The 72,089-nt window shown below is 43.1% G+C and overlaps 1 protein-coding gene across 1 annotated transcript; it reads right to left on the bottom strand.

Annotated features, from left to right (window-relative positions):
* Positions 1 to 4,307: 4,307 nt before the first annotated feature.
* On the bottom strand, positions 4,308 to 58,053 carry LOC147725250 (GTPase IMAP family member 8-like). The gene is made up of 3 exons (XM_086966561.1): positions 57,942 to 58,053; positions 26,791 to 27,447; positions 4,308 to 6,296 (listed from the first exon to the last, which is right to left on the bottom strand). The coding sequence occupies exons 1-3, from the start codon at positions 57,976 to 57,978 to the stop codon at positions 5,698 to 5,700; spliced, it is 1,293 nt and encodes a 430-aa protein (XP_086822687.1). The 5' UTR covers positions 57,979 to 58,053; the 3' UTR covers positions 4,308 to 5,697.
* Between the last annotated feature and the right edge of the window lie 14,036 nt (positions 58,054 to 72,089).

Raw genomic sequence — 72,089 nt, forward strand, 5'->3', positions numbered from 1 at the left:
TGCTATTATCAAGGTATGTCCTAAGCGATAAAAATCGGCCGAAATGTATGAATATTGCTGAAAAGTCAGCGATATTCATGCATTACCAAGCTAATGCTCTTAGCCATGTTATCCACCTACCATTGGATAACATGGCTAAGAACTGCTCAGGGACAGGTGTTTGCTTTTGGAGATAATCGCGCTTAGCGCGAATATCTCCAAAAGTTGGTAATAGGAGATAGCGATGTTAGCGACTGTTTCCAGTCGCTAACATTTTGGCGCGCCCACTTTGCATGTCATTAGTGATAAATATCACTGACATGCAAAGCGGGGACAAGATGGTCGCTATCGCCTACTAGCTGTCGCTAACTGGTGTTAGCAACAGCTAGGTAACAGGGTGATCATTTTATCTCCGCTTACTTGGCTTTTAAAGCCAAAAAAGCGGAGATAAACCCCCTTGATAATATGCCCCACTGTCGCCTGACAGGTGAAAAAATGTTCTTCAAATATAAAAACCAGTGCTACCTGAAAGCATAAAACTCATTGTGTCGCCAAACAGTCAATAAATTATACAAATTAAAGATATATCCAGAAAAAAACTACCACCATGAAATAAATGAATGAGAAGAAAATTGTGGAGGGGGTGGGGGCGAGAAGGGGGAAGGGGGTGGAGAGTACTAAATGGTAAGAAAAGAATGTGGAGGGGGAAATGGGTGACATCTGTATTAAGGAAATAATTTTGAGAAACGGTTATGTTACTGTACACATCCACAGTAATGCTGTCGCTTCAACAGCATGAGTTCAACACCATGTGCGAGAAGTGTGGCTCACCGGTTAGAGGCGGCAGACCCAGAAGCAGAGGCCGGCCTGCGACCAGGGTTCAATTCCCGACGCGGAAGGCTACGGAACCAATGTCAGCGGGCTCGATAATTCTCGCCTCGGTGCCTCTCTAACCATGGGTCCCACGCTGCAACTCTGGGCAATACCTTGCTTAATCTCCACAACGGCCCCCTCGCTGCTGGGGATGCCTGGCTTCACCTTGGGGATGCCCAATAGGGACCATCTCACAGGGAAAGCCAGGACGGGTTCCCCAGCGGCACACAGCGCCAAGAAACCCTGGGGTGAACGTGCACTCTACAAATTCATACTAACATAACATAACATGTGCGTATACCCAACAATTTAGAAATCATTTCATGTTTAAAATATAAATGTAATTTCCAGTAAAGGACAAGTGAACTCCATCGTGCCTAAAAAAACTGGTAATTTTCTTTAGTAATCTCATCATGAACTAACCAATATATTCCATTATTAGAACAAAAACATTGCAGTTCACTGTTGACTTTCCTTCTTGCTCTTTCAACACCAGTAAATCTCTCTGCCCCCCTCCAAATTCTGCGAAGCATCAGCGCGGGAAGGATGAGTTGTGTGTCGGGCCACATCTTTGAGAAGAGTTCCAAATCTGTTTTTATTTCTAGCAATAGCCCAAGCCCTGACAACTGGAATAAATAATTTTTCCCTAGATGGAACATGACCACTTCTGGTTTGTTCTTAACTGATAACTAACTCATTAACGGCATTAGCTGGCCCCACTTCATGCCACTTTTTCCCCACCAGGACAACAAAACTTCTCCAGAAAAAAAAACTAAATTTTTCCCAAAAATCCTTTTTTCCGCCTGTTTTGCTGCCTACTTGATGAAAGAGTGTCCAATAATCAAAACTTGATGCTGTGACATTGCCAAACCTGAACCAAAATAAAAGACAAAAGGGAGGTCTCCTTTAGAGATCCAATAAGGGACAAGGAGAGAAATATTGTTAACAAACAGGTCCCTACAGTTTTGCCAACCAGCTATGGTTTCAAGCTCAAAAACATCCGCTGAGCACTTGAGATACCACTAGTGCCACAACTGCTGTTGCATGATCATAGCCAATGAAAGCAATAAGATAAGAAACAATGGAGTAAAATCTTAAAAATATACAATTTATTCAATACAATACATTGTTCTGCACAGAAGTACCATAAAATAAGCAGTTCAACATTTAAAAAATGTGACAATTTACATAAACATTTTTAAAAACAGAAAAAACATGTTGGCGACGCAGCGTTTCGGTTTTTGGTTTTACACCTTCATCAGGACAGTTTTCTATTTAATAAAAGAAACATACAATTAGTGTACTTTGTTGCCAATTTTTTAAACATAAACATGTTTACATAATCATCATTTTGTCTATTTTCAGACCCAACAATTCACAATCTTTCAAAACAAGCTTTTTGGTACTTAAAGGCACTGGTATAGGATTTCACACTCCCCCTACACTATGATCGATTTCCAAAATTTTATTACATAGAAGCCATCGAGGTCTGTATTCTTTGAGAATGGAATCAATTTTCTCTTTAGAGAGGAACTTTTTAAAATAGATAAGGAGACCCGCTTATTAAACTGGTAAGATTTTAATTAATATCTATCATAAATTTAGCCAGGCGTATTACCTTAGGTTGTTGCGGGTTGCTCAATGTAGGTATGTACAAGGGAGCCACCGAGGTCTATGTTCTTTCGGAGGATACTGCAAAAAGTGATTGTAAACTCATTTTAAATAACTTACTATCTGTAGCCTCTTAATTATACCGAAGGTTCACATTAGTCAACTTACCTAGAAAAGATATAGCAAAGCCTGGGTTGGGCATCCGAAAGTATATTGTGATGTCTGCACTTTAATCAAGGGATGTCCTCCGTACATGGTTTGTTCAATTAACCATCTACAAAGAACAAGAGACTCGTCTCGTTTTTGTATTATGCTCTATTCTACCTCGAGTTTTCGCGGTCTATGTGCTCAAGCAGTCTTAATGTGATCATTAGACATGTTTCTGTTATGTTTAGGTTGACATTAATTGCATGACCTGTTTAATATTAGTTAAACGCATGCCTATTCGCCTATCGTTGGACGTGTAGTAACTAGAAGTATTTGAACACAAAAGGTGATCGAATTTGAATTATTATTAGGTATGTGTCTTTAAAACGTACTTAGCCTCATTGTTGCGACCACTGATCCCGAGTCACTGTCCATTGCAGTCTGTTTACTCTGTCTATACATAGGATCCTCGGTGATCGCCGTATCGATCCGTGATCGGCTTTAAATAAGGCCGAGTAGAGGAGGGGACACATCGTTTGGACTGATCGCTATTTTCGCGCCTAAATTGAGGTAGGCCTCTTGTACCTGACCTCATTCAAAACCCCGTGTTCAGTTTCTGATCGATACCGAATCGCAATAGATCAATGATCGATTCCTTTCCACAGAGCCAGCACCGTCTGAGCTTCAAACCCCCGACAGAGTCAACTCTGAATTTCGATATTCTTCCACTGTTCCCATGCCAGGAGCGCCCTCGTGTGGATACTGGTAGGTATTACTGCTGATGTCCACTTTTACACAGCATGCTAGTAAAAGCTACACTTTTTTACTCGCATTTCTTTCATTCCCTTCCTTAGTCCTGGGCCTCTCCTCCCACGCCATCATCTACTCACTACACGGATCCAAGGACCGGCATTATACTTCGCTTGCCTACTCACCCTTACCACGGGTAAGTACTGCCTCCCTGCATTAGGTTTTGCATTTGGAAGCATCTTTGACCTATAGGTTCGTTTCTGATCAAACGTTCTCCTTTCTTTCACGCCACTGCCAACAGGTCCCGGCTGGGTCCCGGTAGGTTTTTAATTTCACCTTCTCCTCACGGCGCCCCCCTTGTTCACTCCATGAGTTTGGCAAGCCCTAGAAAGGTATTTTTCTCCACATAGCTCTTATGTCTGATCTATTCGTGATAAACCATTATGGCTGGCCCCACTAGTTAACGTATACCCATTATACTTCCTAGGTGCCCCTCACTGACAAGTCCTGAAGAGACCTGATACCCTATTCAGGTCGAAACGTCGTCGGCACTAAAAGAGTCAGACTCTGTACAGCAGTGGTTTACACTTTTCAACTGTTGTATTCTTGATTGCCTATACATTACTGGGTCGTCTCTTACGAATTGAACACAAACCTGAAACCTTGTTTTCATACAATATTATGTAACACCTTAGTAGTTTAGGTTCTCCTTTTTTTTATAACATTCACTTGGGACACACTATCACCTTTGTGATTATATGTTTGTACATAATATGACTGAGGATCTGGGTAAATTGTTATTTCATACTTATATATCTCTATGAATTCTAACTGTGTATGCGTAGCCTCATTGTTTGACATCCCTTGTAAATCACCCACATTGCCATTGTTAAGGATATATATTACAATAAGCATTTATCTCTCCACAGGAGCCCTTGTCTCACCACAGCACCTCTGCCCCCTAGACTTACCAAAGCACCCCTGCCCTCTAGATTCACCATGGTACCCACCCCCTGACTGACCACAGTACCCCAGCCTACCAGGCTCACAGCAGTAGTCCCACCAAATACACTTACCACAGCAACGCCACCCCCTAGACTCACCACATCACCTCTGCCCGTGGACTTTCCATAGCACCTCTGCTTCCTGGACTTACCACTGCCAAAGGGGATGATGGACGGGGTGTTGAACAATGCAAGCACCTGGGTTTAATCCATCATCATTCTTTAGCTCACTCCGGTACCCCAGCTCAGACATGGCCAAATGCAAATCAGACTGACCCTGTGCCTCATGGGAACAGTCCAGCCCAAACTGCCAAGCCATGTCTTTTCTGGACCAGAAACAAGCATCCTAGGACCGGTTTCTGGCTAATCAGCCATCATCAGCCAGACTAGTTTGAATCCAGTGGCAAAGTGAGATAGGGACTCACGTCTGAGCATACCCTGCCACACTTATGGCGGCCAAAAGCGGTACAAAAGGGGGTGGTAATGGACAGAGCATCTGAATCAATCAAACACTCACACCTAGTCAAATGATCTGGGTTTAATCCATCACCGTTCTTTAGCCCACTCTGCCACCCCAGTTCAGACTTCCTAGGATGCTTATTTTCAGTCCAGGGAGGACATGGCTTGGTAGTTCGGGCTGGACTGTTCCCATGAGGCACAGGCTCAAGACTGATTTGCATATGGCTGGGTTCAAATTGATATGGCACAGTGAGCAATAAAACAATGCATTTAGGCCCAGATCTCTGTACTGGGGTGAATGTATGACATTGTTTTGCATTCTGTCCATCAACTGTTGTTTTTGCATTTGTCACCCCGAGTGGGACGGGTATGCCCAGACGTGGGTCCTGTGCTCTCCATGCCACTGGAATCAAGCTATCCTGGCTGAAGAGGGGTGAAACCCCCAAACCGGTCCTAGGATGCTTGTTTCCAGTCCAGGGATGACCTGGCTTGGCAGTTCGGGCTGGACTGTTTCCATGAGGCACAGGGTCAAGGCTGATTTGCATATGGCTGGGTTCAAACTGGAATGGCACGGTGAGCAATAAAACGATAGATTTAGGCCCAGATCTCTGCACTGGGGTGAATGTAAGACATTGTTCTGCATTCTGTCCATCAACTGTTGTTTTTGCCCTGGACTTACCACTGCAGACCTACCCCCTGGACTTACAACAGCACCTCTTCCCCCTGGACTTACCACAGCACCTAAACCCTTAGATTCACCATGGCGCCCCACCTCCAGATCTACCACAGCACACCCACTCCCTAAACACACCACAGCACCCCTACCATAGATGTACCACAGCACCCATGCCCCATAGACTCACCACAGATTCAACTAAATCAATATGCATAATGGACCAAGTTCATTGAAGAGAGTAACATTTTGTTGCTGCTCCATTTCTATTAAATCGATCAACTTGGCCACCTGTTGGTCATTTTCTTCTTTATTCGCCTTGTTGTTGAAGGCGCAGTAACGACCCCCACATTTAGCGAGTAAATTCCTGAGTTTGGGCTCCGATTCTGAAACAAAATCTTCTATTGACTGATCTTCCAAGTCCTCTTTCCGGGTGAACACCACCACCATGTGCTGCAGGTCTTCCACTCCAAGGGCACTCTGGATCCTTTCCAGGGAATCCTGCTCCTCCTGACTGAAGCGCCCGGACTGGAGGACCAGGACGATGGCATGTGACCCCCGAGAACAGAACTCCCGACACTGCTTGATGTCTTCCTGGAGTGTTTTTTTGTCATAGAGCCCCGGGGTGTCCACAACCAGCAGGTGCCTCCCATTCCGGACACAAACCCCCCGCTCCCACTTCATGGTCACTGATGTTGGCGAAGCCCTGGATGCAAAGCGCCTCTTACCGAGGATGGAATTTCCAGTGGCACTTTTCCCGACTCCGGTGCTTCCAACTAAGAAAATTCTTAGCACTTTTTCTGCAAAAGTAAAAAGGACAAGTCAGAGAAGCATCTCTAGAGTTACTGTTTCAAGAGTGCTGCGGAGGGAAAATTAAGGCACCAATAGGTAAATGATGGGAGGCTGTTAGAAATGGGGGTCTCTAATTGGCAGAGGTAGATAAATTTGACCAAATAGGAACCCTTGCTTTTAAGTCAGGGAAAGGGGATTACACTCCTGGATAACCCCTGCTCACCCCCTTGGTAGCTTGGCAAGAGCAGACAGGCTTATCTCAGAGGCAGGATGAGCTTGGCAAGGGCAGACAGGTTTATCTCAGAGGCAGTGTGTAAAGCCTTTGTGAACACGTTCAACACATTCAAACCACTTTATTTGGTTACAGAAAACCATAAAAGTACCATTCATTATATCACAATACATTACATAAAACACATACGGTACACAGTAAAAACACATACATTACACAATAAAATCTCATAACCGATTCTTTAATAATAGGGCGATTTAAGAAAATTGGGGCGGGAATAAAACAAAATTCTTGAATACATAAAATCTTCAGTATGGTTAAAACAATAAAGGCAATACACCATTACAATAAAAATAATTTAGTGATAAAAAGGCAAGTAGTAAAAAAGTAGTAACATGGGCTTTACAGTATTCTTATACCAGCATGGAGTGCCGAAATTTTGTAAGTCTCACTGCTGCGACAAGAAAGCTCACAATATTAAAAATCTCCCATGGATCATTACGCTTTTGTAAGTACAATGAACGGGTTTAGCCTGAATTAAGCCTCTCCCTTTTAAGATTGGGACTAAAAACCTCCTGCGGATAGCACAATAATGATCACAAAACATAATAAAGTGCATTGTTTCCTGTATCGAAACATTATCACAGGTACAGGGACCCAAATCACACGTCCTGCTCCAGCCTTGTGAATTTCCCAGATAAAAATGAATTAAGTTAAAAGGGATTCTCGTTAGAAGCAGACAGTGAATTGCTTTAGTAACAATCCACAGACAAGGTTCAATCTCAGGGATAGTTTTTAACAGGAAATGGATTTTAACCGTGGGTTCCGTTAGTTCAATCTCCTCCATCTCTACATTCATCCGATCCAATAAGTGTATTTTTACCCATACCAAATCCTCTTTAGTTACTTTATCCGGATAATTTAATAAGTCTGGACGACCAAGCTTAGTTAAAATATTTGGGACTTAATTCAGCCATGGAATTTTGTTGAATTGGCCTAGGGTGACACAATCCCTAATTGTCTAAGGGTTCAGCGTTAATTAGGGGTTAAGCCAGGTTTTAAGCCAGCAGATCACCAGAGCCTGCCTCAACCTGTCTGTCACGTAGCCAACCCCTAGTTCCTGGTGAATTGAAAAATTAGGAGTGGATTGGGGTACAGACAGGAGGGAGCGTAGGAATTTATTTTCAATTGTATGTATATCCTCCATCAGTTTATATCCCCATATTGCAGAGCCATAGAATGCACTTGCTATACATTTAGATTTATAGATATTAAGCATTGCATCCATCGGTTTAGAAAACATATCATTATTATAATTATTAGGAATTGAATTGTGCAGCGAATCATCCCAACAGGGATCTCTCTGCGCTTTTGGCTACACAGTACTGAAGGCTAAGACAAAGTTGCGGATTTAGAACAGCCAGGTTTTTAACTGCTTCTTGAACTGCCCCAAACTTGTGCAGGCGCGTAGCTCATCCGGCAGACGGTTCTAATGGGGAGGGGCTAGATGAGAAAATGCGCGCCCTCCCATTTTGGCTTTCCTGATTTTACAGGGATGGATCAGATTCCGATTGCTGGATCTCAGTGAGCGGGCAGGTATATAGGGATTTAACTTCTTCCTTAGATAGGCCGGGCCTATCCCCTACAGTGCTTTAAACACTGACGTCAGGTCTTTCTGGCCTCCAAAGGGATCCAAGGAAAAATCTTCCTCACCATCCTCACGATGCCAAAGCAGGTGCCCGATACTGATTTCATGTGTTCCTCCATCAAAAGCTTGTTATCAAACAAGATACCCAAGTTCTGTGCCTGTGTGGTTGGATTAGGTGCCTCCTCCAATTCCACTGGCTACCAGTCCAAGGACCATAACTCCGTCACCTTCCTAAACAGGAGGCTCTCCGTTTTATTGGAGTTTAGCTGTGAAAATGCTCGCTCATCCAAGTGGCAATTTTCAGCATGCAGGACTTAAACATTGATCTGGTTTCTGCTGGGTCCGTCTCGATGGGGATTATCACCTATGTGTCATTCACATAAAAGATTGTCTTAAAACCACAAGATCAAATAGTGGTAGCCAGCTGTGCAACATAGATGTTAAATAATGTGGGGCTTAAGATGGAGCCCTGCAGGACTACCTTGTCTACTGCTGTGGTCTAAGAAACAAATGTATCTGATTGGACACATAGTGTTCTGTTGTTAAGAAAGTTCTGCAGCCAAGTCCAGGCTGAACCTTCGACCCCAATCTCCCACAACCTGTCCAACAGGACACGATGAGAGATGGTGTCAAAGTCTGAGATAAATCAAGGAGCACCAGCATGGTGGGAGTCCCTCTGTCCAGTAACATCCTGATGGTATCCAGGACCTCCACCAATGCCGCTCCCGTGCTGTGGGCTGCACGGACACCAGATTGCGAGGCGTCCAATAAACTATGCTGCACAGCTCAGATATCCTGTAAGTTGTTAATTTACCAGAGTCTCCATGACCTTCGAGCTGCATGGGAGGAGGGAAATAGGTCTATAATTTTGCAGATCTGCCGGGCGGCCAGCGCCTTCTTCAGCAGAGGATTTATATGCACCTTTTTCCATTTCCTAGGAAATGTGGCCATGGACAATGAAGTGTTGCAGACCTCAGCTAGAGAGGGAACTAAAACTGGGGCAATTTCAGCCATTATGAATGGCACTGCCGGTTCTGAGCGGGCACCTGATTTTATCCGTGCCAGCACAGCTTCCACTTGCTCTGTGTTACTAGCTGTGAAGGTGTTGAGTCTGGGTAGTCGAGGGTCTCTCCCCAGAGGGGCCAACCCATTCGGTACTTCTCCTGCAGCCAGAGAGCTGTAGATCTTGTCAACCATAAAGTAAATGTACAAAACAAAAGGGAATGGCCCAACTATCCAAGGGACAGGGTACCAGTATTATCAACAACAAAAATATATACCTTGGGTAAATCTAATATCTAGATGGTAATCATTGATTCACACTCCACTCTGTAATCATGAATATTAAGAATACAATGGTTATACATACAAAAACATCATTCAATTATAAACAACCTGAAATTACTGTTATCACAAAGTGTAAATTTATTTAAATCAAATGGCAGTATAAAAACATTAAAAACAATCCAGTTTATACAAAAGTATACCGAAAAAAACGTATTTTTAAAAATATATCCACAATGTACAAAGAACAGGAAAGAGACTAAGGGTCCGTGATGTTTAAAAATAACATATCAGAACGTTAATTCATTGGAATCTTGCATAAAGGTCAGAGTCACATGAATTTCTTCTGACAATCCGTTCCTTGAATTTATCTTTGGTGAATTGTGTCGACGCGTTTCGGTGTATTGCTATATGTGGACCACCTTTATCAAGACTAATATTTCATTATGTCTCCTTCTCAACCAATATTGCAATAAAAAATGATCATAAATTCTTTAATAATGCCCAATGCTGGTCACTACAGGTGGATCGTCAGATTACTTTCTTGAGAATAATAGACCATCTGTATCAGGCTCACACAAACTGACCCACTCTGCAGGTACTATTCCAATCTCCCAATCGGGAGCTGTTGATGTCCTGTGTCCTATTGTCCTGTTCTGATATACAGGTCCTCGATCTCTAAATAGCTCGGTTTGATGTCCTGAATTTCAGTCTTTCTGGTGTGCTGTTTCGTATTTTATAGCGCCTCTTTATTTACTCAGAAGTCCATGCCACACGATGGTTGCTTCTTAAAACATCGTCATCATGTTTAGTAATCCTGATCCCTGAACCATACAGTAATACAGTGAAAACACAACAGATGGACATCACACAGGTTTTATAAAAATAAGTATTCTTTATATAGACGTAACACAAGACCACAAACAACAAAAATTCACAATACTGTACTCAAAAGGGCCTGAAAGGTGGTGGAAGTAACTTAGTTCAAGTTGACGATAAATGTGACATGTTTCTTACAAAAGTACCTTGGATGCGTAATGCAAAACAAACAAGAGGTTCGCAGGGAGGGTGATGCATCGGTTCCTTGCTTCGGGGGAGGCGATGCATTGCGCCTCAATGCTTGCGCAGAGTTGGGGATGTGTCTGTTCCTTACCGGAGAGGAGGTGATGCGTTGATTCTCGTACTGCGCTCCGGTTACGATGCGGCAATGTGGCACCTTCATGCGATGTGACAACCCGGTGCAAAGCGATAAGATGACGCCCTTGATGCAATGCGACGACGTGAAGGAGATGCACGCTCGACAGCCATGCGGAAACTCGACAACTTCTGAGCTATGACTATCCCTGCGACACGCTTCTCCGGTGATGTAACAGCGACCCTTGCGGTGGCAACTCGCTTCTCCAATGATGCAATGGCAAACAGCTGCAAGGAAGACACGCTAATCTGGTGATGCAGCTGCAATGGCGACACGCTTCTTCTCGCTGAGTTGCACTTCCAGCTTCGAGCGACAAGCAGGCTTCTGCAGATAGAATTCCCAACAAGGTAATTCAGGGAGGAGCTGGTGGTAAAATCTTGTAGGCCTGAGATTTCAGCAGGAGGCAAGCACAAGTTCAAGCCCTTGGAGAAATATTCTGCAAGATGATGAAAGTGCCTTAAAAGTTCCTTCTCCTTTCCTTGGCAAAAAAGAAACCACTGCAGGCCCACACAGCAAAACAGCACACATGCAGAGGGGTAGTCTAAAACTTCTGCAGCTTCCTTGGTTCTTCTCCTTGGCAAAGGTTTGTCTTAAATTCCCCGAAGTGATCTAAAGTCTTGGGGTCTGGGCCCCAATATTTATACTAGTAAATCATTTGTCTCTGAAGGCAGAGAGTGGATGTACCTAGTCCAAACCAGTTCTGGGTGCATTCTGCCAGTGCACACCTTCTTCCTTTGTCAGTATTGGCCAGGGTCATCAGACAGACCCCAGGAGGTGGAGCCAGCATTGTGGAAGCAGACGCAGCCCTATTGAGGCCCAGGTGCTACTCCTCCCACCACTCTACTTGCAGATAGGTCTAGTCAGCCTAGTGCTGACTCACCCTGTCTCCTGGAATCCCCCATCCCCTGTCACTCACAAACCAGACACACAATACACAACCTAGCAGAGGAAGGCTGGATAGTTAGGCATGAAAATGAACTTTTTAAAAGTGGTATTTTCAAAGACAGAATGTTAAAACCAACTTCACTAAAAAATGTATTTTATCATTTAGAGTTCAGGCATACAAACCTCAATTTCTACCATGTTCCCTTGGTCAGTTAGGATTGGGAGATGTTATAATCAGGTAGCGTTGTAATAGTGAAAAACAAAATAGGCTGTAATTTAAATGCACATGCTGTAATGGCAGGCCTGTAGTCACAATTTGAGTTGTCTCGGGGTACCTTAGTCCCATATAGTAGGGACTTCCAAGGGTACACCAGTAGCCAATCTGGGGTGTATCTAAGTACTCAATATGTCCAATTTAGGGAAGAAGTGCAGAGTCTGTGGTCTGGATTAGCAGGATCCCAGTCAGACTAGTCAGTAAAACATAATGACACCAGCAAAAAGTAGGGGTGACCATGAAAGCATATCCTACTTTCCTGCACAACCTACTCAAATGTAAGAATTTGAGACTAACCTTGCCCTGTTGAGTCTTCATTTTCTAAGTGGAAATATCTGTAGATGAATTGGTAATCCCAATCCTATGTTCCACTGAAAAGTCCATCCCCTGTAGCAAAATGGACCACATTAAAAAGTTTGGGATTTTCACTCTTCATTTGATTAAGCCATAAGAGAGGCTTATGGTCTGTCTGAACAAGGAAGCGATAACCAAACCGGTGAGGCTGCCTGCCAAGGCTACTCCTTCAACTGACCCATCAACAGGGTTCGGAGAGAGAAGATCAGGGAGAGGGTCACTCTCTTCCTCCTGTCCTTAATCAGCGGCATGCACAAGCTCAGTCAGCCCTGTCTACAAGCGGTTTCAGGCGATTCACATGAAGTTCCCTGTGTGGACTTTAGGGAGTACCTAAGTCCACCAAGTAGGTGACTTCGGTAGGTGAGGGGACCACTCAATTTTTCTTGGAGAGCCAGGAGCCAAAGAGCGTCCACCACAGAAGCTGGACACCGCACTTCGTTCTTCGGCTCCAGGCTGACTGATGCAACCCTGGTTAATTAAATAATCAGCAGACACCACAAAGTCAAGAGAGCAGACCAGTAGCTCAGCTCTTTGCCTTCAGGCCAAGTTACATCGCCTTGATGAGCTATTTACCGGCAGCGGCCTTCATTCCTCACGTGGCAGCCTTCACCAGCTGCAACATGTTGCTCACTTGGAGATATTTTAATTCAAGCAATCCATCCTCATCACTGGGCTGATTAAGCACCCCCACTTGTAGGACGACTGCACGGACTAGTCCCACGTTCCACACGCCTACTTTCAGAGATTCCTGCTCCACGTGGCGGCTTCGCTCTGCATTCTTCTAATTGCTTCATCATAGCAGCCCAGCCGGCTCCTCCCGGTCCAAATTCAGCGTTCTCATAATTGTTATGTCCTGAAGATGATCTCGATTAACTAAGATCGAAACAGGAACTCCTTACAATCTGTAAATACATTTTTATGAGAAGTTCCATTATATGTAGTCAATGCGATGTCTATGATTTTAAGTCACACTCACTTATCACGTCACGCTTGTTGTCACTTACCTATATGAGCACTTGAATGTTTTTCATAAAATACATAACAGAGGATATTTTGACCCACATGTACCTGTACATATTACTTACCGCTTCCTAAGATATTAGTTGTCTATTTCAATTTTGTACATTGTTCTTTGGACCTTTTTGGCCACACCAGAACCATTGGTTTTTAAACATTTATCCACCTCAGATTCACATATCGGTGTACCCTTGTCTATCCTTACTACTTCTTCATATACTCAGCCATACGTGAACGTAGGCCCAGGACATAGTCCACAATATCCTGTTTAGGAGGTTTGAGAGGTTGCTCCAAGCCCTTACTAACACTAAATCCTGTCTGGGAGGTGGTCACATCTTCCTGTGATAGGAAACCTATTTTCCTGCCTTCCCCTGATGGAGCCCGATTCAGCAGCAGAAGGGCAGAATCGTTTCTCTGGTTGGCAGCAGCCATAGTTTGCTGTCTGGAGCAAGAAGAATGGTACCAAGAGCACTGAGGGCCTCTCAGAGGAGCTTTGCAGTGCATGGAATCATACCTCCAACACTGTTTACGGTGTTGTGGTATGGTTCCAACATGTATGATACCAAACACGACAGGGTTTGTTACAGCCAGTTTAGAGTAAGCCATCACGTAGAGGCGCAAGGCCACTCCATGTATCGTAATGGCTGATGCACTAACAGCCCGGGAGAATGTACTCCATGGGTTGTAGGGTTGTCCTGCTCATAAATGGGCACCCTCACACTTATACATTTATAACCGAGCACCCTGTCTTCAGGATTGAAAGGCCGGCCTTAGTGGTGAACTCAGATATAAGGAAACGTACATCTGTCACACGTGGTGCTAGCACCAACTTACATAGGCTGCAAGGGTAGGCCTTTAGTCACAATTTGACTGGCCTCCTGTCACATTCACCACCTGGCCTCCCCACAGGATGGGGTTTAGAGGGGTGGCGCACATGAAACAAACGCACCAACCGGGGAGGATGAACCCCACCCGCCGGTTCCCAAGTCTGTTCTTCTGGTGAGTAGCCCTCCCAGTCAACTAAATAGTACAATCTCCCCTTCCTTCTTCTGGAGTCCAGAATAGCATTCACCTCAAACTCCTCATGCCCATCTACCACTAAAGGGGGCGGGGGAGGCAACTTCTGTGCAGTTCTGATGTATGGCTTAAAGAGGGACGTGTGAAACACAGGATGAACACTATACTCATCAGGCAACTCGAGTTTCATAGCCACAGGATTCACCACCTTGACGAAAGTAAAGGGACCCACATAACGAGGCTGTAACTTCCTAGACCCACTTAAGTGTAAATTCCTAGTGGCCAACCACACCTGATCGCCCACAGCATAGGAAGGAGCAGGAACCCTATGCTGATCAGCCTGTTTCTTCATGGCAACCTTAGCTTTCTGTAGCTGTTCTTGTGCTGTTTCCCAGATTTGAGTCAAAGACGTACTTAAAGTATCTACAGCAGGTACATGCCCCGTGGGTTGAATGGGTATAGCTTTAGGATGATAACCCATGGAACAAAAAAAAGGAGTCATCCCCAAAGCGGAATGCACACTGTTGTTATACGCAAATTCTACTAAGGGAGAGCCTAAACCCAATTACATGTCAATGATGTTAATAGACATCTAAGAAACAAAATAGAACCCCTTAGAGTGATGTGCCCCTCGCTCTGTGTGTTCCTCCTATCTAAGTTTTTACATTCGTCTTGCACCCATCGTTTTTTTTTAAAACGGAGAGAACAGCCGATCTTTCCATATAAAAATGCCCAGTACATGATAATGATTGGGCCACTTGTCCAACTCAAATGGGGTTGACACACTCCAAATCACAACCAATTCTTACTTGTGATATATATATACACCTTGTTCTCAAGTGAATATCATATTGATATCAAATGTTCATAATGTGTTCAATCTATACTCACACGAGTTCATAGGAAATTCTCTGAACCCGGGACTTAGGTGGGACTGTGCTCTCGCCGTCACACTGTGGAAGTAAAAACATATACACTAATTGTACGATAATAATCATATTTATCTTGATTTACCCAAAACTGTTTCCTGTCGAATTGTGTCCAATCTGGCCACCTCTTGGTTGACCAGTACATGAAATAATTCTCCCATATCTATGGTAATTAAAACATCACAAACAGCTGCATAGGGCGGTAGTGCCATCATGACGCTATAACCTCATAAGTCCGGAGCAGGTCATATCTCAGCCCCCAGTACTAAGTGTGTGGAGGGGAACGCGGTGCGATAAAACAACATTGCTGTTGCACCCTCCAAAGACGGGAGCAGCAGGTCTCTAAACGCATTATCCTGTGTTGTTGTTATATATATTCTCGCATCATTCGCTCTGCCCTTACCAGTCACAAGAGACACCAGAAGTACTGTCCCCACATCAGTCCACCGTCGATGATGACTAATCGCCATGACCGCCATTATGTAGTACCATGCGTCTCATTAAGCCCCGATCATGTGACCGCAACCACCGGGCTCCCAGCCAGAGTTTAGAGAGTGAGAACAGACTAAGAACGTAGGGTGTAGTCGATCTCAAAACCCTCGCCATGTTTGAAGGCTAAACTGAGGCTTGTAAGCCGTTCTCTACTGGCTAATAAACAGCGTGCGATGAATACCTCTTCTCATCGGATGATTTTATGTAACTGGATTATTTTAAAGTGAACAAAGCCCAACAATCCCTCACTTGCGGGAATCTAATTGCAAGTTTTTTAGTCTGTGATCACTTGGTTACCACACAGTCGAGACGTCTCTTTTCAAAAGAAGCCCATTGTCCTAGACCCCATCCGGGAGACCAGCTACATAAGTATACCTCATTTGGTCTTAGCTAACCATTTATTGTTAAAAGTGTGTACAATATGCAGCAAAACTCTTCATATAAACTCCAAGGTGTGCCTCAAGAATGAGGGTTGGAAAATACAAGAGAAATCCATTGAATAACCCAAATGCTTTTATGTGTGGGGTGGGAAGGGGGAAATTAAGTAATACAGGACATCCCCAGAAAGTAGCAGGCACCAGATAATCTGTTGCAAGCCCTAAGGCACTTATAAACGATAGCCTGACAAGGTATTGCAAGAACTAGTTATCTTCTTGTTATACCATGTAGGTGGAACCACAGAATACAGTCATTGAGACCATTCAAACTACTCTTAAGCCTCTCAATCAACGTTGTTCCCTTATTAAGAGGAAGTGAGCAACATTGCTAATATCAGGTGGACTAAATGGTTTGTCCACTACTGTCCATCTCAGCTCCAATTCGCTGTGTCTACACTCCTGAAAATGTGACATCATCTTGGTACTATTTTACCCACAACGTATTGTGCTCATATGTTCTAGTATACAGGTTTTAACTTTCTGTGTTGTCATGCCAACTTATTGCATGTTACACGGGCATTTGAGTAAATAGATGACATTTTCTGTCATACATATGGTATGTCTCCTCAAATCCCAAGGGCGGTTAAGACCAATGTCTACACTTTTGCCATTGATAGAAAGTGGACAAGCCTTACAGTAAATGTGGTGGTGATCCCTAAAGTGATGGGGAACACACAGTGTTGTTTAAATGCCCCTCACACACCAACAGGCCCCTTGGTGTCATGCTTCATCATTGGGGCCTTCGCACCCCTCTACGGGATGCGGCGTGCTACGACTCGCGGCTACGCAGGAGCACTAAGTAGTGAACTATGTGAGGGGGTGTGTTTGCTAGAGGAGTGAGTGAGGTGAGGTGAAAAAGTGAGTAGTTAAAAAATACCTGGCACGTAGGTGAAAAATAATTTTATTAAATCCTCGGCTGGTATTATTAAAAGAAGTGCAAAATGGGGTTGTAAGAATACGTATTAGGGTATTACAACCACCTCAAAGTGTCAACATGTTTCAGAGCACGGGGGCTCCTTCTTCAGGACAAGGATAAGCACATATCCTCCCCTTACTCACATGTAAATGTAAAAGTGTATAAAAATTTTTTTTACAACAATGTGTAATGTACCTAACTGTGTTTATATGTAGGTAGGTTCAGTTGCGCCCAATTGGCGTCTGATGAAAACTTATAGTTCTCAAATTCATAACCTCATGAGCCTATGCGTGTTATTGGGGGATCCTTCCTTACTGCTCAGTAAACCAACGGTTACTGCAAAAGCTAATTGCCTGCCTTCCCTCAACGCGGCTCCGATGAAGTTTATTCGCATGACTAGGGAGACTGAATCCACTGACTCACTCTCTCTCTCCCCCTTCTGTTTGCAACAAGCCCTACAGTAACCACATGAGTAGTGGCCAGTTACTGGTAGTAAGGTTGAATTCACGTACAAATTATTAGAAACATTGCTCTGTGTCCTTGGGCGGGTGTTGACAATCATTACAGACAGTTTACAGACAGAATAAAAATGTATGTTGACCCTTAGGTTGTTTTAAGTAAATATACTGCACTGTTTGGTCCCGTTGCAGAGGGGATTAGACCTCCCTTCTTTTTGTTTTGAGTTGTTTCACGTTTTTGTATGTGTCTTGTGTGTGTTCCATCACGTTTTCCCTTCTTTGTCTTCCCTCAACACTGTTCTTCGTCCAAAAAAAAAGATTGCGCTCCATCCAGAGTGTTGGTCTGCACCTGGATGTATGATGAAGCATGACACTCCAAAGTGTGTAAGGGCAGTATTGAGGCAGCTGTTGTCTTCCCTTGTTTTGTTCTGGGTTCAAGTAGATATGATATTTCGTTCCCATGTGGATAACTACATGACCTGTAGCTCCAGCCTGTCTTGGACATTGTGTAGATAGGATTATGTCTTTAGTACTTCTTTGTTCAATGAGTTTCGATTGATAGAGAGGGAGTCAGAGAAGAGAGAAGTCTTAGTCCCATTGTCTCTTCCTGTGTGGTTTTCATAGTTAGTACAGCCGCTGAGTTGTAGAGACGCAATTGAGGACTACCAATACAGCTTCCATAATATTATGAAAGAGTGGTCCAGATTGGTACAAGATATGGAGGCGCAAGGCCTCTCCTATGGGGATGAAGCAGCAGCCAGAATTTTAGCATGTCCTTCACTTCTGGGGGATGCCACACTCACACAAGCACTAACGCAAGTAGAGAGATGGGATTTCCTAACGGAATTAAAAAGAACACAGGTTAGGACCATTTTACATTGGGCCATCCTTACCGAATATTTGAGAGCAAATCCGGCTCCAGGAGGTCTCCTGGTAGTCAGCAAACCGTTAATCTTCTTAGAAGATGCAACATTTAGAAAAAACTGGTCGCTGATCGCGTGGACATGCTTAAGAGATTGGCTTATTTTAATCATTAATACAGCCCAAAAAATCTCTGATGACTTATTGATCAGAATTCAAATTAGTGAAGATCATTTGAAGACCCAAATACAGATCTCAGTCTTCAAAAAGAAAGTAGATGAAACGAATAAGGTTGGGAATGAGTATAAGGAATATTTAGTGAACTCTAAAGAACAAAAACTACAGAAAGATCTTAAGAAGTTCTCCAGGGAAAAGGCTTATCCATATATAAATGACGAATATGCAAAAATGAAGGAGAATCAAGACCGAAACACACAAAAAAAAACAATGTGACAGAACACAGATACTTCGAGTTCAGGAAGTGAGAGTAGTGACGGAGACTATCGACCTAGATACAGGGGAAGAGGATGGTCAAGGTGCTACATGCGCCCTTACCATTAAGGCCCACAAACTGGATATGGATGGCCCCCCATGTATCCTCCAATTGTTCCCCCTCAGTTCTTTCCCAATGAATATCAGCATTTTTTAGAGAGAGGCCAGGGGAGAGGGAAGGGCAGACAGAAAACACGGAGAACAGAGAGGGTGCAGTGGGAGGACATGAACCAGAGAGTGACTCGCAGTATGGGCCGGGCAGGGGAAGCGAACACCAGCAGTGAACACACTTAGTAATGAACCTGAGTAGCAAGACACTGACATCCATACAAGAGAGGGTGTTTCCCAAAGGCTTAGGTATTGTCCCTACAAACCAACTAGGCTCTTTTAAACTAAAATATGAGTTAGCGGTTTTCTTTCGATGTGTACGTTTGAAAGTTTTTCTCGAGGGCAGAGAAAAGATAGAGAGAGAAGATGACACTGGACTTAGGAATAAGTCTAGCTTTGTTCCATTCTTAGGTCAGTTGCCCCCAGAAATACAAGTGTTTGAACAGTCCATTCTAAGGAAAGTAGACCTTCTAGCATCAAAAAAAACTGAGAAGCCCTTTTTAATTTGTCGAAAGAGGAGACCAAAGCACTTGAGGAACTAAGGGAGAACATGTCGGTTATTATAAAACCCACCGACAAAGGCAGAGCTATCATGATTTTAGACCAGAACACTTACAATGAGGAATGTCTGCGCCTGTTGGGTGACAGAAGGAATTATGAGATGCTGAATTCAGACCCGACAGAGGAACCTAGGATCCAGATTGCCTCATTGGTGGAAGAAGCAACAACCAATGATTGAATCAGTCAAAAGAAGTCCCTATTTTTGGGTAACCAACATCTGACAATCCCGTATTTTTATATTCTTCCCAAACTGCATAAAGCGACACCCCCCGTCCCCCGCCCCCCTACCTGGCTGCCCAATTGTTTCGGGGATAAATTCACTTTTGGAACCACTTTCCAAATTTTGTGGCAGCTATTTACGCCCCAATGTACAAAAAATGCAGGCAAATTTGAAGGTCATGCGGGAAGTATTGAATCTCATAAAAGATTTAGAATTTGACATAAACAGTGACTTTAGGATCGGGCTCGACACAGAGTCACTGTATACTAATATACCCCGACGGGAAACCCCAAGGGTGATTGAGAATATTTTATTCTCAGAAGAGTGGCATTTTCAGACTCCCCAAGCTTCCATTCTCTGTCTCTTAGAACTGGCATTGAAAAAACTAAAATTCAAATTTGAAAATAACTTTTATTTACAAACCCATGGTACCTCTATGGGGAGCTCTTGTGCCCCCAGTTTGGCCTGTCGTTATGTTTCGCAATTCGAAGAGGAAACCATCCTGTCATCTGCCAACCCTTTTTGGAGTCAGATTAGGGTTTGGCGACGGTATATAGATGATGTTTTCATTATCTGGAGAGACAGTAGAGATTCCATTCATGCGTTTTTAACTTGGCTGAACAAAAGAAACATCTTTCTATTTTTTACGGGCACAGTGCCCAATGATTTACTGGCGTTTTTTTATTTGAACATAATGGCAGAAGGTGGAGCTCTGATTAGCAACGTTTTTCATGAACCCACTGATAGGAATAATCTACTGTCTTTTAAGAGCTTTCATCCGCGCTCTCTAAAGGAGAACCTGCCCTATGGGCAGTTTCTGCATTTAAGTGGTCCTTCTGGAGACGAATGAAAGAGAGATGGTTGATAGTAGCATTTGTGTTACAACATTTAATACAGCATCCAATCATGTGATAAAGATTATACAAAAAAACTGGAGGATTCTGAACTCAAATGGACTGAACAAACCGATGTCACTCTTTTCATTCAAGAAAAGTGCTAGTATTAAGAACATGATTGTCAACGTCCACCCAAGGACACAGAGCAATGCTTCTAATAATTTGGAACAGGACCAAACATTGCCGTATATTTACTTAAAACAACCTAAGGGTCAACATACATTTTTATTCTGTCTGTAAACTGTCTGTAATGATTGTCAACACACACCCAAGGACACAGAGCAATGTTTCTAATAATTTGGTCGGGAATTCAACCTTACTACCAATAACTGGCCACTACTCGTGTGGTTACTGTAGGGCATGTCCACTTTCTATCAATGGCAAAAGTGTAGACAATGGTCCTAGCCGCTCTTGGGAATTGAGGAGACATGTCACATGTAACACGGAAAATGTCATCTATATACTCAAATGCCCATGTAACATGCAATACGTTGGCATGACATCACGGAAAGTTAAAACCTGTATACTTGAACATAGGAGCACAATACGTTGTTGGAAAACTAATACCAAGATGACGTCACATTTTCAGGAGTGTAGACTCAGCGAATTGGAGCTGAGATGGACAGTATTGGACAAACCCTTTATTCCACCTGATATTAGCAATGTTGCTAACTTCCTCATAATAAGGGATCAACTTTTATTGAGAGGCTTAAGAGTAGTTCTAATGGTCTCAATGACTGTATTCCGTGGTTCCACCTACATGGTATAACAAGAAGATAAAAAGTTCTTGCAATACCTTGTCAGGCTATCATTTATAAGTGCCTTAGGGCTTGCAACAGAATAGCTGGTGCATGCTACTTTCTGGGGATGTCCTGTATTACTTAATTCCCACTTTCCCACCACACACAAAAAAGCATTTGGGCTATTGAATGGATTTCTCTTGTATTTTCCAACCCTCATTCTTGAGGCTCGCCTTGGAGTTTATATGAAGAGTTTTTCTGCATATTGTACGACCTTTTGACAATAAATTGTTAGCTAAGACCAAATGAGGTATTCCCGGATGGGGACCAGCGCAATGGGCTTCCTTTGAAAAAGAGACGTCTCAACTGTGTGGTAATCAAGTGATCACAGACTTAAAAACGTGCAATTAGTTTCCCGCAAATGAGGAATTCTTGGGTTTTGTTCACTTTATAATAATCGAGTTACATAAAATCATCCGATGAGAAGAGGTATACATCACACGCTGTTAATTAGCGGGTAGAGAACGGCTTACAAGCCTCAGTTTAGCCTTCAAACGTGGCGAGGGTTTTGAGATCGACTATACCGTACGTTCTTAGTCTGTTTTCACTCTCTACACTCTGGCTGGGAGCCCGGTGGTTGCGGTCAAGTGATCGGGGCTTAATGAGAGGCATGGTACTACATAAGGGCGATCATGGCGGTCAGTCATCATCAACGGTGGACTGATGTGGGGACAGTACTTCTGGTGTCTCTTGTGAGCCGCGTTGAGGGGAAGAGGGCACATCGCATCCTGCAATAATCATCGCTGAACGTAGCATGAGAAAAAAAAAACAACAACACGCATAAGGCTCATGAGGCTTTTTGATCAAAATCATGAAGTCTATAATACACGCCAATCGGGCGAATAAGACTACATTACTGAACTACTAACTAGGTACATAACAACTATAGTTCACCCCCCTTTTTTTAGAATACACTTTAACATTTACATTCATGTGAGTAAGGTGTGGAACTTTGTGCAATTCCCTTCCTGAAGAAGGAGTTTTTGACTCCGAAACATGTCCATGTAGACGCACTAACGAGGTTGACGTACATAATTATACACTAGCAACCTCCCACTGCACCCCCTTTTAATGATACCAGCCGGGGGCTTAATAAAAGTCTATTTTTCACCCCACGAGCCGGGTATTTTTTAACTCTCAGCACTCCACCACTCACATTTATTACCCCACACGCATCCACACATAGTCCACAGATAGTGCTCCCATGTAGTCGTTGGTCGTAGCACGCCACATCCCGTAGAGGGGTGCGAAGACCCCGATGATGAAGCATGACACCAAGGGGCCTGTTGGTGTGTGAGGGGTATTTAAACAACACTGTGTGCTCCCCACCATAGTAGGGACCACAAACCCTTCTGTCTTAGTGGATTCCAATATGTTCATAAAATATACCCGGGGAGACTGAATCCGCTTGTTCTCTCCCTCCCTCCTTTGTTATTTACTTATAAAGTCATGATGGCACTACTGCCCTTTGTAGCTGTTTGTGATGTTTTCATTACCATAGATATAGGAGGATTATTTCATGTACTGGTCAACCAAGAGGTGGCCAGATTGGTCACAATTCAAAAGGAGACAGTTAAACTATTTACACCAAGGAACACACTTAATGGAGGGTGTTTTGGGTAAATCAAGATAAATACCGTTCAGGAGATGCAGGCTGGGGAAGACTGCTGGCTCTTCGAGCAAACTTCTTATCATCGACACGTTGAGCTGCAGGGAATGCTAAAAAGCTGCCCTAATGAGCACAATGTCCCCCAGGTCCCTAATAGCGAAGCATTTTACCCAGGCATAACAGGAGCTCGGCTCACCTCAAGAGCTCTTGGCATGCCCAGACATCTAAGAATATTTTTTTTTTTTACTGTTCTCAGGGAAATAAGCAGGGACATGGCTGTTAAGTGAAATGGTGTGCACTGCTCGAGGCATTCACCAGTAAGATTTTAAGTTTTTATTTATTTATAGATTTGTAGAGCACGCAGCTACCCGACAGGGTTTCCCGGCGCTAAGCAGGACAACACTGAAGCCACAGATTGCATCGAAAAACATAGAAAAAGAATTATACTTGGCTGTAAAGGAAGGTCTTTAATTTTGTATAAAAGGTTAGAAGCGATTGACACTCCTGAGGTCAATTAAGAGAAAATTCCACAGTTTGGGGCCTAGCTGGGAGAGCGAGCGGCATCCCATATGAGTAAGACGGAATCTAAGCACAGAGAACAGAGAAAGGCTAGCTGATCTCAGCAGTCGACTGGACATGTAAAGTTTGACCTGGCTTTGTATGTAGGGGGTGCCAGACCATGTTTTGCCGAAACATGTTGCTTAAAGTCTTAAACACAATGCATTTGTACACCTTGAGCCGGTGGAGGTGATGAAGCAAAGAAGAGACAGAGGCGTATCGAGGCAGCTGGAAAAGGAGGTGTGCGGCAGCATTTTGAATGAGCTGCAAGCGATGGGCAGAGGCTTTATCAGGGCCCAAATGCAATACGTTTCCATTATCAAGTCTGGAAATCACCACCACCTGCATTGCCATTCTCTGGATTGCAGGTGGAATAAACCAGAGGATATTTTTCGCCACCTGAGAGTCGTAAATCAGGTTGCAGTGACCCCAGCCACCAGGGCTTTGAGGGAGAGGTTGTTATCAATAGTAAAACCCAGGTTCTTAACTTTAGGGACCGGAGCAGGTTAAGGTCCCAAAGTGTCAGGCCAATGGTTAATACCCCAGAGTTCGGGGTTGGTTCCCAGAATAAGGACCTCTATTTTAGTGCAGTTCAGCTTCAAAGAGATATTACTCAGTCCACGCTGGAGCAGGGAGGGGTCCTGATGCTGAGCGGCTGAAAGAGCAAAGATGATCAGAATATCATCTGCATAGAAAAAAGTGTTCAGTCCACGTCACCGCAATGTGCGCCAGAGGGCAAGCATGGAGGTTAAAAAGCAGAGGGCTTAAAATCGAACCCTGTGGCACTCCTGGAGGAAAATCTTCTGGATTTGATTTTGTGGTATGAGAAAAGACTTGGAACAAGTGATCTTTTTAAAAGAGAAAAGACATGTCAAAGCCACACCCTCAATATCTGAGGCTTCAAGATGAACAGCCAGTACGGAATGTGAGACCGTGCAAATGCCACATTCAAATCCAGTAAAATGAGAGCTGCAATGCCACCGCAATCAAGCTGCTGCCTGCGTCAGTGACCCCAAGTAGAGCCGATTCGGCGCTGTATCCAGGTCGGAAGCCAGACTGTGAGGGATGAAATAAATTGTGAATTGCCACTTCATAGGAAATTTGGAAGTTAATGTGTCTTTTCAAAAGCTTAGAGAAATCACAAAGGAGGGATATAGGGTGGTAATTTGAGCAGCAGAAAGGATCGAGACCGGTCTTATTCAGCAACGGAGGCACGAGAGCGTGTTTCCAGTTCTGAGGAACGTGACCTGAACTTAGAGAGGATTTGAGAAGATTAAGAATCATGCTAAGGACTGACTCGTCCAGAAGTCTGAGCTTGGATGGGGGAAGAGGGTCAAGTCGGGAGCCAGACTTGATAGTTCCCAATAAGGATTGAAGAGTAGTCAAGTCCAGCGGGACCCACGCCCTGATTTGTGGAGACTCATCAGAAGAGGAAGCCTGGGAAGGTGTGACAGCCTGATCAACATTAGAAGTAGCAGGAAAGATAAAATTAAAATGGTGGCATGAGTCTGAAAAAAGTTGGCGATGAATGGATACTACTTTATTAATAAAACACATTGCCAACTCTTTACACTGGTGTTGCAAAAGTGAGGGAGGAGGCAGAAAAGAACTAGCTGTTGAAAGTTCTTTTACCACTTTGAACAGAGTTTTATAGCAATGTTGGGAATTTGTGATCCTTTCCGTAAAGATGGTGGCGCAAGCTGATCTGCACAGACAATGATATTTTTTCAGTGCTGCCAAGTAAACTAACTTAGCTTCTGGCACATAGTACTTCCTCCATTGCCTCTCTTGAACGTTGCAGTGTTTTTTTTATCTTGTTTGATGGAGTCGGTGAACCAAGGGGTGGGAGGGTGCATTTTGTGTTGAGGTTTGGCTAACAGAGGTAGGATCGAATGGCCTCTGAAAGCCAATGATGCACAGAAATTTGATCTGGGTCAGGTTTGATGTAAGGATAGGAATTTGGATTAGGAGCCATTCATTAAGCGCCAACATCTCAAGTTTGGACCAGTTTCTCGATTTTGGAAATAAAATCAGTCAGATAAGAGGGGCCAGAAGAGATTTGATGGCAAAAGGAACTGCAAAGGGGTTAGTCCAGGATAGTTGAATAGGAAGTGCAACAGACAAGGTTAAGAGATTAGAAAAAATGGGGTCCAAAAGGTGGCCCCCTGAGTGAGTAGTAGAGGAACTAAGAAGCTGAAGGTTAATGGTGTTCATGTCTTTTATGAAAGCTAATAATGATTTATTTTGGAGTTAAAAAACAATGGGGTTGACCCAGACACGTCACTGTGACCTGGGTGAGATACGGTACGTAAAGGGTAGCGGTTCCAATGGAAACACAATATTACATAAATAACAACATCACCTGTTAAATCTATTAGAATCAATACTTATTCATATTGAAATATTTATTCAAGTTGAACGTATATTCTATCATGTTCAAAAGACAAAACATTTGTCAATAAATGTGTGCATAGGTGTCCCAAAAAGGGTGGAGTAGGGAGTGAATAGTGCAACAATGTTCAGAAGTGAGGGTAAGTGAGAAAGGAAGGGCAGTGAACAGTATGTACATCAAAAACATAAAAGGCCTGTTCAGCCTTAACCAAGGCTAAATTATTTACAAAACCAGAATGTCAGGGGAGACACAGTGAATCAATCACTGTTGTCTACATTTGGTAAACAAAACAAAGAGCTGTCGACGTTTCGACCCAGGGTTATTATAGGAAATGTTCTTCCCTACAGAAGGGTCTTCTTCAGGACCATGGGGGGCACCCTTAGTGCACCAGGGCATGTGGTGGAAAGAACTGACATAGAAGGACCAGCAGGCTCCAGGGTCAGAGATGGACAGACTTTAGGTGAAAGATGCTAGTAAATTAGGCTTATTTCTTTGGTATTTGTAGAAAGAGGCATGAATGATCTAATTGTTTCAAGCATGACCTTCTCAGATGTGACTTAAATCACAGCTTGCTGTATCTCTATGGTGGATTTAATGACTCGGATCAATTAGAAAACATTATTGAGTGACTGAAACAAAATCCAGTCCAAACTCTTCGAGACTTATACATTCCAAACACGATTACAGCACTTTGCATACCTTGTGGGATGTGCTACTTCTTTCTATGAGTGCAACATTGCCTTGATACCTACCACCTGTCTATCAATTGACATTTAGTTGGCCATCCTGACATCCCTCCCTGGTCAAAACATTATACACCTGCCCTCCTAGTCAGACAATAAATGCCTCTGAGAGTGAATACTTTACCTTCATGGTTTGCTGCTCCCAGCTGCTCAATGTTCAATGTCTTCTCAGCCTCTTTATACATGTCAGAGGTGTAAAAGCCCCCTTCATTCCCTTCTTTTATGCCCTCTATCTTTCCGAGCAGTTGTTTCCGCTGGTTTTCCAGTTCTTCTCCACTTGCTCTGTTGTTGACAGCACAGTACTGGTTTCCACAGCTCTTTATCAGATCTTTAAGTTGTTCCCCTGAGTCTGCAAGGTATGTCTCAAGTGACTCATCTGGGTGTTTCAAGTCATCTTGTCCTGTAAACAGCACCATCATGTACCTTGCTGCATCCTTTCCCAGCAGACTCTGGACTATCTTCACAGCCCATGCTTCCTCATCAGTGAAGGGTCTCAGTCGAATCACGAAGATGATAACATGGGGCCCCAGGGAGGACATATCAATCGCCGGATCGATACATTCTTTGATTGCCTCAGGAAAGATGTTTGTGTTAAACCAGGCGGTGTCCACCACCGTGATGTGTCTGCCAAGGTACTCACAGCGCCCCTTCTGACACTGCTTGGTTACTTCCACGGCTGAGGTTTTTGATGCAAACACTTCACTCCCCAGGATGGTGTTTCCAGAAGAACTTTTACCAACTCCAGTTTTACCAACAATCAGAATTCTTGTGGTTTCATCAACTGTGAAGAAAAACACATATGCAAGACACCAATAAATAGGAGCAAAATGTTCATACATTATTTATCAGAGTCAGTTATCCCTGTAGAATGCTTTGAAGCTCGATTAACTAAAACAAAAAATTACAGCACATCCATATATCAAATGCATACAATAGGTAATAAGTATGAAAAGCGACAGGGCAGAAGTGATGGATTAGCGCATATTTCTATCGGTGATTTATTTCAAGAATGTAAATTATGAACATTTAGGAACCGTGGCCCAAGAGACGAAGACATCACCTTTGTAATGCTAACGCGCTGCAAAGTATTGAGGTGGAATTTACTATCCAGGGCACATTAAGAGTTGCTTTAAACTATCCCAAAGTAACTCAAAGTTGGGTTACTTTGGGTTAAAGTTCATTTGATAGGTTATACTTGGTCAGTTCCAAGCAACTACCAATGTGTTTTGACAGGAATACGCATCTACTAACATTTGTAGACAGGGCTTTGTACCAAAAGCTTATGACTCCTGGAAGCAGGTCTAACAATTGACAGGGTATTTTATGTTTCGAACTTTGTACTGCACTGTACAGCACACACACAAAGTAGGAAAAGTCATTAAGCATAGTTTTTGTACAGAAAAGACCCCTTGCAGTACAAAACCTATGATTTAGAGGGTGCATACACCCTTGAACGGTTGGAGCCACGGTGGGTGCATTGGTGCAGGGTGGCCAGAAGTGTTCTAGTACTGGGGGGGGGGAGAAAAAATGCACCACATTTTGGAGATATTGTAGCCCAGAATAATCAAACTGTCACTGCTCTTGACACAGCACCCAAAGTTTCTGCACTGCATTGTAAGAGGGGGAGAGAGCAGGAAAGCAACATATCTATGAGATGTGGCACAATCCTGCTCTCCCCACAGAGCTGGTGCACATTTAGTTTGAATTTAGGCCACACACCCACCGGTGCAATAGGCAAGGGTGTGTGCCTGATGTGTAGCATAGGTATTGTGCTAGAAGGATACCCTTCCATTACAAAATACTGTGCCTAGACAAACTTTAAATCTTTACCCACTCGCATGTGTGTCCTGGAGAGTACAACTCACATGCAAAGTGGGAAAAGTTGGGTGAAATGAAAGCTGTTATTTATAACACTGTCTCTATAGTAGTGTTTTTTTCTGGTGCACATCCCTCTCTACTACTGGTACTAGAAAGAGTTTTGCTTCAAAAACTGTGAGTGGTTGCACTGGCCCTACCATGTACAGCCCATGGAAGGCCCCTAGATGCACCTCTATGCGAATCAGCACTATGGTTCAGCCTCCAGCTGCACGGCTTTGCATTAGTCTCTGGTAACTTTCCAGCGCCAAACAAGTTTTGTGCTGGGGGCAAATCACAAAAAATAAACATTCTGCACAGGTTTGGCTCCCTTTTGAGTTGCAACCCCCGTGCAAAATAATGGAAAAACTGGCTCTGTGGGTGTTTTTTCTCTCCCTTTGAGGCCATGCAGTGCAGCAACTTTGCCTGCTGTGGCACTTTTCGTAGAATATTGGCAAACCTGGGACTGAATGTCTGGCAACCATCAAAGGCAGGAGAGCCTCGCTTGTCAGACGTTTCCTTTACCAGGTATTTATGGACACATGCATAAAAATAGGTAATTGCAAATCCTTAATACCAATTATTAAGGAATCGCTATTAGGGAGTCTTAATTACCTATGCATGTAGGTTTGCTTTTAAGTAATGCCCTCCCATTCATTCCTATGGACCTGGAGGCCCATAGGAATGAATGGGAGGGCATTCGCAATTTGTGAGTACCAAATAGTTAATCGCAAATTGCAAATGCAATTTCAAAGGTGATAGGGGGCCAAAAGGCCACCCTGATGCACCCCCAACAAATGTAAGTATGCATGTATGGTTCACATACATGCCCTAAGGGCATGTGTGTGTGCCACATGGCACGTAGACATATGCCATATTGTGCATTTTTCTAAGGAATCCCAAATTACCATCACCTCCAGATTCTCTGTAATTTGTGATTCCTTAATGCAAAGTTGCATTCTGAGAATGCTTCTTGCATTGCATTTAGAGAAAAGCAAACAAGGATTTCCTAATTGCATTAGCAAAATAGGTAATCGCACATTCTGGGAATCGGCCCCTTGGCGACCGGTAATTAGCTTGATGCATGTGCCGCACAGTGCTTTCGAGAAACACCACAGAGGGCTGAATCATCAGACTTATGTTACAGGGATGTGGCAGACCTGTACCCTTGCCTCACTCATATTTAATTTTTACAGAAGTGATCTGGACAAGGAACATAAGAGAACACCCCCCTTTAATCCTGGAATTGCAACAGCCCACTTAAAGAATATTCTTCAGGATATAATATCATACTGTCTTACTCTATTCATGTGTCTTTCTAACTTGTGGTTTACTTGACTAACAGTGTCATTAAGTCTATGGCAGATGGCTCAACAGCGCTTCATGACTAGGAACCCCTCTTGAAACATCGCATGTGTACAGCTCTCTGCTGGTGGGTGGCATCTAACCAACATGGGCAAGCTTCAGGACACACTTACAGAGCCTTTGGCAATGCTGGCCCCAAAGGTGTCAACACTCTGATTAAATTGTGGTGTGAGCCTGTCATTCAGCAGGATTGGCAACAGGAATCCTTGGACTGAGTTTTGCAACACAAAAAAGCCTTGCCTCCTGGTGTGCGTGTTTCCTTTCCTTTTTGCTTTGTTCATTTAGCACCTGAGGGTGAAGCCGGGTGGCTGTCATTTTTTAAACTTGTGCTGCATTTTATCTGCATTTCCCTCTGTGTCCGTTCCCCCCTGCCCAGCATCTGTGCTCGGATTTTAGCGAAGCGCCACCTGCTTTCTAACCGATCTCAAGGTTCACGGACCAGATAGAAAGATAGAATTTTAATTCACTCACCGCGCGCTGCCCCATGTTGGCAGTTTTTAATTTCACATTCTCCCCGAGGCTGCTGGCTGAGTTACGGGTCACAGCCACGGGTCCAGGGCTGCGTGCTTTGGTGGCGGCCATATTGGGTAGGGCTCTCCACTACTGGCGCTCTAGTCGCCTCTACATAAGCAGACGGCCATGACTCCGCGCAGCGGACCCGTTCAGCGGATGCGCCGCATTCGCGCAAGAGTCAAGCCAGAGTCCAGCCCGTCTGCACCCGTGAGAGTGATGGTATTAACAGGGAAATACTCCGTTACACTAAAAATTATTTATTAACCCTATGTCCCGAGATTTTAGACAGTTGCTGCCATACACTGTCAGTGGACTCGCCGTTGCTTCACTGCGAGATCTGTAATTTCACCACTCAACAGTGGAAGAACGATGAGCTGGTGTCAACCAAAATAAAAATGACACTATTAAACTGCAGCTCCATGAAAAAGCACAAACTAGAGATACATGACCTGTTGATAGAGGGAGACCTTGATGTGCTTTTTCTAACCGAGACATGGCTAGACGAAGCCTCGACGCCCGAAATTCTGGAAGCCATTCCCGCTGAGTACTGTTTGCTCAGCATTGATAGAGAAGGGCAAAGAGGCGGGGGACTAGCATTAATCTATAAAAGCGGTCTTCAATGTACTTTAGAGAAGGCCACACTGCCCAATAGTGAGAGTGGCTTTTTTACAATAAAAGTAAGCCCTAAAAATACCATCAATGGGTTCCTCCTGTACCGTTCTCCAGGCGGGACTACACAGTTCTGTAACCAATTGACAGAACTGGTTACTCAGCCTGCTCTCCGGTATAAAACATTTCTCATCTTAGGAGACCTTAACCTCCACTTTGAGGATATTAACTGCGGGGAGGCACTGGCTGTAATCGAAGAATTGAAATCCATGACGCTCAATTTACAGTCAGTGTCCTCGTCGCATCAACTAGGTCACCTCCTGGACCCTGTATTTGCCAATTGGGAGGGTATTAAAGTTTCCACCCCGATCAGAATAACCTGGTCTGGTCATTTTATCATTCCCTTCGAGGTAGAAGATGCCCCACAGGAAATTGGGATGATGAAGCCCGGGCCCCAGAAACTTAGAAACTGGAAGAAGTTCAATCAGGAAACCCTCAAAACCGCCTTGCTCAAGGAACCGCCCCCCCCCCCCGCAGCAACTCTCTGCTGGAGGCGTGGGACGACTATGAAAAATGGATTTCCAGGGCGCTGGACACAATAGCACCATGGACACTCAATCCTCCTGTTAGAAAAACCAAAACTGCCCCATGGTTCTCTGAAGAGCTTAAGGTGGCCAAAGCCAAACGAAGTTGGAGGAAAAATTACAATCTAGAAGCTAAACTGAACTATAAAACAGAGCTAAAAAAATATCACAAACTTGTGAGAGCAGCCAAAGGCACTCATTTTAGGGAACGAATAAAGTATGCTGATAACCCCACCAAAGAACTCTTCTCCATTTATAAAGAGCTTACGGTCCCCATCAGACTTGAGGCCCAAGACACCTACTCCAATGAGCAATGAGCTATGTGATGACATAGCAGATTACTTTGTAAACAAAGTTGATATTTTACCTGCCACTTTCACAGGCGGCATGGACCTGCCGATTAAACACCCGGAAGTAGGAGATGACTCTGCCATTAAACCTCATCTGACCTGCTTTAAAGTACCTGATAGGCAAGACCTGCTTAATATTGCTAACAGCATTCAGTCTGGCTCCCCCCATGATGTGATTTCTCCTAATCGCTGTAAGGGAGTCCTAGAATGCATGATCGACCAGATCAGACACATGGTCACCCTATCCTTCCAAGAGTGCCATGTGCTTGACGCATGGAAAACGGCCCAAGTCATCCCTCTGAAAAAAAAACCTAATGTACATATCTCCCAGTTACAGAATCTTCGACCCATATCCCTTCTTCCTTTCTGTGTGAAAGTTGTGGAGAAGGTGGTTAACAGCCAACTCATGAAATACCTTGAGGAGGAATCTCTCCTCCATTCCACACAGTCAGGGTTTAGAGCAGGCCACTCGGCAGAGTCAGCTGTTCTCTTCTCCACAGAATGTTTCAGACAGTCAGTGGATGAAGGCCAGACAGCAGCGTTGGTTTTATTAGATCTGAGTGCAGCTTTTGACACCGTGCTGCACACAACGCTGCTGTCTCGACTCTCAGGCATGCGAGTGGAGGGATCAGCTTATGAATGGATAAGATCTTTTCTAGAAAACAGGAGTTTTCAGATGCATTGACCTCCATTCAAATCATCCCCCCGGAAGCTGAGACATGGGGTTCCACAGGGCTCAAGTTTGAGCCCTACGTTGTTCAATCTTTACATGGAACCCCTGGCTCACATTGTGGAAGCTTTCGGAGTGGATATTGTCACGTATGCTGACGATACCCAACTGATGATTAAACAATCAGATGGAAGATGCCACCAACTTTTCCAACTGCAGGCTATCTGTGGCAAGGTGGATGAACAACAACTGCCTGCGCCTGAACGGCAACAAAACAGAACTGCTGGTTTTTGGCAAATCTCCCTCTGCCTGGTCACATGCGTGGTGGCCCACTGAATTGGGCGTGATTTCCTCCCCGGCGGAATCCATCAGAAATCTTGGAATCACGCTTGATGCTGAGCTTTCTTTTAAACAACAGGTCAGCAAAGTCACGGGAAGATGTTTTAGTATACTTAAAACTCTTTGTAAAGTTCTTGACCTTCTCCCCATCAGTGCCAGGAAGACACTTATACATGCCCTAGTCACACCGCACCTAGACTACGGCAATGCCCTGCTCTTAGGCTTAAGCAAAAAAGGCATCCACCAACTGCAGTGCGTTCAAAATGCTGCCGCTCGCCTGGTGCTCAACCTTCCGCGTAGAGCATCGGGAAAGACAGCATTACTTAAACTACACTGGCTCCCTATTCAGGAACGCATTAAGTTTAAGGCGCTATGCTTTGCACACCGCATTGCCCGGGGAAAGGGCCCGGGTTACTTGCGAGAACTCCTCACCATCCATTGCCCTACCCGGAATTTAGGATCTGCCGGAGCGATGTTGTTTAAACTCCCCCGCATTCGCAGGGCCAGAATGGGAGGTAGCTCCTTCAGGTTTTTAGCAAGTAAACACTGGAATGAACTTTCACTTGACCTACGTATGGAACCCTCTGAAACTAGGTTCAGACTGAGACTCAAAACCCATCTCTTCCCACACAAGTAAAGCTCTCCTGTTCCCCTGACTTAGGCCACTCGCTTCTGGACTTCTTCTCTCTGGGAGCAGCAGCAATTTTAGCGCGGGGACACACTGTCTTGAGTGTAACCAAGCGCTCTAAAAATAGTTTTATTATTATTTTTTTAACTATTTATGTATTTGTGGGGGAGAGGATGTGATGGGTATGTGCCCAGCAGCTCACACTCAGTAATCTTGTTTACAATTTTCAGAAACTGAGAATAGTATTTGTTCTTTAAAGTTAAAACTTCTGAAGGTGCCAAAATCAACCAGTGTAAGTGAGGTTTTCGAATCGACGGTTCAGGCAACCCTTCATTGTTTTGAGAAATGAACACCCGGAAGTGTCCAGGGTGATGTAACTTGCATCATCCCTCCAACCTTCCTACAATGCACTGCAAACCGTGAAAGTGGGTAGGATCACTTATTTATTGTCATTCAGTGCTGGAAATGTACGGAAACTGAGGCCAACAACAAACTGACAACTACCCAGCATTCCCACACGTTTCCACATAAATATGGAGCCCACTATTGGGGATTCGGCCTATCGTCCATGAGAGGCAATGGCACAAAGGCAACGTGGACACTTTTTTTTACACAGAAATCCACTGTGTTTGACGTGTGTGGGTTAGGGCTTGTCTATGCCACCACACATGGAAACCAAACAAACACGCACATTTCTTAGAACTAGACAATCAGGTAGGTCCGGGGGGCGGGGGGGAGGGTGATGGATCTCTTTAGGTTTTCTTACCTGAAAGCCCTTACAAATCACAAACTTTCCATCAGTGGAGGGTGAGGTAATAGGGTGGTTGGGGTTGACACCATAATCATATATAAAGTACTGTTGTTATGACCACTGGTGATGCAGTACAATTTGACTCATTGTGCCTGAGGCAGAGTACATTTTGTGGTGGGGTAGTGGTTAAGGGGTCTCATTAGGGAAAGGTGCCCAGACCCTTTAGTATATGTCCATTTTGTCTTGCCTTGATGGCATTTTCTCCAATAAATGTGGATGACTAATATCAATATTTTCACCCTCCTCTGGTCTGATCAATGCGCAATCCTTTTTGACCTGATATCGGGTCAAGTGGATTGTGGGCCAGTGGCTCCACCAACCTGGACCTCCTACCATCCCTGGCACATAATTCAGGCAGATCAGATGAATCACTTATCATCTAACTCTCTCCTGGAACAAGGTATAGACCCCAACTTATCTGCACAGTAGTATACCCATTGGCTTGAGGCCACGGCACGCACACTGGCTCCTATAAAATGGACCAGAATAAAAAGGCACAGAGTGTCAGCACCTTGGCTGACTGATAATCTCGGAATCCTCAAGCAGCAATGCCAGGGACAAGAGAGAAAATGGAGGGCTAATTATTCTGAAACTGAAAAAACGAATAATTAAAAGTGTCTAGCAGACTATAAAGCTCCGAATCTCAGGGAAAGACTGCGTAAGGCCGCCACGGAAAGACATGTTTCCTCCCCCATCCTAATATGGTTGGCGGTGTGTAACAGACACCGCCACCATATTAAACCTTTTTCCACCCGGTCAGCTTGTTGTCCGGGTGGAAAAGCGGCGGACGATCTTTCCATCCGCTGCGGTCCCCCCCGCAGTAGTAATATGGCGGGGGGAAATGGGTGGCGGGTGGGGATTGATCTCAGGCGAATCGCCACCGCCATGCGGGCGGTGGCGATCCACCCGAATTCCTAATGTACCCCTTGGTGTTTTGGTCACTAAACTGTCTTATGACCAGGTAAATGCTGTATCTTCTCCTGCCAATTATAAATGAGATAGTCGTCAAGAAGATCAATCCGTTCATTCCTGCCAATCTTCAGAAAAATGTTGTTACCTCCCTCATGCTAACAACCATTGACTACAACAACTAGCTGTACTTTAATGGCCATCAGCATGACCTTAACAAACTCTAGACCTTGCAGAATTCATCCTCTAGATTACTTCCAAAAATTTCCAACTATCATTCAGTGTCATCTTCCATCATGATAATTCACTGACTGCCAGTTAAGCAAAGTGTATTAGTTAAATCTATCTGCATTGTTTATAAGCCTCTGCATGATCAAGGTTTGAGCTTCTATAAAAAATATTTTCTTGGTATGCTCCTGACAGACCTATATGCTCCTCTACTGCCAAGGCAGTTGCAGTACTGAGAGTTAGGCTCACTACCTGGGGTAGCAGAAGGCCTGATTCACAGAATGAACTTAAGAATCAATCCTAAAATTACTACTATTTTGGTATTCACAGAATGCACTTAGTACTTTTGGTATTCACAGAAGTTAGGATTTTGTCTTAATGTTTGTCTTAAGTCTGTCTTAAGTCTGTCTTAAGTCTGTCTTAAGTTTGTCTTAAGTTTGTCTTAAACAAACTTAAGACAAAACCCTAACTTTTGTGAATACCAAAAGTAGTAAGTTCATTCTGTGAATACCAAAATAGTAGTAAGATTAGGATTCAGTCGTAAATTCATTCTGTGAATCGGGCCCAGAGTGTTTATATTTAATGCTGCCAAAGCCTGGAACATACTTTCATCTTCTATTAGATTGCTGCCCAGTCTTCTGCTTGTCAGAAAGTCTCTAAAAACATGGCTATTCTCTTCCTGTTAGATGTTTCTTTTATGCCTCACACTAGCAAACCTCCATTATAGATGATAAAAAACAGATAAATACAGGAGACAGCAAAGCGTTGAAAAATGTTAAAAAGGAGAACAAATACACGCAATCACCTCCAATTGATAACCCTGGATAAAAAAAAAACAAATAAGATAAAAACAAATGGTGGGTGAATTGTACATCTGCAAAGAAATATAGGCTGTCCTAATTTGATTAAAAATCAAGAGCAAAAGGAGTGGGGAGATGAATTTAAAATGCAGATGGCTAAACCTAGGGCATGACATGATGATGTGGAGAGAATCAGAGCAGGAAACATCATCACGAAGGCAGTAAAATTACAACTAGTAACTTTAAAAGTTTCGGCGCCCAATTGGCGGTTTATCAAGACCTGGAGGGAGAGAAGTACATAATCAATACCTTTCTCATTATGCATTAGTAACTGTCATGTAGGTATCAGTGACCTTAAGGACAAAGAATATGTATATACATAGGGTTGCAGATTTCCTCCAAAGATCTTACACCTGTGGAGAAAAGTGACAAAAAAGGACACGGACACACATGTAAACACAGACATAACACACATGTTTGGATTGTTGTTGATTCCAAAAGTTCCTTCATGTTTGGGGATAAAAACACATAATACTGCAGAGATTGTCTTACTTAGAGTTTTAGGTTACAATGCCTCATGAGCCCTTAGCGCTTTATTGGGGGTTCCATCATGCAAGATCTTTGGAGGAAATCTGCAACCCTATATATATATATATATTCACTGAAAAAACCATAGGTTATAGACCATATATAGTTAGGGATCAGCATTTACAAAACCTTATTTTACTCGCACAAAACCATTGAAATTCGCATATATAGTTAGTTCCACTAACTATATATCGCGCACCCGCAATCCACTGTTAATGATGTCACATATTACATCATTCATGACATGGTCAGTGACATCACTGATGACATCACTGATGACATCTCAAATGACATCACTGATGACATCACTGATGACAACATCCAGTGACTGTATGTTTCTGTAAAGTTAAAATATGTCTTACATATTGAAGAATGAGTGGATGTATAAGTGTCTGGATGAAGGTTTTAGTAGGTGCATGACTGACTGTATGAGTGAGTGATTAAATGTGTCTCACTGAGTGCATGGGTTAGTGACTAAACTGTCTTAATTTGTGCATCATTATGTCTGTTGTTCTGTAAACTGCTGCATGTGTTAATCAGTAGCTATATGAGTAAGTATATGGGTTATTGATTGGTTGTCCAAGTATTTGTATAGGAGACTGAGTATGTGTGTGGGTGGCTGGGAGGGGTATGACTCTGTGCATAGATGTGTGAGCAGTTGATTCACTAGATGTATGACTTCAAAAGTGCATGTGGAAACAGCTGTATGGGCGGTTGACTGTGTGCATGAGTGTATTGGTGAGTGAATGGATATCTCAGTGCTACATGTCAAAGTAAGTACATATGTAAAACACAGTACATGTGAGAGTTGACATATATAAATAACTGTGCATAAGAGCCAGTGAATGTGTGAGTGGCTGTATGGATCATTGTGAACTTCAATCAAGGATTTTATAAAAGAGTAAATATGTGTTAGTATATGTTTGAATAAGTAAGGTGTGTATAACTGTATAGTTGAGGAAATGGAGGTGTGATTGATACTTTGCATGACTGACTAGGTGTGTGAGTAACTCCATGGATGAGTGACAGTCTGTGAGTGTCTGTTTACACTGAGTGTATGTAAGGTTATATTAGAGTCTGAAGAGGTTCAACGTATTATCACATGAATGATATCATCAGTGATGTAATCAGTAATGTCAAATGAGATGTCATAAGTGATGTCATCAGTGATGTCATTTGAGATGTCATCAGTGATGTCATCAGTGATGTCACTGACCATGTCATGAATGATATAATATGTGACATCATTAGCAGTGGATTGCAGGTGCGCGATATATAGTTAGTGGAACTAACTATATATGCGAATTTTAATGGTTTTGTGCAAGTAAAATAAGGTTTTGTAAATGCTAATCCCTAACTATATATGGTCTATAACCTATGGTTTTTTCAGTGAATGTTTAAGGTTTTGTAAATGTTAATTCCTAACTATATATGGTCTATAACCTATGATTTTTTTCAGTGAATTTTTAAGGTTTTGTAAATGCTAATTTCTAACTATATATGGTCTATAACCTATGGTTTTTTCAGTGAATTTCAATGTTTTTTTAATAGCAAATATCAAAAGCTGTAAAATGTATTCTACTTTTAAAGGAAAAGTATATTTTATATGTATTAATTTAAAAAAATGTATGCATCCGCCAAACCCTGACCTCTTAATAGTGCACTGTGGTGGAAATGATTTGGGCACTATGACTGGGGATGATCTTGAAATGCTTTTAAAGAACACCTTTCTTCATTTGATGACACTTTTTCCCCAATCTGCCTTGGTATATTCCAATATATGTCAAAGACAGAAATGTAAGTGGTCCAACCAATTTTTTCCACAATTTGAGAAAGCACGGAAACATGTGAATAAATCTGTTTCTGCTTGCATGAGAGACTATGAAATGGGTTTAATATACAACAATAACTTGCGTTCCAACATTCAACACATCTACAGAAGAGATGGTGTGCACTTCTCCGATGAAGGTAATAGAATATTCGTCCTTTATTTAAAATTGTGCATTGGAACCTACTTGTAGGTACCTAAATTAGCCACAGAATCCAATAGCTCTTTTCAGAGCTACCCTACCTCTGATCTTTCAAAACGTTTATCTTTTTCTAATTTTTTTTTCTTCACCAAAGAACGCTCCCCGGTTCGCTTACCGGTGCGCGTACCGGGCGCTCCCCCCGCGAAATTTTCAAAATTTTTATTTTTTTATTTTTGCATATATCACCGTCCTAATCCCCCATCAGAAAACCTAGAGGGTCACAAAGTGTCTACCGTGCCCCCTTCTACCCATTCCGAACATTGTTTGTCCTCCATCTTATGACTCAATTCTACCGATACACAAAATGGAGGACTCCCGTAACGCTGCCGGTTCACGTACTGGGGAGCGCACCGGTAAGCGCTCGATAAAAAAAGGTGGGAAAGTAATTTACAGAAAAACCACTACAGACACTTTCATCAAATATAGAATAGGCCCTACTACATACCAGTCCCGACCATTTACCCAAATTTGATGGAATTCCATTGAGAAAATTATGCTGTAAGCCTGACTAAATATCCTGAGGTAAATTACCTAACAAAAACACTTATGAAGTGTTAGAATTGACAACCAATCAAAATGCTACTTTCAATATCTTCTATTATTTCAAGACATTTGATTGGTTATGTACCTGAATATATATAAAGAAAGAGAGAGAAACACAGCCATTTTGACTACTACTTCCTGAAGTACATATCAAGTGCATTCCAACTGAGAACTTATTTAGTGTGTTTTGGTATCGCGCATAGCTACCCCAACGGGGTGTCCCGGCGCTCCTGTATAACTACATGCAGACCTTTGATGGTAAAATGAGGCAGAAGTAACTCAGCAGAACAGGTGAGTTTTGAGTGCTCGCCGGAAAGGTTGTTCATCTTTGATCAGCCGGATGGCAATAGGAAGTTTATTCCAGAGGGCCGATGTCAACACTGGGAAAGTTTTCCCACCTGAGCGGGATTTCCTAAATCTAGGAACCGACAGGAAGTTTTTTGACGAGGAACGTAGGGTCCTGAAGTTATTATAAGGAATCAAACAGGAAGACAGATATGCGGAGCCTTTACCCTGCATTGCCCGATGAGCTAGTACCAAAGCTTTAAATTCGACCCTTTTTTGCAGTGGTAGCCAGTGGAGTTTGCGGCGGTGAGGGGTAATGTGCTCACGTAGGGGGAGACCGGTAACCAATCGCACCGCCGCATTCTGTACTGTCTGAAGGCGATGACTGAGCCCTACAGATAGGCCAGAATAGAGGGCATTGGCGTAGTCCAGGTGCGAAGTAATTAACGCCTGGACAACAATCTTCCTGGTATTACTGGGTAGAAAGTGAATGAACTTTTTTATCATTCTAATCTTGGCTAGACAGGCAGTGGAGACTGTATGCACTTGATGATGAAAAGTAAGGTTGGAGTCCCATCTCACTCCAAGATTCTTCACAGATTCTTTTGGGAGGGGGGGGTACTTAAGTCGGTAGGCCGCCAAATGTTAGGGTCAAGTGGAGAAGGCTGGTGAAAAAAGAGAACCTCCGTTTTCCCAGCATTCAATCTAAGAAAATTATTGTCCATCCAATGGGCAATAGTACGGAGACAATTTTTTAATGGATCAAAAGTTGAGGGAGAGATGTTATCAAATGAAAACATAAGCTGGATATCATCAGCATAGGAGGTGACCTTTATACCAGTTTGGGCGATGATATCGAAAAGTGGGGAAAAATAAACATTAAATAAGAGGGGGCTCAGCGAGGAGCCTTGAGGGACTCCCCACCGAAGCGGACGACTTTCAGAAATGAATGGGGGGGTAAACACTGCCTGGGTCCGGCTAGACAAGAAGGATGAAATCCATCCTAAGGCCGTGCCCTGGATACCTTTTGAATGCAGGCGATCAAGGAGGAGGGGGTGGGAGACGGTGTCGAATGCTGCCGACAAGTCCAGCAGCACCAACACCGCTCTTGATCCCTCGTCCAGCCTCCATCTTACTGCGTCTGACATCTCGATGAGAGCCGACTCAGTGCTGTATCCTGGTCTAAAGCCGTGCTGAGAATCGTGAAAAGCACCTGATGTTTCGAGAAAGCTGGCTAGTTGTTGTTGAGCAAGTCTTTCTAGTACTTTAGCAGGGGCAGGCAGTAGAGAAATAGGCCTGTAGTTGGCAGGATCACAGGGATCGGCGCTGGGCTTCTTAATTATCGGAACCAGGCGTGCTTGTTTCCAGGTGTCGGGGAAAACTCCCAGCTGTAGTGAGTCATTCCATATTCTGTTCATAAAGGGATTAAGAATGGGAGCTAAGGATTTGTAATGTTTAGCCGGCCATGGGTCCAGCGGAGAGCCAGATTTAATTTTAAGAAGTTCTGCAAGAGATTGTTCCAGAGAAATCTCTGCAAAATCAACGAACAGGGACTCAGGGCCAGATAGAGAAACGGATATAGGACTTTTATATACTGAGGTGTTGGTAGGGAAAGAATCATGAATGGTGGCTATTTTATTCTCGAAAAAGACAGAGAGATTATCACAGATGGTCTGTGATACCACTGGAGGTCGTTTCAATGCCAGGGGATCTGTGAAGGATCTGACTGTCTCAAATATTTCCCTTGATGAACCTTGGGAACGATTAATTTTTTCTTCTAAGAATATTCTTTTATGTTCAATGATCTTTTTCCTATAGTTTTTCAGGGCGGCTTTGTAAAGAATTTTACGATCTGGTGAGAAGGTGATTCTCCAACGTCTCTCAAGACGTTTACATTCTGATTTGAGCTTGCAAAGATCATTCGAATACCATGGGGCCGAGGGAGCAGAGCGATAGGTTTTTATGGGCCTAATAGGGGCGATCTGATCGATTGCCGAAGTAATATGATCATTAATGTGTGTTAATCGTGTATCAAGGTCAAGGCTCGTATCAAAGTGGTCAACAGATAAGAGGTGAGGAGCTAGACTATCGGAAGAAATCCTACTCCAGTTTCTGCCCAGTTGTTTAGCCGGACGGACATGACGGTTTGTGCAGAGGCAGGGAAATATGAAAGGGACAAGCAGGTGATCCGACCAGACTACAGGAACAGGATTGAGTGTGACTAGGCCTTCCAAGTTCGTACAGATTAAATCAAGAGTGTGGCCTGCTTTGTGCGTTGGACCACTAACAACTTGATTCAGTCCGCCGTCAGCCAGAGTGGACAAGAAATTAAGGGAGGCAGTATCCTCCATATTGTCAACATGAAGGTTGAAATCCCCAAGGAGGGTGAAATTGGCATAACGCAATGAAGCTTGTAGGGCGTAATCCAAGAAGACTGGAAGGTGGGATGGTTTAGAATTGGGAGGTCGGTACGCCAAGAGGCCGGAGAATGTAAAATTGGGTGAAATATTAATACAAAAAGGAAGCGCTTCAATGCGTTCCACTTGATTATAGGCGAAAGACGAAATAGACCAATGGGTTCTATATATGATGGCCACTCCTCCCCCAGGGTGAGAGCTCTGTCTGTTGGCACAGAATATATTATAGCCCGACGGGATTGCTAGATGTAGCGCAGGATTGGTGTCATCTCCTAACCACGTCTCAGTAAGAAACAATATATCCCATTTATCTTCTTCCAAAGTATGGAATACGTCAAGGGAGTGTTTGACTAAGGATCGGCAGTTGAGCAGGCCAGCTTTTAAGCGTGTCTGCAGAGAAGAAGTCTGTAGAAGAAGGCAGTTATGTTCTTCATAGCCGGGAAGGTCCGATGAGCATTTCATAAGTGGAGAGATAGGGTTGGCAGCAGCGCTAATACATGAGGGAATAATACAGTGTAGAGGTCGTAGGGATTTAAGCCCAGCGCTGTCATAAGTTGTGAGAGGGGGGATGCCCAGGGTGACAGTACCTGCGTCTGCGGCCGCATACTGGTCGCGGACGGGCGCAGACGGGCAGGACTCTGGCGCGACTCCGGCGCAGGTCCGGCGCGTCCGCTGATCGCGTCCGCTGCGCGGAGGCATGGACTTCCGTTTATATAGTGGCCAATCGGGTGCCTTCAAAGGCTAGCCCACTCCAAAATGGCCGAAAAAGTTAGTTAATCACCTCAAACAGCATTCAATTCGGCTGGGGTGAGTTTTAATTAAGGAGATTCAGGTTTCTGAACTTAAACTTCTTTTTGAAAGGTAAGATGTTATTTTAAAAACTGAAGTATGTTCTGCACTTTAAATTAATTAGGAAAACATTTTCTGATAGTTATATACTATCCCTCTGTAATAGTTATAGAATAAGATAGACTTCTCTGTTTTAGTTATGGATGGAGTTAGGCTTGTCGTGTATAATTAAGAATTAACTTAGGCTTTATGACATACATTTTTTTATATTTCTACTTCCAGTCTGATACCATACACTGCCCAAAGATAAAATCACTGTTTGAAAAACCAAACTACCTGTCTGTGCTTAAACCCAACAGTGCCCTATCTGTACTGATATATTTTTTAAAAATTCATTTTACAGCACAAAAATGGAAGGAGAGAACAAAACTAACTTGGAAATTGTTGCAAGAAGCAACACAGATACAGAAATTGACTCTGAATTCTATGATGAATCACAGGACTTTGAACTTCTGCAATGTGTAGAATCAGTAGATTTCCTAATTTAAAATGAAAAAAATTCTGACAATGAATTATTAGAAGTTCTTTTTAATTTTGAAAACGAATCAGAAAAATAAATGTATATTTAATAATTCAAAAATTGTTTGATACATTATTCATTTTTATATGTATTTTGTAAACTAGTAGCAAATTGATTATAATGTAAAGTGTGAGAAGTTGGCCCGATATGCAGCGTTCGCTATTCTAGCGACCGCTATGTATCGTTCCAAACGACCCTTATGGTGATTGGTTGTAAGTCAACCTTCGACCAGCTATCCTAGTAGCGTGGATACGAGCAGTCTTCGGGCTAAACTCTAGAGGGCGTGTTAAGCCAGCTGTTATACCATCACATACCCCTTGAACCCCAAGTGAAAGGACACCACACAAGTGTTATGAAAATAAACAGAATATTTATTAAGAATCACAACAGCCCTGGACTCTTTATGAGGACAGGGTACTAAGCACAAACCAAAACTCTTAGGAAAATACTTCAAGTGCACAATTACAACAAGTGTCCGAGGACACGGAAAGTTTAGTGGTCTCGGGCGGACCCGATAAGGCAAGTCGGAAGCGAGGGACTCGGGACCCTAGAGTAAGGAGGCTATGCAGGCACCGAAATGCCGAAATTACCTAGCCACGAGGGCTGCGGCTGCACAAGTCTTACAGGCGTCGGGGTCTTCGCTGACGAGCCAGGAGCCGGAAGAAAAGGAGTTGCTGGCCGGCGACCAGTGCTGAATAGTTCGTAGAGATCCAAGCCTGGATCAGAGATCGTTGATACCTGAAAGCAGAGGGGACCAAGTTCGTACTACTAGCCAGTAGTCAGAGGGTACCAGGAAGGCACCGGTTGGCCGTCACCTCCACTAGGTGAGTGGGCGACGCTAGGCTCTGCAGTCTCACGGACCAGGAGGCGTTGTCGGCGACCAGGATGGAGGTGCGAGCTGTCCCACGAAGGTTGATGCTGTCGGCGTCGCTGGGCCCAGGATTGGGGCAACAAGCCTTGGCAGATTTCAGGGCCACGTGGTGGGCCTAAAATGGCGTCTTGAGTGGACCAGGAGGGTCTGGGGTGCTTCTCTCAAAGATGGAAGCAAAGACCAGTCTGGAGCAACCAGACCAGCAGCGTTGGTTGTCGGATGTCGTCAAAGAAGGGCACAAGCCAGCGGCTAGTGACCAGACAACGTGCTGAGCAGCGAGCAGAAGGGCCCCACGCAGATCGTGGAGATGCTGGGAGACTGCACTTCGGTGCTGGAGCTGCTCAGGGTCGGGGCTTCTCGGACCCCAGAGCACTCACCAGAGAATTGCTTCGATGGTGATGCTGATTAAGAAAGCGTGCAGGTTTTGATGATGGCCGGTCCCTCGAGGTCTCGTCGCACCCACAGATCTCAGCTGAGCTGACGACGTGGGTAGAGGTCAGAGGTGCCAGGGAAGCCGGTTCTCATCGAGCTGGGCCGTCGGATTCCTTGAGGAAGGACTTGCAGCAAACCGCAGAGTTCTTAGATGGTGCCCGCTGGTGCAGGGTGACTACTCCTTAGCCACAAGGGAGAAATCTTGAGAAGAGTCTCGAAGTCCTTTCGTAGAAAGTATTCTTGATTCAAAGATGATCTAATTTGGAAGGGTCCCCGCTCCGGCCTTTATCCTAAAGAAAGGGGTGGGTACATGACTAGGTCCTGCCCTAAGGGTGGGACCAGGAAGGGGGGTAGTTACACCCCTCTCCCCTGCCGGACTTTCCCCAGGTCAGGGAACTGGTTCTAACCGGCAGATGCGTAGTGAGCACCGGGGTGCCACTCCGCAGTCACCTTCTCGCAAAGCCCTACCTACCCAGAATACACAACCCTGTCTGGGACGGTGCGAACACCGCCCTCGACAGGAAACCCTTTGTCCAAGCTCTCCTCGCTGGAAGGACTCCCAGCAGCAGGAGGTCAGACTCGTGTCTGTGGTGGCAGCATCCATTTTGTGGAGCTGAGGCTTTAGTTAACTTTAACCGGGGTTCACAGTTACGTACATGTCGTGTCCCTCTAGAAGGGCGGAATGCTAACCTCGTCGCCAGAATTGGTGAGGGGGCAGTATCCCGATTCGTATGACACCTTACTCGACATGTCTTGATAACGCGATACCGAAGTTACCGATATGGTACGCGTTATCATGGAACAGCCATTGGGTCTTGGTTCCGCAAGCTGCAACCGGGCTCGGCTCGGGCCAGAACCCAATTCACACGATTCCAAGCACTCTGCCTTCAGGATTGTCAAGGCCTGCCATAGGAGTGTCTGATAGGAACTCGGGTGTCCATTGTATGGTTAGATATAGGGCTACTATACCTAAAGCAACGAGCGGGTACGCTACGTTGCCCCAGCTGTCGTGCAGCCAGTTGTGTCAGATTTAGATGGCCATCCAGGGGTGGCATAATACATGCTTCAGCCCCTGGTAGGCCCTGGGTACACCGATGCCCTGAGTTACAGGGTCTGACAGGGTGGCCCAGTTCCAATTGGGTAATGCACCTAAGGTACACGCATCAATTTAGAGAGAGAACAGCTAGGCTGTGGGTCTGATTAGCAGGCCCACAGCCCGAGAAAGTCGTAAACCAGTGAAACAAAAGCAAAAAGTCCGGGTGATCATAGGATTGCAGACCCTACTCTCCTACATAAAGTCAGACTTTAAATATACTGTGCAACTTTTTTGTGTTACATAGTAACACAACCACCGCACTAACCATTACACGCCGAGGTTTACCGAGACTTGTTCAAGGCGACGGCTTTTGCCGCTTTTCCGTAAGTCTTTGCGATAGTACTGCTTGGGACTTTGTTGTACACATTCGTGATTTTTAAGAGCACTGGGTTTCTTACCACGTTTATTTGTAGTCACACTTCTGTTTGTTATGCACCGCCGTTTGCTTAGCAATGCACGTACTGACCTCCCCACCCTCCAGTCTCTGCTCATAACTTTCTCCACGTTTCTGTTTCTCCGTTTTTCACGCTTTTGTCAACTACCTTATCTAGACATTATGACACTTGTGGCAGCAACTAATTTTTGGTCCTGTCTTATCCCTTGTCCACAGACCCCTGACGAAGGGTCGAGGATTATGACCCGAAATGCTTTGGGTGATGATAAATGCAAGTTAACTGTTGAAATGGCGACATAAGGATTACATTATGTTCGCAAAGAAACGAATATGAAATAATCTGATGTACCAATGAATGAAGAATTGGTTAAAAAACACACAAATAAAGAAAAATTTGTGAAGAAGCATACCTGTTTCATGCATAACTGAGCGCGTAAACTTGAGGATCGTTGATTCTATCCCCACCAATACCCTGTTGAAATAAGGCACGGCCAGACTACGTGTGACGTTCACGCGCCACCACTATCTTGTGGAACTTCATGATAAACTTTGAATACTGAGTGCATAGGGATTACACTGGTTCACATAGTAAGTTTGCTCATAGTTACTTCCTTTCTTCCACTATATTATCTCCAATGTGTATTTAACATCTCTTTATCATCTCCTGCCTCCATGGTGTTTCTGCTTTCCTGACAGACTACGCTATGAATTCCATATACCACAATAACTTCTGAAACAACATGCAAGATATTTACAAAGAAAACTGTGTATTTTTATTTTTAGACTCTGCATTGGTACCTACATGATGGAACCGGGGCGCTAACCGGGACGCTGTCACAGATATATCTGTTTTTTCAAACGTTAACTTCTCAAAATCCACTGGAGCACATATATTGAGACATAGCAAAGGCACGTCGGGCGAACCAAATCTACAATTTTGCCAAGTTTCGTATAAATCCATTCAGCCGTTCGAGCTAAAAATGATTCCAACCGCCCTATGGAAAAATGAATGGGAAAAACGTGTTTTGGGACCCCCCTTTTTTATCGGCCCCCCCTTAACGAAACCCCCCCAAATTTTCAGGGGCTGCTCAGAAACAAAATGTGCCATTTTCCTGAAAATTTCAGCCACTTCCGTCCACAAACGCCAAAGTTATTCGACATAGAATTTTCAGAAATCCCATAGGAAAAAAATCCTAACTATATATACCTACTATACCTACTGGCGACCGCCAGTAGGTTATATATATATATATATATATATATATATATATATATATATATATATATATATATATATATATATATATATATATATCGAACAAGTGCAATCTCCCAAGCTCCGACCACAGCGACCCAGGAAATCACGCGGATCCAGTAATTACAAAGCACAGATTTTTATTCAAAAGCTGAACCAAGCAATCTGGTGCGTTTCGGGCATCCGCCCTTGCTCACAGACAATCAGAGTTGGAAATACTTGCGTTTTAAATAGTAACTGCTGAACAGGGAAAAAAGTGCATTTTTTTCTTTTTTTCATCATACACCTCGTGGTAATAGACAGCGAGGACATACTACTAGTAGTGAATAGCCTAGTCTGTTTTCCAAACATTTTGAAATGGCAACAGTTCGAAAAATTCATTAACTGGTTTAAATCCATATATTGAATTGACAAAAAACAAAAACCCATGTTATAAAAGTTAAAAAGGTAAGAAAAACTTTTCTAACAGCTTAAAATGCAAATACCAAAAGGTTGTATATAGCCAATATATGTACACACACATAAAGCCCCCGCCTACATTTAATATTGATAGTGCAAAATAGCAGAATAAAGTGCAAAGTGCATCATTTAAAAATAGTTGTTGTTATTATATCAGATGCATTAAAAGAACCAGCAGTGATACTATTGGTTATGTGCAAAATACGCTTGAATGTAAACAGTATAATGTTGCATCTATATCTATCAAAGTGCAAATCAGCGTAATATGTAAACATACGACTGTAGCAGCATAGTTATAAGGCATGGGCTATTTGGCATAATAATCAAGGGGATGTCATTATCGTAAGACAAACTGTTACAAAAACATATTGCTCAGGAACTACAGAAAAAAACTGTTGTCTATGTCCTCAAATGAGTGTACCCAAAAATAAATGCAAATACATAAATAATGAACCACCGTGAATTAATATATACAAATGATACGTGCAACAACCCAACAAGGAGACAAAATATTAAACACGTGGGGGAGGGCGGCAGCCAAATGAACCCTACCACCCAAAGCAATGCAGAACGAAGTGAACAAAGCAAGGCTTGATTTACAGAAACACATGTAGGTCCTCCGTGTTATTAAGACCATTGGGAGATCTACTGTCTAATTCAAGAATGAAGTGAGATTCCATTCTTCTCAGCATCTTGACCCTATCTCCGCCTCTTCTGGGTTTATCTATTGCAGAGATAACAAAATAGGATAGGCACTCCAGATTGTCGTTATGTATTGCCTTGAAGTGCCTAGCTACAGGATAGGCTGGGTCGTCATTGACGATGGCGCGTAGATGCTGGAGGATCCTAACGTGTACCGGTTGTCGTGTACTGCCGACATACCTAAGTGCACATGTGCAAGTTAAGACGTAAATGGCAAATTCAGTTTTACAGTTGTATTGACCCTTGATTTGAATTGGGTCTGGACTGAATGGCGTGCTGTATTGCCTAGTGCTTTTGCCAAATTTACAAGCCCTGCAAGAGGTACAGCGTATAAAACCTGATCTTGTTTTCATCCATTCCTGCTTTTTTCTAAGTTCAGGAAATTCATGGCAGATGTGAGACCTAAGTGAGGGACCTTTCCTAAAGGTGACAATAGGGGCTTCTGCTAATTGAGGTTTTAATACAGGGTCTGTGGCAAGAACTGGCCATCTTTATATATATATATGCACATTCTTTGTCCATATATATATATATATATATATATATATATATATATATATATATATATTACCTACTGGCTATCGCCAGTAGGTATATATAGTTAGGATTAATTCCCTATGGGATTTCTGAAAATTCTATGTCTAATAACTTTGGCGTTTGTGGACGGAACCGGCTGCAATTTTCAGGAAAATGGCACATTTTGTTTCTGAGCAGCCCCTGAAAATTTGGTGGGGTTTCGTCAAGGGGGGGCCGAGAAAAAAGGGGGGTCCCAAAACGCGTTTTTCCCATTCATTTTTCCATAGGGCCTTTGGCCTCACTTTTAGCTCGAACGGCTGAATGGATTTGCACGAAACTTGGCAAAATTGTAGGGACTGTTAGCCCGATGTGCCTTTGCTAGGTCTCAATATATGTGCTTCAGTGGATTTTGAGAAATTAACGTTTAAATCAAGATATATATCTGTAACAGCGCTCCGGGCAGCGATCCGGTCCGCTTACTTTTCGCTTATCGGAACTTTGCGCGCAGAAAGCTGATTGGCTCTCCGGTGTCTGTCAACATTCTAAACAGTCCGGAGCGGCCGCCATCTTGTCTCTCGGTAGGATCGAGAGAGAAGAAGAGGTGAAAAACGAAAGGGGAATTTAATGAAAGGGGGCAAGGTATCCCCCTCTTGACCCCCTAGGATTGTTGTTGGGGTTATTAAAGGGTCCCGTGGGGAAAATAAAAAAAAAATTATTTTTCACGGTAGAAGCGTTTCCCGGGGCGCGAACTGGGCCGCAAACTGGTAGCGAAACGAGAATTCGCCATTTTGTGCTTCGTTTTAATTGTTTAGAGACAAAAATTATCGCCGCACATCGGCCACAATGCATGAATATCGTTGAAAAGTCAGCGATATTCATGCATTATCCAGCAAATGCTCTTAGCCGTGTTATCCACCTTCCATTGGATAACATGGCTAAAAACTGCTCTGTGCGTGTTTTTTTTTTTTTTTGTTTTTTTTGCTGCGTGACGTTTGTTAACGTTCGATTCGATGGAAATCAGGAAGTGGTGACCACCATTTTGTCACTGCGAGTAAATATTTTGTTATAAATGAATCCTTATTGATAAACATTGTCTGCGCCATCTTGCGTTTTGTCCAATGCCACAATTTTGTCGTGCACGGCAGCCATTTTAGATGCCTTGACCAGGGCCACTCTCTGCACGCCGCCGATTCTCAGCATGGCTCCCCACCCTCGCACGCATCTCCCCCACGCAATGGTCACCCCCGCTCTCTCTCTCATGCATGGGCCATATACTTCCCCCCATCTGCGCTGCTCTTCTCTGAGAATCACACCCTGTGCCTGCCCGACACCTCCCTTTCACCCTATTCACTACCGCACCCTCTGACACTCCTCTTCCTCTGTGTCCGATTGTCCAGGCCGGACCTAGGCTATCACGTAGCCCTGCGAATGTAGTTTATGACCCCAGCTGTAGAGTATCCAGACATGCCAACCCTCCCGATTCAGGCGTGAGACTACTGATTTCAGTGCTAGTCTTTCGCTTCCTGATTCCTGCAAGGAAAAACCCGGGGGCATATTACCAACAACTAGCGGTAATTTTGTCTCTAACTTGTTTAGAGACAAAAATTATCGTTGCACATCGGCGAATTATATCGCACATAAACTTGCTATTAGCAAGGTTTATCGCAAATGCGATAAAAAACGGCCGCAATGCATGAATATCGTTGAAAAGTCAGCGATATTCATGCATTATCCAGCAAATGCTCTTAGCCATGTTATCCACTTCCCATTGGATAACATGGCTAAAACTGCTCAGGGCAGGTGTTAGGTTTTGGAGATATTCGCTCTTAGCGCGAATATCTCCAAAAGTTGGTAATAGGAGATAGCGATGGTTAGGGACTGTTTCCAGTCGCTAAAATCTTGGCACGCCCACTTTGCATGTCATTAGTGATAAATATCACTGATATGCAAAGCGGGGCTCAAGATGGTCGCTATCTCCTTTTAGCTGTCACTAACTGGTGTTAGCGACAGCTTGGTAATAGGGAGATAATTTTATCTCTTTTTTTTTGGCTTTTAAAGCCAAAAAAGTGGAAATAAACCCCCTTGATAATATGCCCCATGATTTCTCGGGGGTTTTAGCTGACAGGGCTTGGTATTGTGTTACGTGCTAATTCTTCCAGGAAACGTCAGAGGGTCGATGCAGGGGTTATAGAAGGGGTGATAAACCATTTAAGCCTCATGAACAAGCGCATGGTCTTTTAAAGATTTGTGAAGTACTCGGGGCGGCTGTGTGTGTGTGCCCTCTTTCAGGAGCGGGCAGGGGGCACTGCCAGCAACTTGCCAGGCCAGGCAGTGTTCAACACGTGCATCACCCTTTCTCTGCCTGCTATTGCGCTCCATGCTTCGGAAAGGTAAGAAAAAGAATGTGCATTTGAGTTTGAAATGTCCGATCTTGTAGCAGTACACTTGCAAAGCCCACACATGACAATAACCCGATTCAAGGCCCCATTCATCCGATTTTTTAAACATATATAGCACTCCAACAAAGTTAGATTTTAAAACTTTATTAACATTTAACTATAACGAACGCAACAAAAACTGTAAATATATTTAACCATTTTTTGAAATTAACCAGAACTATAACGATAACAACAACAAGAACAATATTATAACTTTTATGCCTAAATTACACAAACATTTAGCTAATCTGCTAAAGGGGGGAGTCGCCATTTCTTTACAATAATCAATAATGAAAAATCCACATCAATAGGGTTGTCCGTTTTCTCGATGCAGCACTATAGTGCAACATAGACAGCACCTGGGGTGTCAAGAGTGAACAGGTCTTTCTTTGTTCCTTAAGATGTTATTTGTGTCAACCTCTTCCGAGAATGCTGATGCGTTAGGGATTTCCTTGTGACAGCTGCTTCATAGACAGACGATATCTTTGTTAAGTCATTAGTGTTAAGTGTGTCTGAAACTCCAGTGCCCTTCTGTTTTACTTTCCACAGACACTACAGAGTTTTGTGTGTTGTTCTTCTGAGCGACAATTATTCCAGAGGTTTCAGGTTTACTTGTTTTGTCCTGCAGTGAGTTAACAGCTTTAGAGACTTCATGTTTATTTGCTATGTCCTGCTGTTCGTCAACTGCTTCAGAGACGTCAGCCTCATTTGTTATGTTTGACTAGATCCTGGACCTGCCCGGCCGCGCCCAAAATGGCGCCGGTGTAAATGGGACTCGTAACTGCTTGTTGTGTACTGGTTGCCCAATCTTGATATCACGAGATACATATGCAGTTTTGAAGCACATGGCGGAGGCTCGTCTACTGTAGTGGGGCGCCCCTTTATCGTTTCAGTCGCCATTCCGCCCGCTTTTGCTACACTGTGCATTTTCCGCCATTCAGCTGTTTACCGCCCGCTCTTACGGCTACAGCGTCTCGCTCACCATGTAGTTGAGTTGCTCCCACTCTTGCTGTGCAGCGATAGGCGGCTTCCACAGGACTCTTAAAATGGCGGCCGGCTCTTCGGATTTGGGCCTGGTCCGGTACAATGGCCCTGGGACACCTTGGAACTCGGACGCTTGTCTGCCATGGCTTGGGTTCCATTCTCGAAAGCGTCCCCTCAGCCTTGAAGATTGTACAAAAGTCTTGGGGGCCGTCGACTCCCGCAGGCTTCCGGTGGGGAGCGGCTGCCATGATTGCTTGCGAAATGGCCATGACGGAGCTACGAGATGGTGGTGCTCTCATGGTGACGCCAGCTTCAGTCTGAAACATCCAGAAACAAGGTGGGGCTTTCATCGTTTGGGAAAAAAAATGTTTTAATCCAATGAAAAGTGTTATTTTTAGGTCACATGACCTAGTCTTACATCATTAGGAAAAGAAAAGTAAAATGAACCAATGAAAAGTTTTATTAACAAGTCACATGACCTGTTATGCTTACGTTACGCGCTGCGCGGCGCGCTCTGGATCGTTTCCGGGAAGCTGCGCCTTGCGCACCGGAGCACTTCCGGGTGCGCTAACGCGTCGCGTCATATGACGCATTACGCGACAATGCAGGTCCAGAATATAGTCAAAATGTCTCCACCAACCAGCGGTCGGAATACAACCGCTTTCAGCAGTCCAAAAAGTTCGGTTAAATCTTAAGAGCGGGAGCAACTCAACTACATGGTGAGCGAGACGTTGTAGTCGCAAGAGCGGGCGGTAAACAGCTGAATGGCGGAAGAGGCACAGAGTACCAAAAGCGGGCGGAATGGCAACTAAAACGGTAAAGGGGCGCCCCACGACAGCGTGTCTTCAGGTCAAACGGATTGTGGGACAAGGTCCAGAATGGAAGATTCTTCAAAAGGGAAAAAATTCCGCCGGACCCCGGGAGCCGGCCGCCTATGCCGGGGGCGATCTCAGGCGTCACCAGGGCAACACGACTTGGGGAGGGGGCAGGAGCCAAGCGCCCCCTCTCAGTCCGCGCCATCTCACCGCCTCTCGGGGGCCTCCGTCAAGCGGTTTAGGGAGGCACCGTATCACATTGTTTTCCAATGCAGTCAGGTCCACAAATGGACCCCACTTACTTTGAATAGTGAAGCTGCAGCAGGTGCAAATAAGGTTTAAACAGTGTTACAAGAGCTGCTTCGAACTCTGAAGTATGGCACTCAACAACCAGGACTTATGCCATTTGTGTAAGGCAGTGACATGGAAGCAACTTAGGGACTAAAAGCATGAACGAACATTCACGTATGAAAATCTTATTTGGGGAAGGGGTAGAATCCAAACGCCCCCTGCCAGTTCGCGCCACTACACCGTATGTGGAAAATCTGAAGCCATCGTTCTACAAACTCTCAACGCTTGCTATCAGTGCATGAGTTTCATGCTCGATCGATTGAGCTAGCCGGATCGGGCAATAAAAAGTATAAAATAGTTATGTAAATAGTTATTTAATAAAATGTTTTACTCTGTTTCTTTGCTGGTGTGTTGTGTATATTTATAATATTTGCATAGGGTTTGTCGTTATTTTGGGCGGGGTGGGTGGCGGAGTCGAGCTGTCTTGCAGCCCTCATGGTGTGGAGCTCAGTTCATTTCACTATTTTCGTATTTCTCATGAAGGGTTGTTCCTAATGTTTGTATTTTACTGAGGTCAAAAAGAGATCGAATTAGTGGTCTACTGATTTTGCTCGATTACTTTTATTTTTTTACACGATTTTTCACTATCTGCAAAGATTAAACAGAGTATTGTGACTTTGTGCTTGTTTGTAAATAGAGAATGATCCAAAGAGAACCAATTGTAAAACAGTAAATGCTTGGATAATAATCAATCAAATGGAGAGACAAGCAAGTACGACGGATTACAACGGGGGCAAAGGTCTGCGTTAACTACCGTTCACTATCTGCAAAGAGAGAGTACTACTAAGAGAAAAGAGGGGAGTGGGGGGGGGGCGTTCAAAGCACATCAGCGTGCATAAATACAAAATGTTTTTACTGATCACGTACTTGACATTTGACAGCTTTTGATATTAGCTTTTAAAAAACCATTGAAATTCAATGAAAAAACCATAGGTTATAGTCCATATATAGTTAGGAATTTGCATTTACAAAACCTTGAAAATTCAATGAAAAAACCATTGGTTTTAGGCCATATATAGTTAGGGATTTGCATTTACAAAACCTTATTTTACTCGCATAAAACCATTGAAATTCCATATATAGTTAGATGCGCTAACTATATATCGCGCACCCGCAATCCACTGCTGATGATGTCACATATTACATCATTCATGACATGGTCAGTGACATCACTGATGACATCACTGATGACATCACTCATGTGATAATACAATGAACCTCTTCAGACTCTAATATAACCTTACATACACTCAGTATAAACAGACACTCACAGACTGTCACTCATCCATGGAGTTACTCACACACCTAGTCAGTCATGCAAAGAATCAATCACACCTCCATTTCCTCAACTATACAGTTATACACACCTTACTTATTCAAACATATTCTAACACATATTTACTCTCTTATACAATCCCTGATACAAGCTCACAGTGATCCATACAGCCACTCACACATTCACTGGCTCTTATCCACAGTTATTTATATATGTCAACTCTCACATGTATTGTGTTTTACATACGTATTTACTTGCACATGTAGCACTGAGATATCCATTCACTCACCAACACACCCATGCACAGTCAACCGCCCATATAGCTGTTTCCACATGCACTCTTGAATTCATACACCTAGTGAATCAACTGCTTACACATCTATGCAGAGAGTCACACACCTCCCAGCCACCCACACACACACTCAGCCTCCCATTCAAATACTTGGGCAACCAATCAATAACCCATATAGCCACTCTTATAGCTACTGATCAACACATGCAGCAGCTTACACAACAACAGACATACTGATGCACAAATTAAGACAGTTTAGTCACTAACCCATGCACTCAGTGAGACACATTTAATCACTCTTTCATACAGTCAGTCATGCACCTACTAAATTCTTCATCCAGACACTTATACATCCACTCATTCTTCAATATGTAAAACATATTTAAACTTTACAGAAACATAGTCACTGGATGTTGTCATCAGTGATGTCATCAGTGATGTCACTGACCATGTCATGAATGATGTAATATGTGACATCATCAGCAGTGGATTGCGGGTGCGCGATATATAGTTAGCGCATCTAACTATATATGGAATTTCAATGGTTTTATGCGAGTAAAATAAGGTTTTGTAAATGCAAATCCCTAACTATATATGGCCTAAAACCAATGGTTTTTTCATTGAATTTTCAAGGTTTTGTAAATGCAAATTCCTAACTATATATGGACTATAACCTATGGTTTTTTCATTGAATATATATATATATATATATATATATATATATATATATATATATATATATATATATATATATATATATATATATATATATATATATATATATATATATATATATATATATATATGCACATTCTTTGTCCTTAAGGTCACTGATACCTACATGACAGTTACTAATGCAAAATCAGAAAGGTATTGATTATGTACTTCTCTCCCTCCAGGTCTTGATAAACCACCAATTGGGCGCAGAGACTACGTGTTGAACTACATTTTAGGTACATACACACCTATAGTTCACAGTTTTTGTATAATGCTCTTTCATATATACATCCATGTGAGTAAGGTGGGGAATTTTGTGCATTTCCCGTCCTGAAGAAGGAGTTTCGCACTCAGAAACATGTTCATGTCGAAGCACTACAGAGGTTAATGTACATAATTATACATCAGTAACCTCACACTGCACCCTTTTTAATAATACCATCCAGGGGATTAATTAAAGTCTTTTTTCCCCATGAGCCAGGTGTTTTTTAACTATCACCTTCACCACTCCACCACACACATAGAATACCCCACACACATCCACACATAGTCCACAGCAAGTGCTCCCACGTAGTCGTCGGTTGTAGCACGCCGCTTCCCGTAGAGGGGCGCGAAGACCCCAATGATGAAGCATGACACCAAGGGGCCTGTTGGTGTGTGAGGGGTATTTAAACAACACGATGTGCTCCCCACCACAGTAGGGACCACCACCCCCTCCTTAGTGGATTCCACTTTGTTTACTTAGTACTCAGAAGTAGACAGTGAAGATGCAGATCAGAAACTAGCCAAGAGGAGAGAATTAAAGGCTAACTCTTGGCTATAAAAAGGAATAGATCTGAGATGGGCTTAGGACTTTTCTCAGGTGGCAGCAAAATAAAAAATAGGGAGAAAGATGAAGCTTTTGACCCTACAATCCCCAAAGAGATTGTCCCCAAATGCACGGAGGGTAATGTTATCACCAAAGGGTTCACAGTCTTTGAGAGAGCCTATAGCACCAAGAAACGTAGCCAACAGTATTGGGGCTCTCTTCTTTGGGAGCTACTCTCAGGAAAGTGTAGGGATAGGCTGCTGACACTGAATGAGACAGATGCTGAGTCCTATGACCTCATGAAGGATACCCTGGTTGAGGGCTTTGGACTTATCATTGACCCAGTGGTCTGCCTCCTTCCCAATTTCTTGAGGAGAAAGTGGACCTGGGTCTGCCAGGTACTGATGTAGTTTCTCAGGAACACAATCACTCCACAGTTGCTCTTTCATAATACGTTTATAAAAATCCCCACAATCAAAAACTGAGTACAAAGGAAAGAATGGGGATCCCAAAAAGGCAAGGTGTCACAACTGTTGGAATACTGGACACCAATTGGAAACTCTGCTGTCCCAAAAGAATCCTCCTAGTCCTGCACCGGTTAGCAACGCAAAAAAAGTCTCCAGGGGGGATCCTTAGTGTGCCGGACCAATTCAGAGTGCACACATAAGCTGCACTAGTCTCTGAGGCTGGAATGGACCTTGCAACCTTAGCGGTTTGGCCTACTAATTTGGAAAAATACCCACAGCATCCCTTGAATAATGGGACTAGGGTATAAGCCCTGCAGGAAACAGGTGCCAGCGTCCCCATGGTGACAGAGAAACTGATTTCTCCAGGACACTACCTGTAGGATAGTGTCTCTTTTGAGATGGTTAGCCCCCAATATTTGCCTGATGCCTGATGGGATTTCAAACTGTAAGAGGACTGGGTCCCTTCTAACCAAACATTCTGGAGCGGACGGTTCCCTCAGAGCTACTTACTATCTGCCTCTGATTCATCTTGTGGACTCTTTGGCATTTGTGTCTCTTCAGACTTTGGGGCCTTGTTAACTCCCGGATCAACTCCTTGCGTGTCGATGGCTGCCTCAGTATTGGACCTGAAGGAAACACAAACAGAACAAGGAGTGAGGCAACGCGAGATGATACTTCAGGAAGGGCACACTCACCAATTTCAATTTGGCAACATTCACCTTGGATTTAGACTGGACGCCTGCTCCATGCTAGGGCTGTCTGTTAGTAATCCACCTGGAAAATAAAGTCACTCATTATTTTTACTAAACTAATAATTAATAATAATAATAATAATTCCAGACATGTAAAGTGCAACGTGTCACCACTAGGGGTCTGAAGGCGCTGGGGGCTGTCAGTGAGATTAAATGAGCTATTGCCCAGAGTCACATGATGCTGAGCTGAGCTGAGCTGAGCTGAGCTGAGCTGAGCTGCCGCCGGCGATCGAACCGTGAGACCAGGGCTCCAGAGTCAGCGGCTCTGGTCACGGCTCAGGTAACTGTGCCACACCTCACCCATGACCGACAATGGAGACTGAACACTTAACATAACTGTAACATGTCAAAGTAAAAGAATCTTGAACACTTGCATGAAACCACCACAGCCTCGTTCTCTCATTCTGGTCAGTTGAAAATGTACCTGTTCAAGGTTCTGTTAGGAAAGCATTGTACCTCAAGGAGAGCTGGTCAACCATGCACATTTCCCGTTCTGGATTTTTTAAGAGAAAGCTTCTACTTTGTCTTAACAATTGAATATTCATAAGGGAAATACAATGTAAGTAGGGTTATATTTAAAGGTCAACAGATTCTGAAAGAAATAAAGTACAGTTTGATATTTTCTGGATCTGTCGTTGTGGGTTTGGGAAACATAATTGAGTCTGACTGCTAATTCTCCTTTGGTTTGCAACGCCTTTGCTCTGATATGACCAAGGAGCCATACTCTTGCAAACCTCCTAATCTTGCATTAGTTATATTAGTTGCTGATTAAAGCCTGTTACAGTAACCCAAGACCTAGCAAAGCAGATACAGGGGGTAACTAACATCTAATGGTGACACATGGTCCTGCTTGTTACTTCTGTAATGGTTATAAAAAGACACATTTAGAGGTCTATGAATGAAGTAGAGGACCAGGACACTCTGAGTATGACACATAACACTCATCTAATTAGTAGTAAATGGCTGCACCAACTTCTCTAGCTTGATTTTGTGATGCCCTAAGATACCACCATTATACTATACAGCATTCTATCTTATAGTATCCATTTTAGTGTGATAATGGTTATCGCAGGTGACGTGGCTAAGGAGCTCAACATTCCCCTTTTGCTGCACGTGAAATATGCTCAGCTAAGGATCCTCTGCAAAGGGAACAAGATAAAAACTGTGCTCACACCCTACAATTCCAAAGCTTCAGGAGCTGTTGGCAGAGTATGTGCTGGCCCATCCTTCAGATGAGGAAAACAGCCCTGACATCCAGGGTGAAATGAGTGACGAGGAAGACCCGAACTTGCCCCCACTTGAAGGAGAGGTGACAACACATCTACCCCAAGACCAACCCAATGTACTGAAGGCCCCTGACTCTAGTGAGGATGGCTCAGATCGCTCACAGTACACAGAAGAGCCCTTAGAAGAGGCGATCCTTCTAGAGAGATTGGCCCGCAGAATAGCCCTGGAGAACAGGATACTGCCAAAGAAACAGAAAGGGCAGTTATGAATTTAGGACCAATACATGGTGGCAGCGGCATGATACCTAAGGGAAAAGAAGAAATGTTTGGCACTAACATACCTAAAGAGATTTTCCAAAAATATACAGAAGGTAATAACATCACAAACTGGTTTACAGCATTCCAGAGAATGTGGTCGAAATATTGTCAGCCAGAAGCATTGGGGCTCCCTGCTTTGGGAACTGTTCTCTAGTAAGTGCAGGGATTGACTCCTGAGTCCTACGACCACATTAAGGGTACCCTGATTGAGAGATTTGGACTCGCCACTGAAGAATATAGAATCAAGTGCAGGGGGACTCAGAAAAGTGCGCGTCAATCCTGGGTTGATCTTGTATACATTTCAGGAAAAATACGAGGTGGTTGTTTAGATGGAAACCAGGTGCATGACTATGATGAGTTGTATAATTTGATTATGGCAGAACAACTGTTGACTAACTTTATTAATGAAATGTTGCACCAATACTTGGTAAATCTAGGTCCAATTCCTCCCCAAGATTTGCGACATAAGAATGACTGCTCAGTAGAGACCAAGGTGACCAAAACAATCACTGGTAGGGGTGACAAAAACAAAAGGGTTACTAAGCCTCCACAGTGGAAAGATTGTAAACATCCTAAGGATACAAGTAGAGTCTTCTCAAGGCCCCCAACTTTCCGTCTGAGGAGGGTGATACACATAACTATTCACAATCAAAAAATGGGTACAAAGAAAAGAATTGGGATCCCAAAAAGGCATGATGTCACAACTGTGAGAACACTGGACACCGGACTAGAGACTCTGCTGTCCCAAAAGAATCTCCCTAGTACTCCGCCAGTTAGCACTGGAGTAGCAAGTCTAAAAGGGGGATCCTTAGTGTGCCCACCAATTCAGAGTGCACACAGAAGCTGCACTAGTTTCTGAGGCTGGAATGGACCTTGCAACCTTAGCTGTTTGGCCTACTAGTATGGAAAAATACCCACAGCATCCCTGTAATAATGGGACTAGGGTAGAATCCCTGCAGGAAACAGGTGCCAGCGTCCCCATGGTGACAGAGAAACTTATTTCTCCAGGACACTACCTGTAGGATAGTGTCTCGTTTGAGATGGGTATGCCCCAACATTAGCCTGATGGGATTTCAAACTGTAAACGGACTGGGTCCCTGCTAACCAAACATTCTGGAGAGGACGGTTCCCTCAGAGCTACTTACTATCTGCCTCTGATTCATCTTGTTGACTCTTTGGCATTTGCGTCTCTTCAGACCTTGGTGCCTTCTTAACTCCCGGATCAACTCCTGGCGTGTCAATGGCTGCCTCAGTATTGGACCTGAAGGAAACACAAACAGAACAAAGAGTGAGGCAAGAGGAGAAAACACTTCAGGAAGGGCACACTCACCAATTTCAATTTGGCAACATTCACCTTTGATTTAGACTGGACGCCTGTTCCATGCTAGGGCTGGCTGTTGGTAATCCACCTGGAAAATAAAGTCACTCATTATTTTTAATAAACTAATAATTAATAATATTAATAAATCCAGATTTTTTAAGTGCGACTTATCACCACTAGAAGTCTCAAGGAGCTGGGGGCTCTCAGGGAGATTAAATGAGCTAATGCCCAGAGTCACATGATGCTGAGCTGAGCTGCCACCGACGATCAAACCGTGAGTCCCATGCTCGGGATGTGGCACACCTCTCCCATGACTGGAAAGGCAGTATGAACAGTTAGCATAACCGTTAACATGTCAAAGCAAAAGAATCTTAAACACTTTAGTGAAACCATTGCAGCCTCGTTCACTCATTCTGGTCAGCTAAAAATTTACCTGTTCAAGGTTCTGTTAAGAAAGCATTGTACCTCAAGGAGAGCTGGTCAACCATGCACATTCCCCATACAGGATTTTTTAAGAGGAAGCAACTGTATTGTCTTAACCAGTGAATATTCTTAAGGGAAATAAGATATTCATAGGGCTATATTTAATGGTCACAACATTCTGAAAGAAACAAAGCACAGTTTGATTTTTCCGGATCTGTTGTTGTGGGTTTGGGAAAGGTAATATGAGTATGACTGATATTTCCCCTTCGATCTTCAACACCTTTTCTCTGATGTGCCCACAGAGCCATATTCTTGCAAAGCTACTAATCTTGCATTAGTTATATTAGTTGCTGATTAAAGCATTTAACAGTGACCCTGGACCTAGTAAAGCAGATGCAGTTGGTAACTAACATCTAATGGTGACACATGGTCCTGCTTGTTACTTCTGTAATGGTTATAAAACCACACACATTCAGAGGTCTAAGAATGAAGAAGGTGCCTAGGGCACTCTGAGTATGATACATTACACTCATCTAATTAGTAATAAATGGCTGCACCAACTTCTCTAGCTTGATTTTTTTTACCCTAAGATTCTACCACTATACTAAAAGCATCCGGTTCTATAGTATCAACGTTAGTGCCTTAATGGATATCTCAGGTGACGTGGCTGAAGGGCTCAACCTTACCCCTTTCCTGAAGCTGAAAAACACTCAGCTAAGGACCCTCTGCAGAGTAAAATATAAAAACCCTCCAAATCCAAAGCTTCAGAAGCTGCTGGCAGAGTATGTGCTGGTCCATTCTTCAGATGAGGAATACAGCCCTGACATCCAGGGTGAAATGAGTGACGAGGAAGACCCGAACTTGCCCCCACTTGAAGGAGAGGTGACAACACATCTACCCCAAGACCAACCCAATGTACTGAAGGCCCCTGACTCTGGTGAGGATGGCTCAGATCGCTCACAGTACACAGAAGAGCCCTTAGAAGAGGCGATCCTTCTAGAGAGATTGGCCCGCAGAATAGCCCTGGAGAACAGGATACTGCCAAAGAAACAGAAAGGGCAGATAACAATTTCGGACCAATATATTGGTGACAGCGACAGGATACCTAAGGGAAAAGAAGAAATGTTTGGCACTAACATCCCTAAAGGGATTTTCCAAAAATATATCGAAGGTAATAACATCACAAACTGGTTTACAACATTCCAGAGAATGTGGTTGAAATATTGTCAGCCAGAAGCATTGGGGCTCCCTGCTTTGGGAACTGTTCTCTTGAAAGTGCAGTGATTGACTCCTGACACTGACAGGAACAGAAACTGAGTCCTACGACCACATTAAGGGTACCCTGATTGAGAGATTTGGACTCGCCTATGTTGTGAGCGGCATCCATCTTGTGATTGCCCTTACATAGTCAATTGACCAAGGCTGAATTCGAGCTGAAAGGACACGTACACCTTTCCTGACTCCTCTGTGACCTGGGCAAAGCTGACTCCACTGCCTCAAGCCAAACCTGTTCAGGCAGTCCCCAACCCACTGGCCGAGCGAGATTTGTATCAAGGCACAACATACCACAAGCCTTTCATCGCACACAAACCATGTCTAATCTTACACACACCTGTCTCTGTTTCTGTCTTTATGATCTGCTTTAGGATGGGGAGGTGCCCGTCTTTATTAGGGGTCCGTCGATATCTGATGGAAACACTGGACCTTGCCGGATAGTTAATTATATACTGGATAAACTGAAGTATAGACTTGTCATCATAACTCTGCTCCTTCTTTGTGTTGGAAATATGTGAATTATTTACTGTGAAACAAAGAATGTTTGCCTAGGGCATAATAATTTGTATAAAAGGTCTATGCGAAGGCCATGCAGGCAGACTACCTCATTCAGTTACATTCAAATGTGGCTGGGCGACGTAGCCTCACAATTAATAAAGATGTCTTTCCATATTTCAGATTCTCTGTTGATTCCTTTGCTGCTTATGAATGAAGTACCGATTGGTAAGATCCCTGAGAAGAAGTATGATGGTTTTCAGTATGATGGATTTTAGGTACTTTAGTTGTCGCCCAACGAGGGGGCCTCATCAAGAAGTGACAATCTGGAGGAGTAATCTTGTCAGAAATCTACTGGGGAAGGCAAGACAGAAATCTACTAAAAGAGGTACTCTGTGCACGGAGGTTCTGCGGGATTCTCTGTCTTTGCGGCCTAGTATATTTTGATTTAAATCTCTCCAAAAGATGTCACTCCTGACTGAGGAACCCACTTTTTGGCGTAAGTGTTTTCTAACAAAAAAGTCTGTTAGTGCAGTTAGAACTTGGCAGTTAGAATTTGAAACAACTATTTGTTTGGTATAGCTTTGATAAGTTTGTATAGGTTTGTATATGCGAATTGCAATTTGTGTAGGTGTATATGCGAATTGCAATTTGTGTATGCAGGTAATGCCATTTGTTTTACTTGAAGTATAAGTGGGTCGCTCCCAGTCCTTTGTTTTTGCTTGGTTTGTATTTGAGGATTGCAATGTTCAATAACCGAGGGTTTGTATATTTACAAGTGTATCGATAGAGATAGCCCCTTGAAGTTTGAAGCTAGATTAGTGAGCTATAAGATGCCTGATCTTAGCAAATTTGGAGATTTGTGTTGGCCAACTTTGTATACGTTTGGATTTGCCGGCTTCCCCTAAAAGGGAATATCTAAATAGGTTAGATATACAAACATATTTCTTCCTTGGTGATTTTGTATCCCCAGGGAATTAAAATATGACATAATACATAACAAGGATCCTTTGCTCTGTGCACTTTTATATGCAGAACGATTCTTGGTGTTCTGCCAGCTACAGCTAGTGAATTGAGTGTATTTTCGTTTTTCTGCACATACAGCTAGTGCTGATGGGCTGCTTCTGTAGTCTTTTGGAACTCTATTGAGAAGTGCTTCTTGTAAATATGACCTACAGCTAGGTACAGTCTGGACTGTCCTGTTTTCGTCCTGAGTGTTGATTTGTGGGTTTAAATATGTGTTTAAATGTGTGTTTAAAATGTGTGTTTAAATGTCTATTTTGTTTGTGGGTTTTGTTGTAAATTGCGACAGCGCTATTTACAAGAAATGGTTAGAGCGCGCTGTATTGTGTGTCCTAAATGTTTTCAACACTTTCTGTTTATGTCTGAAATGAGCTCAATGTGTGTGGGTCACATTTAATGGATATAAATAAGGTCCCAGACAAAAACGAAATTACATGTTTTTGCAAAAATAAATACATTTGCAGCATTTTCCCTTAAATGCACTGTGTTAGATGTTCATAGGCAAAAGGTTTTTCAGCTGCAGTATATTTAATAAGAAGGTTCATTCAGCCAGCTCCTCTCTAGTTAAACACGGGTGGAATTTGGCATAACAGTTCCTTTAAGAAATCAGGCGCAGAAATGTGACGCAGAAATGTGACGCGTTTTAAGTTAGGCATATGCGCTTAGGTTTGTGAGTTAATGCATCTAAAATGAGAGGCGAGGGATGCAATGTGCTCTTATATGTAGAACAATCACAAAAAAGGAATAATTGGTTTTGTTAAAAAAAAAAAAATTATTAATTATCAAAATAATTATTAGAAATAAGTGCTACAAAAATCGTTTTCAAATATTTATAAAGCTTAACACTAATACTATGACCTCCTAGCATTAAAATTTGATTTAAGTTATGTTGCATCACTAAAATGACAAGTATTCGTGTGTATAATTTGTCCTTGGCATAGGCGCAAGCAAGCCCATTTTTACAAAGTATAAATTATTATTTTCAACTACCTGACTCATGGGTTATGTAATAGACATTCTAGTAATCCATATTATGCAAGACAACTGTAGGATATTCGTTTTTAAATGCCCAAAATGTAAAAGTCGATTTTGAGTAAATTCACTGTTTAAAAAGCATTTTGCTTATATTCAGAGTACTATTTAAAGTGTCTCAGCCTTAAGCAAATGCATGCATTTAGGGTTTTGATATAAGGTTGTACCTTCTTATGATTCAGTGGGTTAATGTGCCACTACAAAGGCTTGTTTTAATATCAGAGTTAAGATTCTGGCTCCAGCTAGGCCTACAAAAAGGTTCGCTCATTTAGGGTTGATGAAAATGTGTACCATCGCATAGAATTGTAACAAGCTTTTATTCTAAACAAACTGGTATGTGTGTTGTGAATTATTGACAGTTAATATAGGTTAATAATCTGGGAACAGAAAGTAAATTTTTTAGCGCCTAAAAAGGGAAATTATTTTAGAGTGAATTATTGAATTAAGCCTTCTGGCTTTGTCAGCTTCAGTGTGACAGAGGTTGAGAAACTTGAAAGGCTGGTTCCATGCCTTAGTTTCCTGTAAATAATGGAGAAGGCCGTCATGTTGACATTTGCGACCTTTTAACTAGGACTTTTCCTCCGAGGAATGCAGAATGACTTCTCTGCACGGGCTGCTAAAGGTGGGGTCTCTGGTTTCTCTGTGACAACATCAATAAAATGAACAAACTTAATTTAAAGGGGAAATACATAGGGGTTTCTCTGAAAATCCCAAACATGTGCTAAATAATATGCAGAACTAATACACTTGTCTTTCCACACTAAGGAAAATAATGTTTGAAAGTTGCATTATTTTACAGAAAATGGAGTGTTGCATTAAGTCTTAGATAGAAAATAACTTGCAGCCCTTTTTCCAAATTTAGAAGGTTATAGGTTACAGGCCTACGTACAAAAAAGATTTGCTCATTAGGTATTATTTTTTCAGTGCACATTATAGGTACCAAATTAATATGGAGTGTCAAGGTGAACTGACAGGAGAGTAACAGTTATTTTTTGCGTATGTTACAATGTTTTTTTGTGTTGTGTATTTTTCTGCTTTTTGCCAACAGATTATTAATGGATTGTTATAAGGCAGACAAGACACGTGAGTTTAGTTAATTGAAAGAAAATGTGTTTTTGCGTAATTTGGCCCTGTCATGAAATATTTTAGTTGGTCCTGTATGTTACAAGAAGAGACAGTATGTTTGACAGTAGACTCAAAACTGCGTTATGTTCTACTGTCAAAAGGAGGGTACAGGCCCAAATATTGGGTTTTTGGCTGCAGGTTTACAGCGCATATAAGTACATGACATGGTGTTGTGTGGTACCGCTTATTCACATATGTTATTGTTCTGCTTTGTGCATACAGCGAGTATATCTCAGTAACAATACGTTTGAAGGCAGATACCACCTTATTCTGGGATTTTCAGCAAAATTATAGCGCCAAGACACCCATGGGTATACGCCGCGCTTTATAAATTTTTAAAATAAATAAAAATAAATAAAATAGCTTGACATGTGCATTGTGCATTTCTTATTATGTGTATGTTTTGTTTCATGTTGTTACTATTACAAGTTCTCCTGTGTTGTGAAGCGATCATATGACGATATGTATTGTTGCACAATAATTGGATGGCTTTGGTATAATGATAAATTTCACAGATATGGTTTTCATACTGTGAGGAAGATAGGCAGCATTTTTACCAGTGCATGCCTAAATCTGGCTATAACGATATTGAAGAGAACTAAAAAGATATACAGGTTCAAAAGTGTATCACCTGATGTTAGTCACCTACTGCACATCCCCTTCAAGGAATAGGCAGCCCTAAATTGTTATGTATCCTTGATTGGACCTAAGGATAGAATTATAGATCTGTGACTCAAGGTGGCCTAATTTCTATATTGCATTACTTAATCGTGTTTTGTTTCCCAAAAAGCATATGGCTTATGGCTTTGTCCCTTGAAAGGAAACTAGGTTTCATTTCTCTCTAACTGAAGAAGGAACAGGAACATTAGCTAAGATTACTGTATATGGTGGAATTAGAATGTGTGTACCTTTGGTCTTGTGTGTATCCCCCGTACTCTTGGTGCTGTGTCACATGCCTGAGGCACCCAAGCAAACTCTTGTTCTTCCTATTTCTATTGTTGCCCCCCCTGACCAATGTCGCATTATGCTTAGTTACTAGGGATTTTAATTGTGTCCTACTTCCATTTCACCTTCCCATGTTCCTTTCACCAGTCAGCCCATTTATTATTATGGGTGTATTGTTTATGTGCACACTTCTAGACTATAGTGATGTGTTAGGGACCCCCCATGTTATGTAAAATGTTTTACCAGACTGACTGTCAGGGTAGTAATAGGCTGGTTAACTGACCCAATATTACAGTGAGACATATTTTCCATCTCAATAGGAGATATCTTAAGTTTACCCTTTTAAATATAACACATTTTCAGATGTGTTCTAATCATGCAAATACCAGGACTTTCTAGTGCTTGTCCTTTGTCTGCACATTTGATCATTAGCCTTTGTATTGCATAGTGCACCTGATGCACATTTTTAAAGGGACTTTTCTTCATGTCCTTGATAATCTGAATCATGTTATTTCTCTATTTGAGATGTTCTAGATACGGGATTTAGGAACATCTAGGCTTAGTCATTGAGGGAACACATGTATTTGCCCCATTAGACAATGCCACTGTGTGAGGAAATCCATTTGGATAGGTGACAGAGAATAATGAAAAGAACATCTTAATTTGGAGGAAACTAACAATTGTGTTACATATCCTACATCACTAGGTCCTGCTGGATCTTCCAGAGTCAAAGGAAGAGTGATTCCCTGCAGACCTGTGATCAACACTAAGCCCACTCCCCATCAGTGACCGCTACAGATTGCTCTACAAATCCTGCAACAAGGAAGTCGCAAAGCTGGACAGCGATCATCAGCGCGACATCAGTGGTACCTCCAAAAGCAAGGCATCTGCTTGAAAGGCGTTGCAGAAAAAAGGAGGAGCCGGTTCCTTGTTTTCCACAGAATTAGAGTCTATTCATTTGGGCTCTGTACCTGTTATGTGCTGGAAACCTCTGTCAGTGTACATTCCCTTGAGCCCTTGGCCCGAGTTTTGGCCTCACCCCCACCTCTTTTGCTTTGCACAAGCGGAACGACAGTGCACCCAAGCATCCACGTTTGGAAAAAGGCACTACATTCTGGTGCCCATGAGAGAGCAGCTTGAGCGTCCTCTGACACTAAATGATGAGTGTTGGAGTCAGAAAGTGCTGCTGATTTTGCTAAGTAGTGCTTGGATCTGCACGAGATGCTTTGTGCCCTTGATTAATGAAGAGCGCATCATTTGTAGTGTCTGCCACAAAGAAGAGACACTGGTGCATGTTTTGAGACATTGAGACTTTCGAGTGAGCTGTGAGTGTTTTGCCCGGAGGGCACTCCAACTAAACAGTATTGTCTTCTCATGAAAAAGCCTGAATTGAAGAGGCCCAACGCGAAGAAGACACTGGAAGCGGATTTGATGGACAATAGAAGCCTGCAAAGAGAGGCTTTGGCGGACTCTGGGTATTTTCTGTGAGCTTGTATAGGATTGGAGTTTGGAAACTAATTTTTGCTGCTTTGCTGGCATTTGTTTTAAAGTACTATTCTGTTTAGTAAAAGCAGAATGAAGTCTCTCTGTGGAAGAGTATCCCTTTTTCATCTGAGAGCATTGATCAGGAACGCCACTGTTTCACTTGAACATATAATAGATTACTGAAATGCATAGGAAGCTATATAGAATGTTATTAGATAATTCTAGGATTTGCCTTCTGCTTAGGATTGTGGAAAATTATGATTTCATTCGTAATAGTGGTCACTACTTCCTCCCGTGGTCTATATGTTCTCAACAACGTGTTTTCTAGCGTTATTCTAAAATGACATTGTCTTTTATGGGTGGGATTGTTTTGTTGCTACCCAATTGACATCTGTACCCACCTCCCAACCTATGTCTCTTCCTACTGTTACCTCTTTGCATTTGACTTTTGTTTCTCCTTTTCTCTCTTGCTTTTTCTGAAATTGTATTATGGTTTTCTGTTATATTTCTTGATTGGTTACCATTTGCCAGTTGCAGGGTCACGTAGGAGTACCAACGGTTCAGTTTGTGACCTGAGTAGTGGCAGTAGGTCTGCAGGACTTGCAGTGTCCCTACGACCTGCTAATAATCACAGCTGGAGTACTCTATCAAGATTGCGTGAGCGACATTAGAAAATGGAGATTGTATTGAGGAATGACGATAAAAATCAAGAGATGAAAAACCGAAATTATAGAACGTTGTTCTCTAAGTGTGGTATAGCTTTATCTATTTTAATACTTTTATGTATTCTATTAGTTACTATATTCTGGATTGTTTCTCCTACACAATTGACGTCTGCACCAACTTCTCAACCTACTCTTTCTTTACTGTTTCTTCACATGACTTTCATATTTTACCTGAACATAAATTGGTTAGGCCAGAGTTTACTGATAAACCCTTCTGTACAGCTTCTACATCAACACCAGTTAGTAGTGAACATCACTAATTGTTGGGTGGGTGATCTTATACCACATACTACAGATAGAGGTATTCCCTATTTGGTCCTGCCATATATGGCCTTTGTACCACTACGTGTGTAAGAAGACCTGTCCCGAGAGAGTTGCTAAGTAGTAAGGTGATACTACAGCAACCCCTTGATGATCTGATAAGTATAGACCTAGATTCAGACTGACATGGGTTTAGGTCATTGCCTATATAAGGGCAAAAGGAGCGTCTGTGGTACTGTAAAATTCTGGACCCGACCATGGTGTGGTACCGAGGCTCTACCCTCGTGCAGAAAATATCATCATACCATGACGATTTTGGTATTGGCAGACCGGTAATGATTAGGACATTATTACTGTGCATTTGCATCACGATTGATTGACGGGAACACCCCTAAATCGTGCTTCCTGTCTTGGAGCCTTGGGTCCCATGTTGTGAGCGGCATCCATCTTGTGATTGCCCTTACATAGTCAATTGACCAAGGCTGAATTCGAGCTGAAAGGACACGTACACCTTTCCTGACTCCTCTGTGACCTGGGCAAAGCTGACTCCACTGCCTCAAGCCAAACCTGTTCAGGCAGTCCCCAAGCCACTGGCCGAGCGAGATTTGTATCAAGGCACAACATACCACAAGCCTTTCATCGCACACAAACCATGTCTAATCTTACACACACCTGTCTCTGTTTCTGTCTTTATGATCTGCTTTACGATGGGGAGGTGCCCGTCTTTATTAGGGGTCCGTCGATATCTGATGGAAACACTGGACCTTGCCGGATAGTTAATTATATACTGGACAAACTGAAGTATAGACTTGTCATCATAACTCTGCTCCTTCTTTGTGTTGGAAATATGTGAATTATTTACTGTGAAACAAAGAATGTTTGCCTAGGGCATAATAATTTGTATAAAAGGTCTGTGCGAAGGCCATGCAGGCAGACTACCTCATTCAGTTACATTCAAATGTGGCTGGGCGACGTAGCCTCACAATTAATAAAGATGTCTTTCCATATTTCAGATTCTCTGTTGATTCCTTTGCTGCTTATGAATGAAGTACCGATTGGTAAGATCCCTGAGAAGAAGTATGATGGTTTTCAGAATGATGAATTTTAGGTACTTCAGTAACCCAAGACCTAGTAAAGCAGATACAGGGGGTAACTAACTTCTAATGGTGACACATGGTCCTGCTTGTTACTTATGTAATGGTTATAAAAAGACACATTTAGAGGTATATGAATGAAGAAGAGGCCCAGGACACTCTGAGTATGATACATTACACTCATCTAATTAGTAGTAAATGGCTGCACCAACTTCTCTAGCTTGATTTTGTGATGCCCTAAGATACCACCATTATACTATACTGCATTCTATCTTATAGTATCCATTTTAGTGTGATAATGGTTATCGCAGGTGACGTGGCTAAGGAGCTCAACCTTCCCCTTTTGCTGCACGTGAAATACGCTCAGCTAAGTATCCTCTGCAAAGGGAACAAGATAAAAACTGTGCTCACACCCTACAATTCCAAAGCTTCAGGAGCTGTTGGCAGAGTATGCGCTGGCCCATCCTTCAGATGAGGAAAACAGCCCTGACATCCAGGGTGAAATGAGTGACGAGGAAGACCCGAACTTGCCCCACTTGAAGGAGAGGTGACAGGATACCTAAGGGAAAAGAAGAAATGTTTGGCACTAACATCCCTAAAGGGATTTTCCAAAAATATACAGAAGGTAATAACATCACAAACTGGTTAACAGCAGTCCAGAGAATGTGGTAGAAATATTGTCAGCAAGAAGCATTGGGGCTCCCTGCTTTGGGAACTGTTCTCTAGTAAGTGCAGGGATTGACTCCTGAGTCCTACGACCACATTAAGGGTACCCTGATTGAGGGATTTGGACTCGCCTCTGAAGAATATAGATTCAAGTGCAGGGGGACTCAGAAAAGTGCGAGTCAATCCTGGGTTGATCTTGTAGACATTTCAGGAAAAATACGAGGTGGTTGTTTAGATGGAAACCAGATGCATGAATATGATGAGTTGTATAATTTGAATATGGCAGAACAACTGTTGACTAACTTTATTAATGAAATGTTGCACCAATACTTGGTAAATCTATGTCCAATTTCTCCCCAAGATTTGCGACATAAGAATGACTTCTCAGTAGAGACCAAGGTGACCAAAACAACCACTGGTAGGGGTGACAAAAACAAAAGGGTTACTAAGCCTCCACAGTGGAAAGATTGTAAACATCCTAAGGATACAAGT

The sequence above is a fragment of the Lissotriton vulgaris genome, chromosome 4_1 (assembly GCF_964263255.1).
Source record: "Lissotriton vulgaris chromosome 4_1, aLisVul1.2, whole genome shotgun sequence".
NCBI lineage: Eukaryota > Metazoa > Chordata > Amphibia > Caudata > Salamandridae > Lissotriton > Lissotriton vulgaris.

What these genes read in the sequence shown, in the direction of transcription:
- LOC147725250 (XM_086966561.1), bottom strand. Translation starts at nt 57,978, where the DNA reads ATGCCAAAGAGTCCACAAGATGAATCAGAGGCAGATA. An exon ending in AGATGAATCAGAGGCAGATA is followed by an intron (nt 27,448 to 57,941) that starts GTAAGTAGCTCT and finishes TTTTCTTCACAG; the next exon opens with TTGATGAAACCACAAGAATT. An exon ending in GGGAGCAGCAAACCATGAAG is followed by an intron (nt 6,297 to 26,790) that starts GTAAAGTATTCA and finishes TTACTTTTGCAG; the next exon opens with AAAAAGTGCTAAGAATTTTC.